The sequence below is a fragment of the Gossypium arboreum genome, chromosome 12 (assembly GCF_025698485.1).
Source record: "Gossypium arboreum isolate Shixiya-1 chromosome 12, ASM2569848v2, whole genome shotgun sequence".
Lineage (NCBI taxonomy): Eukaryota > Viridiplantae > Streptophyta > Magnoliopsida > Malvales > Malvaceae > Gossypium > Gossypium arboreum.
This window is the reverse complement of record NC_069081.1, coordinates 980,120-1,052,208: the sequence shown is the minus strand read 5'-3', so window position 1 is coordinate 1,052,208 and position 72,089 is coordinate 980,120. Positions and strand designations below refer to the sequence as shown.

General features: G+C 32.8%; 4 protein-coding genes across 11 annotated transcripts; 3 read left to right on the top strand and 1 right to left on the bottom strand.

The window, feature by feature from the left end:
• Positions 1–3,059: 3,059 nt before the first annotated feature.
• LOC108477067 (membrane-anchored ubiquitin-fold protein 3-like) lies at positions 3,060–6,154 on the top strand. Of its 2 annotated transcripts, none has more exons than XM_017779497.2 (5): positions 3,060–3,463; positions 3,846–4,008; positions 4,245–4,469; positions 4,992–5,165; positions 5,876–6,154. In XM_017779497.2, the coding sequence occupies exons 3-5, from the start codon at positions 4,337–4,339 to the stop codon at positions 5,929–5,931; spliced, it is 363 nt and encodes a 120-aa protein (XP_017634986.1). In that variant the 5' UTR covers positions 3,060–3,463; positions 3,846–4,008; positions 4,245–4,336; the 3' UTR covers positions 5,932–6,154. The 2 variants fall into 2 exon arrangements, with proteins under 2 accessions (XP_017634986.1, XP_017634985.1); XM_017779496.2 differs by having other exon boundaries at positions 3,067–3,463; positions 3,871–4,008.
• Positions 6,155–8,886: 2,732 nt separating this feature from the next.
• LOC108476946 (zinc finger protein CONSTANS-LIKE 13) lies at positions 8,887–11,835 on the top strand. 6 transcript variants are annotated; one of them, XR_001870162.2, is made up of 6 exons: positions 8,887–9,627; positions 9,864–10,034; positions 10,449–10,729; positions 10,845–10,943; positions 11,168–11,231; positions 11,442–11,835. XR_001870162.2 is itself a non-coding variant. In XM_017779330.2 (5 exons), the coding sequence occupies exons 1-4, from the start codon at positions 9,112–9,114 to the stop codon at positions 10,933–10,935; spliced, it is 1,059 nt and encodes a 352-aa protein (XP_017634819.1). In that variant the 5' UTR covers positions 8,887–9,111; the 3' UTR covers positions 10,936–10,943; positions 11,442–11,835. The 6 variants fall into 6 exon arrangements, 4 of the variants coding, with proteins under 4 accessions (XP_017634819.1, XP_017634817.1, XP_017634816.1 ...); XR_008276260.1 differs by having other exon boundaries at positions 10,845–11,231; XM_017779330.2 differs by lacking the exon at positions 11,168–11,231.
• A 29,726-nt stretch (positions 11,836–41,561) lies between these two features.
• Positions 41,562–48,996, top strand: LOC108478220 (sodium/hydrogen exchanger 1-like). Of its 2 annotated transcripts, none has more exons than XM_053023659.1 (15): positions 41,562–41,922; positions 42,503–42,707; positions 42,837–42,955; positions 43,252–43,349; positions 44,043–44,102; positions 44,459–44,505; positions 44,588–44,782; positions 45,506–45,552; positions 46,134–46,200; positions 46,320–46,420; positions 46,560–46,661; positions 46,935–47,073; positions 47,150–47,212; positions 47,588–47,671; positions 48,321–48,996. In XM_053023659.1, the coding sequence occupies exons 2-15, from the start codon at positions 42,573–42,575 to the stop codon at positions 48,639–48,641; spliced, it is 1,578 nt and encodes a 525-aa protein (XP_052879619.1). In that variant the 5' UTR covers positions 41,562–41,922; positions 42,503–42,572; the 3' UTR covers positions 48,642–48,996. The 2 variants fall into 2 exon arrangements, with proteins under 2 accessions (XP_052879619.1, XP_052879618.1); XM_053023658.1 differs by lacking the exon at positions 41,562–41,922 and adding an exon at positions 42,172–42,313.
• Positions 48,997–50,207: 1,211 nt separating this feature from the next.
• On the bottom strand, positions 50,208–66,827 carry LOC108479377 (protease Do-like 2, chloroplastic). The gene is made up of 21 exons (XM_017781929.2): positions 66,427–66,827; positions 65,996–66,157; positions 65,354–65,404; positions 64,989–65,062; positions 64,743–64,806; positions 63,725–63,769; positions 63,272–63,379; positions 62,608–62,685; positions 62,382–62,448; positions 62,214–62,272; positions 61,590–61,689; positions 60,909–60,988; positions 60,751–60,807; positions 52,233–52,336; positions 51,951–52,038; positions 51,752–51,837; positions 51,630–51,654; positions 51,458–51,529; positions 51,099–51,149; positions 50,965–51,025; positions 50,208–50,872 (listed from the first exon to the last, which is right to left on the bottom strand). The coding sequence occupies exons 1-21, from the start codon at positions 66,619–66,621 to the stop codon at positions 50,628–50,630; spliced, it is 1,872 nt and encodes a 623-aa protein (XP_017637418.1). The 5' UTR covers positions 66,622–66,827; the 3' UTR covers positions 50,208–50,627.
• Positions 66,828–72,089: the final 5,262 nt, after the last annotated feature.

Sequence of the window (72,089 nt, the reverse complement as noted above, 5' to 3'; positions counted from 1 at the left end):
AAACAATAATTTTGGGAACCTAAATAAGTTAATTAATTATGTATATATATATATATATATATATATATTTTTTTTTTGCTTTAAAATTTTTTCAAATATTTATAGTTTCAAATTTATGTCCTCTAATATGGAATTAGTTATACTTTAACAAGATTTTAATTTGATATTTTTACTTTTTTAATTTTAACTCAAACAATTTCACTTGATTCGATTCGACTCGAATCTCACTTTACTCGATTCTATTTGAAAAAAAAATCAAATCGAGTTAGAATGATAAAATATGACTCATTAACTCAATTAATTTAAAATCTTTTCACTCAATTCGATTCAACACTCACCTCTATTTTTTTGGATCCAATGGAATAATAGTTACAGCATTGGTTCAGTTATTTCAGAAATGTCGTGTAAACAAATTCTTGACAAGTGTAAATACCCTTCTTTCTAAAGGAGAAAAAGATACATACCTTTCTTTTTTTGGTATATTTTATTGGGATGGCTTATAACCATAGGCTTTGAACTGTGACCTTTTGTAAGTGTTATTAAGAGAACTTGATGATTGTTGTTTTATATTGTACACACACATATTAGTCTAAACAAGCTATGGTTCATGAAGGCTATAAAATTAGGACAATATCAACTCAAAGTCCCTCAGTCATTGAAATTAGGGTGTTTAAAATTGAGCTATCATTAATTAAATTAATCGAAAACTTAAAATATTTAACCATTAATTGAATTGTAATTTTCATGAAAATAATTAATCAATTTAGTTCTATCAATTTTGAATTAAACAAAATTTCTAACCATTTTTGAGTTATAACTTTTGTTTTGTCATATTTTAATTTTATTTTGCTTTTTCTCCATAACATGTTACCATTTGCTTTTTGGATCTATTTTATTAGGATTGTATATATATATAATATTTATTTATAATTAATTTCGGTTAATTAATTATTTTAAACTAAATTAATCGATAAATATTTAATCAAAATTAATTTTAATGACCAATTTAATTCAATTTAATCAATTAATTCAATTTAAACCTCGTTATATACAACCTTAGCTGAAATGCGGTTTATAGGGACTGGTCCCCCATTCTCCCACTTTGCATAACATATGGAAAAGGTATCTTCCTGAGTGAACAGATAGATCATTTACATGTTCATAAAATGTTTTAATTATTGCATATTATTAATCCAAAAGACAAAAGAAAATGAAAGAAAAATAATAATAATAATAAATTATGCTGTCAATAGTGTCTTCAACAGATTCCTCCATTGTAAATGGAAACAAAGCATTGGGAAACGCATCAACTTTCTATTACTCCACCTTGTTAGTCTTAATCATGCTGTGTGGGGGACTCTCAAACCTTTCCACTTTTTTTGAATCTTTTTTTTTCTACATCGTTAGATATGTTGTACCAGCTTATAAGCCCAACTTTGAAACTGGTTACCGTCCAAAAGAAACAAATCTAATCTTATACAGCCCAAGTCCCTAGTTTGCTCGGTTGCCTATTAGAGAGCTTGTCTTCTACGTAATGTTTTCAGAATCGGATTAGTGGTAGAACCAGTTAGATCGATTTAATTAGTTTAATTATCAGTTCGATTTTAATTAAAAATTAAAAATTACAAAACACGTCTAATTATCAGTTCAATAAATTTTTATCTCATTTCAATTGGTTCGTACAAGTTCACAGGCCAACATGTTTTTTCCCTTATTCTAGACTAATGTTCTTGATCGGTTGTGATCTTATCATTCCTTGATCTAGTTTCAACAACCTTGTTTCTAAGACGGATTAGTAAATTTGTTAAAAAGCTTGGAATAACTAGTGACTAGACAAAGCAACATGCAAACATGGCTAGACGACCAACCAATGAATAGTGAGATCTCCTTTTTCGACATCCACACTCTCAACTTTACTATACTAGCTTAAGCTTTCTTGTTTCTTTGCTCTGATTACACATTTTATTAACTAAGTATTAGGATACCTTTTGGAACACATGTACGATGCCCCTTAACCCATGTTCATCTTGTTCTAACTTTGAACTTCCAAATCTAGTCCATTTACCTCAAAAGTTGCCTTCAAGCCTAATTTTTCATTGAGAATAAATTAAGCAGTCAATCAATCTTTTAACAACTGAAGGTATTGTCCCTAAGTAGGGAATTTTGTCTCCCATACTCTGTCGAGAGCTAGCACACAAAGAGTGACTGCTCGGTTGGCTTGGTTACAGAGCCAAGAATACCTCAGTTGGTGGACCTACAAGACTCAATGGGAAGGGTATCAATATCGAGTATGTAGTAATTATGAGATTCATTTGGGCATGCAGGGACTCAAACCACTAATTTGAAGCATATATATCATTTACTGGCAATCATGGTACCACTTGAATTATGTTGTCTTATAATAGAGTACAAGAGACAAAACCCTCATTAAAAAACACTAACTTCAACAATACCAATCGATTATCTAATAAATAACATTTTGAAAACTTGTTCTAAAAAGATTAATCCTTCAATAATGCCATACTCGAGTTTGACTCTCAACCAATGATGGACATCTCCACTTCACCCTCTTTGATCTGCCCACCCACTTTCACTTGCCTTGGTGGGGTTACAACTACCAATAGCATCATGGTTGTCAAAGTCACCATCTTCTGCATTATATTTCTCTCTTTTGTCTTAGCTTTACAGGAATGGCCAAGCTGTACTAATGGACCAAAAATTTCAATTACTACATATATAAGGAAAAAGCTATATGTATATAATTGGCTGCACAGCCCATTTGTTTTGCTATAAAAATATGTTTTTTTCTAATAAACGAAATTTTAAGAAGTTGAATGAAATTTAAAGTTTTCAGGTCTTCAGGCAAAATAACTAACAGTAACGGCCACCTCTTTTTCTCTAAGGATAGTTATCCCCCTTAATTACATAAGAAGCCAATTGTTAAATGCCACGTGTAAAGTTGGGCTAAATTAGTCATTCCGAGAAATCTATGAGTCCACGTGGCAAACAGAGAATGGAAAAATTTTGAGCTTTAACATATTGTCTCCTCAGGATAAAAAAGGGTTCCTTCTTTTTAAAAACAATTATTTTGGTTGATTAAATTCAAATTTTGAGAGATAAATTTGAGCTAATTTTAAAATAGATTAAAATTATTATTTTTTAATTTAAATCCGAAATATTACTTAAAAAAAAAATGATTTAAAGAAGGGGTAATAGTATAAATTTGGGGATTGGATCCACCATGCCATCTTATATCGATTTTCGACATCTTATCACAGAGATTTTGGGGAAATTAATTAAAATGAATTTTCTTTTTTAATTTACCAAAGAAAGGAACGGAGACTTCTACTTCTCACCCTTCTTTTTCTCGATCAAACACCGACAGTGTGGCCAGAAAAAGTCTTTTGCTCGATTCGATTCTCTCTCTATCTCGCCGATCTTTCATCAATGGCTTCTTGCTCAGGTATTTTTTTTTCCTATTTCCTCTCTTGATTACTTTTTTTTTTTCTATTTTTATGTACTATTTCCGATTAATTTCCTTGATTCTATCATTTTTTTTGGTAAGTGAGAAAATTTGAAAAAATAAAAATAAAGCGGAAAGATAAGAGAGGAAAAAGAAAAAAAAGGAAAAGTGATGTTGGTCGTAATTTCAGTTTTGTGTATTGATAAAACGAAAAAGAAAAGGAAATCTTACCCGAATTAATTTCTTTTAGGTTTTAATTACTCTTTTCTTGTTAGCTAATTAGATATTTAATAGAAGCCTTGTTGTTGATTTCGATTTTCTTTTCCAATCAGAAGATAGCAGAATATTTAGATTTTATTAATATTTTTGTTCTCTTTTTGAGGTTGAGTTCTGCATTTTTGTTAAAGGAACATTGGTTGAGAGATATTGACCGGGAACCTTGTCAGTTATCAGAACATATGAAGTGCTCACTCTGTTTGAGACGTTGTCTTGAAGTTGATTCACTTGCACTCTTACTAAACAAACTTCGCCGAGGATTAATTGAGGTTAGTTTAATATTTTGCAATTTGAATTAGATTTATGCATAACTCGACTTGAGTACGAGAGCAATCTTAGAAAAAAAGGTAACAACAAGTTCTGCATTTTCCGCTTTCTAGTTGATACCATTGATAACGTATAATTCTTTTTGCGTCTGTCTAAGTAAACTAGGATAGGTAATTGAGCTGATTATGAAATATTGCAAGTTTAAATTTTAGGCGATGTGACGGGAATTATTGTGCAGGTGGGTGAAGGGAGACTGAATTCTGAGACTAAAACTGTTTGTTTGCTATCACATTCGACCTGTGTGCTGGGAAATAGAGAACAAAGACTACTATGGCTGAGGGCAAGGAGCTTATTGAGCTTAAGTTCCGCATTTATGATGGGACAGATATTGCACATAGTACTTACGCATCATCTATGACTGTTGCAACCCTTAAACAAAAGATTGTTGCTGAGTGGCCACAAGGTTATTAATATGCTTCTGCTTACATATTTCCTCCTCTTAACTTACTCCTTTCCGAAATCTAAATAATTGGATTAAACATCATTGGTGCTCAGTTTCATTGTCTTTGTTTATGTTTCTTTCTATCTTTCATCTGATCACTTTTGAACTAAGCATGTTTGAGGATCACTTGCTCCCTACTTTAGCGAGTTTCTTTTCTCTGTTTCCTGTTGCTGGCATTATCATTGATTAGTCTCAGTATAGTGATAACATTGCTTCATTGTATGTCTAAAATTATTGTAATAGCTTATATTCATTTGAATGAAAATAGTTTAGCCACAGTGTTCATGCATGTGAACAGAATTGGCCTCTATTTTCATTTGATGATGCCGTTCTGCTTGAAGAAAAGGTGTGATGTTGGCCATGTCTACAAACTCATATATGGGGCATGTCCGTAAGGAGCAAATTTGAATCTAAAATGTCTTTGATGATGCTGCTCCCGTGCAACAGCTGTCTGAGTTAATGGATTCTTTTGTGTATTTTCAGACAAAACTGTCATACCAAAGTCAATAAATGATTTGAAGCTCATACATGCTGGTAGAGTTCTGGAAAACAACAAATCACTCGCTGATTCCAGGATAACCTTTGGTGACCTTCCTGTTGGTGTTATCACCATGCACGTGGTGGTGCAGCCCACTACTATAGCAAAAAATAAAACAGGTTTGTTAAGTTCACTTTCTTATAAAAGAAAAATGTTTGGGAGAATGTATCTCATGAAATCTCGTTGGTATTTAAGATTACCGAGAATCAGTAGGTCTATATTTTCTTCATAACATGCAGTCTATAGCACATATAGTGGTCATTTAAACACCTCATATTTCTCGAGGAAAATAAATAAACAAAAGGGGAACAAAATGAAGAATCTCTTTAATTTATCTACTTTAAGTAAGGAATCTATAAAAAAGCAATCCCTTTAATAAACCTCATGAAGTAGTTGTGAGGCTACTGGAGAAGCAAGAAACTGAGTTAGGCTGAAGTTTTGTTTTCTTGCCCACCAAAGTAACAAGGCCCCAAAGGCTTATTTTGCCTTTTTCCCTCACCAAATCTATTATGTTGTTTTTTTTTCCGAAAGGGGAGTGGAGGTTAAAGGATTCTAACTTTGAATTGTCTTTAAGGATACATTATTGATCTTAATCTTTTAGTTGCTGTGTTCATAATTAAAATTTGAAAACAATTCCTGGTTAATATAAACTTTTATCATCATCAGATTGTCATCAATGGAATTTCATCAAACCATGTTGGATACTTTTTGCATTCTAATTAAATTCCTTTGTTCCATTATCAAAATTTGATAAGAGAAAAATCCTGAGTTCTAAACTTCCTCTAATTTCACTTGGTTTTGCCCTTTTGTTTTGGTCCTCTGCATGCAGAAAAGAGCAAGGAGGATATGCAGAAGCTGAATTCATGCCGGTGTGTTATCCTTTAATTAATCCATAAACATGTTTCCCACTAGTTTTTCAACTTATCATCTGTATAGTGGCTGCTTTGTTACTGTGATTACTCAGGTTACGGAGTTCTGTAACCATCCTCTTATCAGTAAAATTAGGCTATTCAGAAGTACATTTTGTAAAAGCTACGATTGTACAGATGAATCAAATGCATTTTCAGACAGAGACAGATAGAGATGGTCATGTCAAGGTTTGAGCAAATTACCTTTTGGCATTTTTTATGTATCCATATCTAATTGCTCCATTATTGAGTAGCTAGCATGTTAAGGTTAATCATGCAATCAGCCTAGTATATATTAATTGAGCAAGTCGGGTTATCGGATCAATTCGGGCTTTACAAATTTTGGGTGTTTGGGTTGTTTAAAATTCGGGTTATTTTGATTTTTTTTTTCTAGTCAGGTATGAGACTTGGATTTTTCTGGTCAAGTCATTATAAGGTCAAGTCATTATAAGTTTAGATCATTTTGAATTTTGATTATTTCTTATTCAAATTATTTTAGGTTTTGATAATTTTTAATTCGAGTCATCTTTAAATTTAGGTTGTTGATTTTTTATAATAACATTGAATTAGGTCATATTTGAATTAAAGAATTCGGATTAATTTAGTTAAATTTTTAGATTCAAGTTAGAATTGAGATGTAGGTGTCATATGAAAAGAAATTGAATCTTATTTGGATATGGAAAATTTGAGTTTAGTTTTCAAATTCAACAGACTTGACGGGTTCGTTGTTGTTAGCGCATAAATCCCCATCATTAATGTTGATGTCGGACCTACTGTTGTGTATGAGTCACGAGTTGTACATTAAAATTATGTGAGATTTTTCCCTTTTTAAACTCAAAACTTTCTAGCATGAAGTATGCCATTGATACGACTGATCGACCTAAGCCTTATCCAATAATACCTATTCTCAAATTGATCAGTCAACATACTTCACAGCAATTTCTCGTGATCAATCGTGAAATTCGTTGTGCGAATCTTATCATAAATCATTCATTGAATCTGGCTTTCATTAATTTATTAGGCTTAAATATATAAATTGTTACTTAAATTTGATATTATTTTTTATTCAATATAATATTTATATTCGACAAAAATATATTTTGATATATAAAAATACCAATATTAATTTTTAGTGTTTAATTTAGATTTTAGAAGTTGATTTGATGAAAATTTATCATATTCATGATTAGACTGTATTAATATAGTTATTTTTAATATCAAAATATATAATATTTATCAAAAGTAAGTATCAAATTAGACCAATAAATAACACAAGTATTATATTAAAAAATTAAACTTATATTAAATGCTATATTAATCCTTTTATTTATTTCTTTTCTTTTGTAAATAGAAATTAGCTTTAGGATAATATTATAATAAAACAAGAAGTTAAAAAGTTTACTCTGATCATAGAATTTCGACATTTGTTGTAATTATGGACCTCTTAATTAGCTTTTATTTTAGAAAAATGCATTCATAATCTATACAAATATATATATAATGAAAGCCCTAAGGCCTTCCACAATGAACATCTGATCATATTTTTCTTGTAAACATTATGAATCTGTTTATTTTTAGATTATAAGTGGTTAAATTTCAATTTGATTGTTACATTTTGTTTAAATTTGAGATTTAATTTATATATTTTAAATTTGACATAATATGGTACTTCAACTTTTATAATCCATTAGTTAGTTTAAATCTAATTAAAATTGATGATTTGAAATTTTAAGAATTGCTTTCACCGTTAAAAATTTTTTTTTTAATTCAGGTTCCTTATAATGTTTTTTTTTGTTATGTTGATACCAAGTTTTTTTTTAAAATGTCACACCAACACCCAAGAATTTTAACAATGTTAATAAATAAACTTAAATTTTAAAATTGAAAAAAGAGAAATTAAATTTTAAAATTAAAATAAAATATTAAATTCCAAATAGATGGAAAATACAAAAACATTGAACAAATTATAATTTTAAAATTTTTCATTATAATTTAATTAAGAAATAAATAATAATCTCGGATGAGTATAAATGATACTAATTTCATATATTGAATAGGAAAAAAGGTTAAGGTAATGGTTCTACTATATGAATATAAAAGGCATTGGGAGTTGTTCCTTAATTCAATATCTTCTTTATAAGGAATTTTTTCCTCCAACTTCATGAATGCTTTGATTTTACAAAATTTTCCATATTTTTCATTTGTAAGTAGTGTAGAATTTCCCAAATTTGGTAAAAAATTTTGATCTTTTTAAATTTTTTGGTGAAATGGTATTTTTAAAATTTTGATTCTGAATAAATTGATTCATTTCAACAAGAGCATTAAATTTAGCTCAAATTTGACATGTAATATATTTAAAACATATTGATCAAGTTGTAAATATGTGTATATATACTCCATTGACAGTTTGAATTTAATATGTTTAAGAAAAAAACACTCATTAAGTTTTAGAAAATTTATATCTTTAAATGTCAAATCTAAATTGTTAACGTGACATGTACATATATATATATATATATATATATATATATATATATATATTTAAATTTTAATTCACATATTTTAAATATGTGTCATATCAAATCTGAACTAATATGATAATGCCGATTTGTGTTTGGATAACCATATATTTATTCTTTTATATATAATATTTTTTAATAGACTACACCAAAGATTATTAAATTAGTAATAAGCTTAGGTTGACTAACTAGTATTACATGATAATTCAAAAATCATTAAATAATTTAATAATTATTTTATAATTTATAAAAATTAAATGCCTAAAATATAAATTTACTGATGAGTTTACCCTAAATTTTTTTAAGGTGAATAATTGATAATAATATAATAAAACCTGTGCTGTCAGCCTGTCACTTCCAAACCAAATACTATTTATGGGTGGACATGTAGAATATATATAAATATCACTTTCTCCAGTTAAAAAGGAGCAAAGAACGAAAAATTCAACTAACACATTGAAAGACAACTTGCGCACCAAGAAAAGCCTAACTTACTAGACTCTATACCCCTCTATCCATTTCCACCATTTTTCTTCGGCCAAAGCACCCAAACCTTGGCGCCATTCAAATGCTATATATTCTTCTCTTTTCTTCTTAACCAATCCTTCCTAAAAAAACCCAACCTATATCAATTACACATGACTGATCAGAGGAGAAGTAACCAAAAACAGGGGAGACTCTGTGATTATTGCAACCAATCCAAAGCTCTTTTATATTGCAGAGCTGACTCCGCCAAGCTATGTTTTTCTTGTGACAGGGAAGTTCACTCGGCTAACCAACTATTCTCTAAGCACTCTCGGTCACAGCTCTGTGACGCTTGTGATGGTTCCCCTGCTTCCATCTTTTGCGAAACAGAGCAATCGGTGTTTTGCTCCAACTGTGATTGGGAAAGCCACAAGTTTTCGTCGTCTTCGTTGCATAATAGGAGGCCAATAGAAGGGTTTACTGGGTGTCCTTCGGTGAATGAGTTGGTGAGTATTGTTGGGATTGAGGATTTGGGTGAAAAGAAAGGTGGTGATGATTGTGGATATGATGATGGGTGGTTGGATTTGTTGAGCTGGGAAAATCCGGTGATTTCTAGCTTTGATGATTTGCTTGTTTCGAGTGATTCTGATCATGGGTTTAAGCCAACTGATGTTCTTCCTTTGCCCAAGGTAGGTTTCGAGCTGAACCTTTTCCACCTTTTTTGCATTTATTTTGGGTCTATGTTGGTTGGCTAGGACATGTAAAGAAGCTAAAAAGGTTGTTCCTTTTTATGAATGCTACTGCTATGCTTGTGAAAAAGTCTTGAATTAGTTGTTTGACATTGATGCCCGTGAGGGTTCTGCTTATTGAAGCTTCAAGTTCATAATAACATGGATCACTGTACCCTTGTTTTTTTCTGATTCAGAATCGTAATGCTAATTGTGGACAACATAAAGAGGAAGTACTTCATCAACTACGTGAACTAGCAAAATCTGAACCTATCCTCAGCTTTGATAATACTGGTGATTTGCAGACAGGAACTGTGCATACAAGTTGCACAAATGATACAGCTCCAATTCCATTTCCTGCTTATGAGGCATGATCATGTCCTTTTCTTGTTTCTCCAAGAGATTTTGTATAATCCTTTTTGAAATATAGAACATTGAGTTTTGTATGGGATGTTGATTGATAAATATACCACTTTTAGATGCTATTTTGGAAACCGAAGCAGCTGCAAATTAGCCATGGATATGTAGCACAATTGAGAGGCTTGTTTATTGGCCTTCGTTGTCATTTGGGTGAGGTTAAATTGACAATTAGGTCAGCAAAGAGGCGTATTGTTGTTTGGCTGTAAAGTCTGATATGGCTTACAGTTTATGTCGATGATAGATTACAGCCTTTGATATGCTTTGAATGGGTTCCAATAGATTTCTTTTGTGTTTATGGAGCATCTAAAAGTTTTGGCTTGTTTACCAGAAATAGAGGGCTAATCTTTTTTCTCTTCATGCAGTCAAGCGCACTACGGTTCTTCGGCGACAACGTTGAGATGACCGACCAAGTTTTTGTGCCTTTCTCGGAATTAAGAGGTCATCCTGAGGAATGTGCTGTGGTTCCTGATAAACATCTAGGTTCAAGTAGGACTATACCTGTGAGTGATAGTCTTGGGAACCAACAACATCAAATTGATACTGGAACCGTGTCAGCACTTCCAAAGGTCGCTGTCCACGAGTTAAATAGCCAGGAGAGAGACTCTGCGATCTCGCGCTACAAGGAGAAAAGGAAAACAAGGAGGTATTGCTTGACTTTGTTTTGTACATATTAAACATTATAGATCAGGAAGTTCTTTTGACACATTAAACATTCCTTTCTGCATTTTGCTGAGCAATGTTTCATTGAATCATGACAGATTCGATAAGCACATCAGGTACGAATCAAGAAAGGTTAGAGCCGAAAGCAGGACGAGAATTAAAGGACGTTTTGCGAAGGTGGAGCATTGAGATTACTGGTAAACTACTTTTGAGACTGGAATTGCTATGAACATGGATCATTTTTGTAACTAGATAATGTTTTCCTTTGTTCATTCTTTGTTCCTTTGAAGCTAAAATCTTAGTAAGATGCAAGGTTTCTTGTAAAATATTGAATTGTAATACCTATAATTACATCATGTAGGCTATTTTTTAACCTTTAAGCTGATGGTTTGTGCATTGAAATGCTGATTATTGGCTACAGCAGTGAAAGCCCTTATTTGGAATCTTGGACTTTTTGCAATCATGTCATGCAAAATAAAACGATGGTTAGTGAAATTTGAGTTCTATGTTGAGAATATTCCATTTTTTACTGTAATGAGATTCCACAACCAGCTTGGCTACAAATTTAACACCATTGGGAAGTTCATTAAATACTCATGTACGACACCGAACCTACTTTTTACTACCATTAATAGCCCCCTAATGACTCCCCATCAACCTTCTTAACTGCTCATCTACCTTGATTTGTTGTGAAGGTTGAATATGGCGTGTGCTATGAGCCAAATGCAAAACCAAAGACGCCAACAACCATATAAAACAAAATCCGGTCTTTCTTCGATTGGACATGCGAGTTACCTTCTTGGCCTAAGAAACTGACAGCCATTGCTGCCCTGTGGTGACGTCTAGGATGACGAGAAATATTGCGGTCTTGTTTCTGGAAGTTTTGACCCACAGTGGTACTACTAGTAATGCTGCTGTCAGTGCTGTGTATTAAAATGCCATGGAAGCACCTTTATTTCGAGTATTCCATTTTACTCTCTATTAAAAATAGACAATTTAATAAATTAGTTTTGTATGCCAACATTAGATATATGTGTCATGTCATATATCATTATTTAATTATTTTGTGAATTATATAATTTTTAATAATGTTTTTAAAATTGGATTGATTATCGAATTGATTAGATCACCAGTTTATTAGTTTGATTGGTTTAACCGATTCAATCGATTCGATAAAAAAAAATAATAACTCGGTTTCACCTAATCAGTAGCCAATTCATATCAATTTATAATTCAATTAGTTTAATACCTTTCTCTAAATCGGTATCTTATCTAATTTTCAGTCTAACCAGTAGGTTCAATTCGATTTAAATAATAATATTTTTAATCATATAAATGAATGAATTTTTAATAAAAATCCATTTACTATTTTATCTAATTTACAAAATTAAATTTATTTATTTTTAAATAAAAAAATAAAACATATTCTAACTTTTCATACAATTGCAATTGCATTTGAAAGGAATCACCTATGTTTTTCATCATAGTGAAACTATAATGGTAAAAAAGATATGCACTTGCATAAAATTCCTGATTCTGTCACTTGAAAATTTTCAGAATGCTTCATTGCCATTAAGTCAAACTCATCGGCAATTAACATTTAAGCTAAATAGGATGTAGGACGAGTTAACTCTAATTAGAGAGCATTTCAAGAGTGAAACTAAAACATGACGTCATTTCATTTGTCATTGTTTTTGTCTACTTCTACAGACACAAAATATCTCTGGTCCTGTTAACCTCTTAATTGACAGATAGATCCAAGGTTTATAACTTGCTTACTATACGTGTAAAAGAGGGTGGGACCCAACCATGCAAACCAAGCCATTTATTGCAATGGTCATTAATAAACATTGTCTATGTGCAAAAGCAAAACAAGAAAGTTACTAGTAAATTGTTATGTTAAACATAAACCATGAACAACGGAACTGAAAGATAAGAACACATACACCATGGCAAAGACATGTAGTGCCACGTAGCAGTAGCAGGGACATGCAAGGAGAGCATGGTTTTCGAAAAAACCAACAGAAACAGTCTTTGTCTTTGTCTTTGTCGACAGCCGTCAGAGTCTGGTGCTACCGACGTAAGGAGCAGCCCCATGAACCTTAACACCCCCTTCACAAGTATTTAACTCTCCATGATAGATGGTTAATTAATCTTATATCACTATCATCATACATCAACATTAAAGTGAACAACTGAACATAACTTATGTAGAGCTTTCCTAGGACAGCTAAATTGGGAAGCAAGTAATGAACAAAGACCTTCTTAGGCTATACGCGGTGCGACCACCATAGCTCGCCGAGGAGGTGGTGGGATGCATATGAACCGTTGCCTTGGTATTTGTTTAGTTTGTAGCAAATAACTTTTCCCATCTCTGGTAAGAAGAGTTGGAGGAAAGGGATGCAAACTCCATGGACATTAATGGTTCTTAGAAAGAAAACTTTTAATTCTAAGTGCAGTGTCATTGGGTTGGAAAAGAAGCTTCAAAGTATAGGGTAGATGTGAAATGTGGAATATCCATAACTACAGTCTACAGGGTAGTGAACAGAAAAGAAACCAATGGCTTCAATGGGGGTGGCTATGGAAAAGTAATACATTGAAAGTGTCAACCTATAAGCAAATACTCAGATAACATAGCACCTTTGTTGGCTTAGTACCTGCTACCATTAAATTTAGCTATTTTTGTCAAAATTATCAGTTACATATCTAACATCCTAAAACTTGTGGCTTAAATAAATTTTTTAGTCCCTAGCGTTTAACCTTTTTATGGTTCTAATTTTTCTTTTTAATTATTTAAATTTTAGAAATTTTTAGACGAAAAAATTTAACTAAGCCATTAAAATTTAAAATTTTAATCAGTCTAACATAATATTTTATAAAAATCAACAAATTATTAAAAATTCAACAAATTATAAAGAAAAAGTCCATAATTATTTTTAAAATAATTCATGCCGGCTGCAATTCAGTGCACAGTTCAGTTAACTTTTTTCCAAAAATTAAAAAAATAAAATAAAATTTAAAATTTTTAAAATAAAAATGATTAAAAATAAAATAAGAAGAATTACATATATGGCTGAATCTTTTGGAAAAGATTGCATTAGACCTGATCATGAGTCGAGTCGGGTCGGATTAATATCAAATTTAGGCCCATTTTCTAGGTTCGAACTCGACCCCAAAAATGGACCTAAAGTTTTGCTCAAGCTCGATCCAGATAAAAAATACTAAATCTGAGCCCAACCTAACCCACCTATATTAAATTTTTTTTTATAAAAAAAATTTTAAAAAATATAATACATCAAATACACTAAAAATATTAAAATAAATGTTTCCCAACAAATTGAAAATACATTAAACAAATTTTACTTAAATAACACTAATGGTCCATTTGTTTACATGTAAAAGGTTTTACCGAAAGTATTTTCTGCATTTTCCTGTATTCGTTTCATAGAAAATAGTTTGGTCAACGAAAAATGACTTACAGGTCAAGGTAATCGTAAGTCATTTTTCGGAAAAGACTCATCTATAAATAATTTTATTTTTATATAAAAATTAACTTAAATCAAGCTTAATATTATTATATTGGTCATAAATTTTATTTTATTTTTAAAATATTTAAAATATTATATTTTTAATATTATTAAACATACATATTTAATTATTTATATTTAGTCATATAATAAATTATTAATATAATAAATAAAATTTATTATTTTAATAAATTATTTAATATTTTAATTTTATTTTAACAATAAATTTTAAAAATAATAATTTTAAATAATATTATTCACATATTATTGAAAATATTTAATATTAATATTTTAATAATAAATATTTATTACAATTATAAATATATTAATAATAAATATTCATAAGTCCATGTACACTTCATAGATTTGTAATTTAGTCTTTGTACTTTTATTTTCAAGAATTTAGTCCCTTTACTTTTCAAATTTAAAAATCAAGTCCAATTGTTAACATCGTTAAATTTTTTGTCAATTTTGTTGATGTCACATTTTAAATAAAAATACTCACTTAGTAGTCATGTAATTAAAAATGACGTTGTAATGAATCTGAATTTAACATAATATTTTTAATGTATGCAAAAACAATGTAAAATATAAAATTATAGATAAAAATAAATTCAATTAAACAATGGAAAATAAAAAATCTCAAATGTATGTTTGTTTAATTGAAAACAACTTTTATGAAAAAAATTTAAGAAATTTACCAAACAACAGAAAATATTTTATACAGATTCATCCAAACACCATCAAATATTAGCTTTTCCAGAAAGAAAATCATTTTCTGAAACTCATTTTTAATGAAACAAATGGAGCCTAAGACAGTTGCAACTTAGCAAGTAAATGTCTTTAAAATACTAACAAAATTAACAATAAAACAAGAGTTATACAGTATCCAAACAATAACAAAAAAATAGTAGTAATATAATAGCAAAATGACATCAAAACAACAGCAACAGGAAAAAAAAAATTTAGGCAGATTCGGCTCGGGCCAGACCTGAGATAAAAGAAATCTTATTTGAGGCTTGGCCCATTTAAGAAACGAGCCTTATTTTTTGTTCAAGCCTACTTTTCGAGTCTATATTTTTATCCAAACTCTCTCATTTTTCGGATGGATTTTCAGACCTAGACGACCGCCAACCATTGATTTAAATTTTAGAATTGTTAAATCACTTTTTTTTTTTTTAAGCGGGTTATATAAACAATAAATATTTCAAAATTTAGTTGATTATCTTGGATTTTGACCCAGAAGCAGTCATCCACCTTTGTTGGGAGAACTAAAATTGAGGCATTTTGTAAGTATTGAAAGTATATGTATATTGGAAATTTGGTTGATTTTTGTTACAAATGTTTGACATCAAATAACTTTATTTACTACAAATTTGCTTTTACTGTATTGCCTCTTTTATCTCTGTCTTACATTTACATCAACAAACATTCACTATAATATGAGAATTCAATAACATTAAAGGAGTTTGCAAACTCTGTTACAAAATTTAGATTAACTTTTTAAACCCTTTTATCAGTTCATTGGCACAATCCCAATTCTCAAAAACATGAAAAACTATCCCATGAAACTTGAAAAAAAAAAAAACTCCAAAAGAAACAAGCCTATTGATGATGATGATGATGAAGAAGAAGAACCCTTGCTTGAGCCCTTACCAAGCTATACGATGAGTGACAACCATAGCAGGGCGTGGGCGTGGAGGTTGGTTGACACAGGTGAGCATGAGGGCGATGGCAATAACAAGTGCAAGGACAAGTCCCATGAAATCCACGTCTAGGTCTATGCAGAACTGCCCCATCTCCAACGCTATGAAGAAAAAAACCAGTTGATGCCCCAATGGAGAAGAAGAAGAAGGAGGAGGAGGAAAGAAGGAAGGAATTACTTCAAAATAGAATGCATTTGTTTAAAGTCAAGTCGGATGTGGAAATTTTTATGGTAAAAGGAGGTCGTTAGCATCAAAATCTTGACTAATCTTATTGAAAAGGACTGACAATATTTAATTTTCCAAAAACTATATGACTTTGGATTAAAAATAATATTTAATTAATCACGGTAGTTAAGTAAGATAATAAGAGTTTTTATTACCTTAATCAATGGTTGAGGGTTTAATCTTCGCGCTAAGTATAGATCAGCTTTAAAACTTATGGCCAACATCTATCCCTTAATGACCCTACAGAAGGTAAAAGATTAATTATTAAGTTTGCTCTGATAGATACTTTAAAAAATTAAAAAAAATAATATTTAATTAATCAGTACATTAAATATGAGAAAAGGTGAAACATACGTTACTTGTCACTTTGAAAATTATACTTACTACTCATGTCAATATCATTTGTTAGTAAATAAAACCCGCCCCAAAACTTCTAGCTACAAAGCAACCATGTAATAGCAAATATTCATTTTTTTATGGTTGTAGTTGTTTTTTAATAATATTACCTCTAAATTTCAAATTTAAATTTTGTTAAGAGTGAAATACAATTTATCAATGTCGTCAATAATTATAAATTACTCAAAAAAATAAAAGAAAACAATTCCTTTAATTACCTCTTTGTTTCACCTTAATTTATGCCTAATTGGTTAACCTTTTCCATGGAAAAATAGTGACTACTTGCTTAATTGACTGGTAGGTTTCTTCCTTAATAAACTAGTGCAATTTAAACCTTGTCCCTCAAGTAAACTCCCATGTTTCTACATAATACAACCTATAGTTTGAAGATTTTAGCGAATATCTTATCAAGACTACAACTTACCTGTTTGGCATCGTCTTGCTAGTGGTGGCAAGTGGTGAAGACTGAAGATGGAATAAGTGAATTTGGTCCGGGGCCCCGTACGCATGCCTTTCAAGCTGTTTATAAACAAAGAGTTGTGAGCTAAACTGGGTTCTAACTAAATCTAAGTCGAGTCAGAGTTATATCCTTAAATGGAAAGGTAAAATTCTGATTTGAATCCAAAACTTTGTTTGATAAATGTTAAGCTGTTTAGTACTTAACTTTAACAGGTGTTGGGAAACAGCTCTAAAGTTGCACATTTTAGAAGCACAAATAGATGGATTATTGAGAGGTTATGAAAGACAATTGCATGTTCTTAGGTTGATCACTAGACTAGAGTTCAAATTTATCATAACAACACATCTATACTAAATCATAAGTATTATTATTATTATTATTATTATTATTATTATTATTATTATTATTATTATTTAAACGAACTCCAAATCTCTACCCTTATCATATAACCAACCGAAATCCATAAGTCCTTAAAATCAACACAGCAAAGCAACATGGAATGGGATTTCGAGTCATGGAGTCAACCCACTTTTTGGGATTAGATTATATTTAAGGCCATGATTGTTTGAATTAGATCGTATTAAGAATTGAAAAAAATCACAGTTGAACCATAAATAAAAGAACCAATTTGTAACGACCCAAAATCCGTGGGCACCAGAAAAGTGTGTTATCGGGCCTCCGTCTTAGTGAAATAAGTTCGAAAATAGTTATTAAAAATATTTATGAGTCTAGTAGTGTGTTTAATTAAGTTTTAATTAAGTAAATTTAGCTTAATTTAGAGTAATTAGTAAAAATGATTAAATTGAATAAGGGTAAAAGTTTAATTATAAATTAAAGAAAAATTAGAAGGACTTAAGAGGAAATTAAACTATTTCCTATAACTGAGGCGGTTTAAGGTGGAAAATATCAAAGATTTTATTGATTAAAAAATATATATATTTATTTAATAATTAAGTATATTATATTATATTATATTATATTATATTATATTATTATATATATAAAAGAAACAAATAAGTTAAAAGAAAAGGAAATGAAAACGAAAACAGAGAAGAAACAGGGGAGAAAGAAGAAAGAAAAGGGGAAATAGGGTTTATGAAGCTTGGAGTTAATTGGTAAGCTCAATCAAGTCCTTTTCTCATAATTTTGATATTTTAGAAGTCTTAAAACAAGTTTTTGATGAAATTAAGTTGTAAGTTTGGAAGTTCTTAGGTTTTTAAACAAAGTTCATGTTGAATAAAATCATGAAATAGGGGTTTAATTGAATGAAATTCAAGTTGGAATAGATATAAGGATTGAATTGCAAAGTAAGCTATAAGTTTTGTGTTTTAGGGACTAAATTGAGGAAAATTTGGAATTAAGAAAATATGTTGAAAATTTAATAGTTAAATTTGAGTTTAAATGAAATTTGAATAGGAATAAGGTGTGAATTGGTGTTATAAATTTGGTTATTAACATTTTACATCAAAACAGTTTTGGGAAGTAGCAATGGTCTGACTTTGAAAATTCACTAAAAATTTTATAAATTGAACTAGAGGATGAACAAAATATGGAATTAAAGCTTATTGAGTCTAGTTTCTTATAGTAGAAACAGTGTAAGCAATTAATTGATGAATCAAGAGATATTTGAAATTTTGTAATACTGGTTTGGGGTGATTCGAGATACCCTGTTTTAACTTTGGAAAATCATTAAAAATTGTACAAAAATTATTATGGATGTAGCGACGTAAAAAAAATTTTTAGTTTCGCTTGGTCGCTAATTGTGGCGATTTATTAAACATTTGAAAACCAACTTTCGATTTTATTAACAAAGGAGTCGCCATCGATCCTTTTTATAGGTGTGATCGGACACCTAATAAAATTATTTTAAAACAAAAGAAGGCCAAATTTAGGTCTACATGAAAGTCCAGAGAAAAATTGGGGTTCGGGAGTCGATTCACGCGTGAGGAAGGTATTAGCACCTCATGACGCCCAAAATTGGTATCTCATAAACATGTGTTGACTTGATTTTCAAAATACGAGTTCAATATAATATTTAATCGTGATCCGATTGAAAAATGAGAATTTTAGTTTTCGATTTTTTTTAGAAAGGGTGTCCCGTTTTTTAACACAAGCCATTTAATTTCACCCAACATAGCAATGAAATCAATGGCTTAATATTAAATCGGTACATTGCCTTATTTTTGAAATTAATTAAAACATGAGAAAAATATTCCTAAAGTGAGAAATTTAAAATAGATAAAGGACTTAAAAAAATGATATCATTAATGAAAAATATTAACATGGAATACTAGAATATTAGAATAACAATAATAATGATATTTATAAAATAAAAACAAATCATGTACTAATAATAAAATAGGAAAAATGATATATTTGGTAACAATAATATAAAATAATAATATGTACATAAAATACATATATATATATATGTGCATATAATAAAAATATGTAATAATAGTAATAATAATATCTACAATAAAAGAAAATATTAGGAAACGTACATAAAAAATATATACATAAAAATTTACAACAATAATATAAAATGATGATATGTGCAAAAAAAAAATATATATATATATATATATATATATACATATGTACATAAAATATACACTAATATAATAATAGTTATAATAATACTAGCAATAGTAATAATTTGTAATAATAATATATACACAATATGGTATTTAAAATATATATATATATATATGTATATAATAGTATTTAAGAATATATACATAAGAAATATATAACTAATGGCATTAAAAAATATATACATAATACATATAAAATACCTAAAAAAAAGAAGGGGGAAAGAAGAGAGAAGGGAGGGGGAAAAGGAAATCCGGCTAAGGGGGGCCGGTCACCGGTCGATCGTCGGTCGCCGCCCATCGTCGGCGCCGGCCACCGCCCATGGTGGCCGGAAAAAAAAATTCTTAACAATATATGTATATATAAAGAAAGAAAAAAACACAACACAAAAAAGAAAGAAAAAAGATTCGAAAGAAAAGGAAAAAAGAAAAAATGCAACCTTTTTATTGATTTTTTTTGTGTTCAAAATTTGAAGGGATTTTTGTGTTTTTTCCTTTTTCAATCTTTCTAAAAATCCCCCCTCCTCCCTTTTTTACATGATTTTTGAATGGCTTTTTATAGCCATCTTTTACATGATTTTCTATTTTTTTTTTCTATTTTGTAGGTGGTGGTGGTAGACAATGGGAGGAAAAATGGGGCAAGTGGGAAAGTGGTTAGGTGGCTAGGTTTTTTTTATCTTTTTTTGTTAGGTTTTTCTTTTTTCTTCTTTTTTTTTTGGGGGTTAGGTTTTTTTGGGGTAAGTTTTTCTTTTTTTTTTTTTTCTTTGTTTTTTTTGGGTTAGGTTTTTTTTGGGGGCTTAATGGGCTTTTGAATTGGGTTTGGGTAGATGTAAATGGGTCATGGGTTAAGGGTTTTAGTGGGTTTAGAGGTTTGGTTGGGTTTTCATATAATTGGGCCTGCAATTTGGGCTTCTACAATGCTTCCTCTTTGCTCATTATCGCAACGATAATAGAGCAAAGACTTTCAAGGAAGACCAAACTTGCCCGGTCTTGCTAGGTCTTGACTTGATTTGGAACTCTTCTTGTTTAGTTAGTCTCTTTTCAGTCCACCGCATCTTGTAGCTTTGGTTCAATCCACTGCAAATTCGGAGATATGCCTTGTAGCTTCAACTGCTCCAATGTAACTTCAAGGATATGAGATTTGTGGCTTCGATCCGCTTCACCTGTAACTCGAAAGATAAGATCTACAATTTCAATATGCTCTTCTATCGCTTCAGTGAGATAAGGTTTTGGTCTTCTCTTCTGCGACTCCAGAAAGGCAAGATCTGATGCCCTCGATCAACTCCACTGCAACTTTAAGGAGGCAGAATCTGACGTCTTCAATCAGCTTCAATCTTTATTCTCTACTCGGCATGTGATCCTGAGCTCAACTCATTTTTTGCAATATGAATTGACTCTCTAAAAACAGACATTAAAAACAGAAATTGAAAATAGCTCAGCGCGTGAGCCAAGGCTCAACTCACCTCTCGCAATATGAGTTGATTTTTTGAAACTTAACTTGAAAAGCAGATTTTGAAAATACCTCGATATGTGACTGGAGGTTCAACTCACCTCTCGCAATATGAGTTGATTTTTGAAAAACAGAAATTAAAAGACTCAACTCAACTCTCGCAGAAATTAAAAAGCTCAACTCACCTCTCGCAATATGAGTTGAATTTTTTTGAAAAAAAACAGAAATTGAAAATAGCTCAGCACGTGAGCCAAGGCTCAACTCACTTCTCGCAATATGAGTTGATTTTTGAAAACAGAATTTGAAAAACAGATTTTGAAAATACCTCGACATGTAACCCGAGGCTCAACTCACATCTCGCAATGTGAGTTGATTTTTTTGAAAAATATAAATTGAAAAAATACCTCAGTGTGTGATCTGAAGCTCAACTCACCTCTCGCAATATGAGTTGATTTTTTTGAAAGATAGAAATTGAAAATAGCTCAGCGCATGAGCCAAGGGTCAACTCACCTCTCGCAATATAAGTTGATTTTTTGAAAACAGAAATTGAAAATACCTCAACGTGTCTTGAGGCTCAACTCATTTCTCACAATATGAGTTGAATTTTGAAAAGAAATTGAAATTACCTCAACAGTGTCTCGAGGCTCAACTCACCTCTCATAATATGAGTTGATTTTTTTTTGAAATGCAGAAATTGAAAAATGGAAATTGAAAATACCTCGACGTGTGATCTGAGGCTCAACTCACCTCTCGCAATACGAGTTGACTTTTTTGACAACAGAAATTGAAATTACCTCAGCGTGTCCTGAGGCTCAACTCACCTCTCGCAATATGAGTTGATTTTTTGAAAGGCAAAAATTGAAAACGGAAATTGAAAATACCTCGGCGTGTGACTGAGGCTCAACTCGCCACTGCAATACGAGTTGATTTTTTGACAACAGAATTGAAATTACCTCAACAGTGTCCGAGGCTCAACTCACCTCTCGCATAATATGAGTTGATTTTGAAAAAGTAGAAATTAAAAGGTTCAACCTACCTCTCGCAATATGAGTTGATTCTTGAACAACGTAAATTGAAAAGCAGAATTGAAAATACCTCAACGTGACTCGAGGCTCAACTCACCTCTCGCAATATGAGTTGAAATTAAAACACAAAATTGAAAATACCTCAACAGGTGCTCGAGGCTCAACTCACCTCTAGCAATATGAGTTGATTTTGAAAAACAAAAATTAAAAGGCTTAACTCACCTCTCGCAATATGAGTCAATTTAAAACATAAACTAAAAATACCTCAAGCGTGCCCGAGGCTCAACTCACTTCTCAATATGAGTTGATTTTGAAAACAAAAATTAAAAATACCTCAACGTGTCTTGAGGCTCAACTCATCTCTCGCAATATGAGTTGATTAAAACACAAAATTGAAAATACCTCAGCAGTTCTCGAGGCTCAACTCACCTCTAGCAATATGAGTTGATTTTGAAAACAAAAATTAAAAGGCTTAACTCACCTCTCGCAATATGAGTCAATTTAAAACTAAAAATACCTCAACGTGTCCCGAGGCTCAACTCACTTCGCAATATGAGTTGATTTTGAAAACAAAATTAAAAATACCTCAACGTGTCTTGAGGCTCAACTCATCTCTCGCAATATGAGTTGATTAAAACACAAAATTGAAAATACCTCAGCGTGCCCGAGGCTCAACTCACCTCTAGCAATATGAGTTGATTTTGAAAACAAAATTAAAAGGCTTAACTCACCTCTCGCAATATGAGTCAATTTAAAACTAAAAATACCTCAGCGTGTCCCGAGGCTCAACTCACTTCTCGCAATATGAGTTGATTTTGAAAACAACAATTAAAAATACCTCAACGTGTCTTGAAGCTCAACTCATCTCTCGCAATATGAGTTGATTTTCCTTGAAAAGCATGAATTAAAACATCAAAATACCAAAACCCGTCCTTTGGTAGAATTCGGTGTCTTTTCCTTTGATTCAGTTCGACTTTCATTCAAGATTTCTTGCTCGTTGGAGTACCAGATATGCCATGTATGATGTTATCATGATATGCACATGTTTGTCTTAAATGCTTTTATGCCTACATGATTATGCAAGTGCTCCTTAAGCATGTTTGTCGATGTCCATTTAGCCACGATTGTTGAGGATCCGTGTTCATTGCTTTGATTCTCGACTTTCTCTTCGTGCCTTATACATTGTCTTCAAGCTTCACGAGTAATCGACGTTTCTCGAGATATCACTCTTTTGCCCCGATTGAACTTTGTTCTTACTTTGAGACTCTTGTGCTTATCAAATTTTCATCCGTAATGCTTAACATTTCTTTTGCTTAGAGTATGTCATTTCACCATTTATCATGTAAATAAACACATAATGAGATACATGAAAAAGGTCAGATAGGGACAAAAATGATATTTCATATTCATCTATTTCAAATGTGGCAAACAAAGCAAGTTAACCAATGAGAGTAAAAAATGTCAAAAGAAAGAAAGGATCGTATTCAATGGATACAAATGCTCTAGATATTCAACACATAACTCTTCCTCGTTCCTCAATCAAAAATCTTTTCGAGCGCGGCTTCTTGCGTAGAAGATTTCGAGCTTTTAGAAATGCTTCAAATACTGTAGTCTCACTGTTTGACCCGCTGTTAAAACGCCACGCTCTTTAAGCCAAGTTTACCTCATTAGGACGCCCTCTCGGGTTTTCATCCTAATCTTTTGTGCTAATCAAGACGCCCTTTGCGGGTTTTCGCCTTGATCCCTTTTTTTTTTTTATGCCCTTTTCTCAAGCATAATATTTCTTCACAGCATCTGAGTTCACTGGATTCAGTAGCTCCTTGCCATCCATCTCGGTAAGGATCAAAGGTCCTCCTGAAAATGCCTTCTTTACGACGTATGGTCCTTCCCAATTTGGTGCCCATTTTCCTCGCAGTCCTTTTGTATTGGGAGAATCTTCCTCAAGACGAGTTCTCCTTCGTGGAATTCTCTTGGCCATACTTTCTTGTCATGGGCGCGATCATTCTCTTCCGTACATCCGCCGTGACAAATTGCTCTTAGACGTTTTTCTTCGATGAGGTTCAACTAATCATATCGAGCTCGAACCCATTTCGCTTCTTCTAACTTTAATTCCATTAAGACTCGCAGGAGGGATCTCAACCTCAATAGGTAGCATGACTTCCATTCCGTAAGCGAGAGAAAGGAGTTGCTCCGTAGATGTTCGCACAGATGTGCGATATGCAAACAAAGCAAATGGAAGCTTCTCGTGCCAATCTTTATATGTCTCAGTTATTTTCCCAATGATCTTCTTAATATTTTTATTGGTCGCTTCAATGTATTCTGCTCATCTTTAGGCGATAGGCGAGGAGTTATGATGCTTTATTTGGAACCGCACACACTTCTTTCATCATCTTATTGTTCAGATTCGTGGCACTATCTGAAATGATTCTTTCAGGCAAACCATACCGGCAAATGATTTCCTTTTTCAAAAACCTGCAAACTGCAGTCCTCGTCACATTGGCAAACGAAGCGGCATCTATCCATTTTGTAAAGTAATCAATGACCACAAAAATGAATCGATGTCCATTTGATGCTTTTGGAGAAATTGGCCCTATGACATCCATGCCCCACATAGAAAAAGGCCACGGAGAAGTCATGACATGAAGGGGTGAAGGGGCTACATGAATTTTATCGCCATAGATTTGACATTTGTGGCATTTTCTCGCAAAATTGATTTAGTCATTTTCCATTGTCAGCCAATAATAACCGAGTCTCATGATCTTTCTCGCCATATTGAAACCATTGGCATGCGTTTATAAATTCCCTCATGGACCTCTTCAAGTATTTTTCTAGCTTCAACATCATCCACACATCTCGAAGCATCGATCCTTTCCTCTTTTATACAGGATATCCCCATCAAGAACAAATCCACCGCCATTCTTCTAATTGTTTTTTATCGTTCTCATTCGCTTGTTCGAATACCTTTGATTCTTGATATATTCTAAGATATCATAGAACCAAGGCCGTCCGTCTACTTCTTTCTCAATGCTACAACAAAGGTGCGGGGACCTCGATATGCTCATTTTGAGGGCATTATTTCGCTTCTTTACTTGCTTTGAACATTGAAGCCAAAGTGGCGTGGCATCACCAATTGATTCTCTTCTCGTGGGAAGTAATGAAAAGTTATTTCTTTGAATTCCTTGATCAATCTAGCCACTAAATCTCAGACTTAATCAATTTTAAGTCCTCACTTCTCATTCTCCACGGATTTGGTAAATCACTAGGGTGAATCCCGTACACCTCCAAGATCTTGATGTTTCGTTCGATAGTGCACGAAGCCCGATGATACTGAGCCTCATATTCGAGATATTATTGGTACGAAGAAGTTCATCTTGCAAGAACGGATAATGATTCCGTCGGTGATATTAAGTCCTCACTTCTCATTCTCCACGGATTTGGTAAATCACTAGGGTCGAGTCCCCGACACCTCCAAGATCTTGATGTTTCGCTCGATAGTCGCACGAAGCCCGATGATCTGAGCCTCATATTCGAGATATTATTGGTACGAAGAAGTTCGGTCTTGCGAAGAGCGGATAATGATTCCCGTCTGGTGATACCAGATTGCTCCAATTCCATGCCCTAAAGCATTTGACGCACCATCAAAGCACATCTTCCATGACTTCTCTTTTGATGACTCGGATTCTATTTCGTGATGCACATTAAATCTTCATCGGGAAATCGAATCTTAAAGGCTCATATTCTCTGTCGTTTGAGTTGCTAAGAAGTCACTATTGCACTCCTTTTGTCGACTTTTAGCTCATATAGACGACGTCATATTCTTATAGTAAGATCGCCATCGTGCCATTCTTCCCGAGAGTGCGGGTGATTCCATCATGTATCTTATTGGGTCCACTTTGAAATTAGCCATGTCGTGTGATACAACATATATTGTCCGAGTCTCCGAGCTACCCAAACCGAGCACAACAATATTTCTCAATGGACGAATATTTTGCCTCATATTCAGTGAACTTTTTTCGAGGTAGTAGATCGTTTTTCTTTCTTTCCGACTCATCGTGTTGCCCCAAAGACGCAACCCATTGAACTTTCGAACACGTCAAATACAATATCAATGGTCTTCCAAGAGTTAGCGGTACTAGCTTTGGAGGATGGACAAATATTGTTTTATCTTATCAAAAGCCACCGGCATTCCTCGTTCCATTCTCCGGGTTATGTTTTCAAGAAGCCGAAAGATTGGGTCGCATTGGTTGGTAAGTTGAGCGATAAATCGGCGATGTAGTTTAATCTCCTAAAATCCTCTAACTTCCTTTTGCATACGAATGTGGTAATTCTTGGATGGCTTTTATTTTATCTGAATCCACTTCTATACCTCTTTCACTGACAATGAAGCCTAGCAACTTTCCCGAGGTAGCCCCAAATGTACATTTGGCTGAATTAAGCCTTAGCTAAAACTTTCTCAACCTTTCGAACAACTTCTTGAGGTGCACTACATGCTCTTCTTCCCCTTGGGATTTAGCAATCATGTCGTCGACGTAGACTTCTATTTCTTTATGCATCATGTCATGGAATAACGTCACCATAGCCCTCTGATATGTTGCCCCAGCTTTCTTTAACCCGAATAGCATCACCTTGTAGCAGAACGTTCCCCACATTGTTATGAAGGTAGTTTCTCCATATCCTCAGGGGCCATCTTGATCTGATTATACCCCGAGAATCCATCCATGAAAGAAAACAATGAATGTTTGGCTGTGTTATCCACCAACGTATCAATGAGTGGTAAGGGAAAATTATCTTTAGGACTTTTCAGGTCATGATAATCCACGCACATTCGTACTTTGCTGTCTTTCTTTGGCACCGGACTATGTTAGCCACCCATTCGGATATTCGAGGCTTGTAGGAAACCAGCATCAAATTGCTTCTTGACTTCCTCTTTTATCTTCAACAACATCTCAGGCCTCATCCGTCTTAGCTTTTGTTGAATGGGCTTGCATTCTGGCTTTAATGGGAGCTTATGGACCGCTACATCTTCATCCAATCCTGGCATGTCCTGATATGACTATGCGAATACATCTTTGTACTCGAGGAGCAAAGCAATCAAATTATGCCTGGTGCCCCCTGAAATAGAAGTCCCAATCTTCACTTCTTGTTTCCTTTCTTCAGTTCCCAGATTTATTGTTTCAACGGATTCTTAATGAGGCAAAATCTGTTTACCCTCTTGTTCCACCATTCTTAGCAAGTCAGGAGACGAGACATAGTATTCAGCATTTTCTTCGGCTTCAAATTCTCCTAAACAAACAGCCTTCTCAAAATCGATTTCAGGACTCGTAACGGGTTTGTTCATACTGGTGACATCTGAGCACCTGAAAGTTGAATGAAAAAAAAAGACTATAGAGGGGCATCCAAGTATTGGAACCAACAAACGAAATGTTATGGCATGGCATGAGGCAAATGTAAGGACAGGCTATGAAATGAGAAAATTATTATGAAATTAGTGATAATGCGAAAGATCATGACAAAATGCATCTTCATTGATATTCATTTGAATGATAAAGAGCGAATGCAAGTTTATAAAAGAATTCTATTATATCTAAGGACATAATAGAATGTTAATGTTTGAGCATTACTCTGAAGACTTATAAACTACAAGAAGGTTCTCGGCAGTCCAATTATTCAACATGAAACCAGGGGGACAAAGGCGTATCCTTGAGACATCTTTACTTGTGTCAGCTCCTTTGTCAATGAAATTTATACTGATGTTCTGAAAACCCTTTTCGATCATTAACATTGTGCCTTGTGCATTGTCCGCTCGGGTATATCATTCCCGCAGACGTAAATGTTCTTGACAAAGGAGGGAATTCCATAGGCTCCCATTCTGGTTCTCGGCCTTTTTCAATCTTTCAATTTTCTCATTGAATTCAGCCTCCATTACTCTAGCTTGTCGGCGAGTTTTATACGGATGACGTGGTTCCAGTCTTGTGGTATTACAACTGCGAATTATATATTTTATCTTCAGCGACCGAGTATAGGATATGCAATGTATGAATGAATGCATGAATGAATGCATGAATGTCAAATGGATGTCAGTCATGAATGAATATGCAAAAATTTGGTGTTAATTTCAAGATAGCCCCTGTTTAGGCATTTCCTTAATCAAAGGAGTATTACACAATGTTTTGGTCACTCTTATAATTGACTCCTCCATTAGAAACCCGTTTTTGGCAACCAATCTCTAATCAACACCTTCCTAATATGATGCCTATAATGCATGATGAAAAACAATAAAGCAAAGACAAACAAACTTGATTAGTAATTTAATACAGGTAGAAAAACATAGAGAACTTCAACAAATCGAACTACCCGACCTAGTTTATTAAACAGACCCGATCCTCTTATATAGAAAGTGAAAATGCAAAAGGCAAGAGGCATTCCTCCCGTGCACTTATTTTGGGGACTACTAAACGAGAGGAGGTTCGGCATGGCTCTAGTTGGATGGCTCGTATGGTTTACTATATGCGGTTTTGGTTCTAGATGGGTACTCGAATCGTCTGCACTGTCATCTACTAAGATTAGTACAGAGCCTCGGTCATGGCCCATCATAGGCTTACGAGATCAATTCGAGGGATTACATTTACTTATGCCTATGCGGAGGGACAAGTTAACTCACGAAAGCATAAGTCATATGTAACCCGAAAGTATTCACTAGCTTTGCATGAGGAACGAGTTAACTCACGAAGGCGTGGCGTTTTCTTTCACTTAACAGGGACGGAGCCCGGGTATAGAGCTCATGTTATGCAACAAAAATGCACGTGCACGGTGTGTGGGGAGAAACTTGCAAACCTTTACGTTTTATTTAAAAAACTAAACCAAAACCAAAATCACAAAAATTTAAAGCTGAAAAACAACCGGATGAAACAAGTTAGAATATATACAACACGATGCAAATGCATGATTTTTTTGAAAATAAAAAATTTGAGGATCACGACTAAATGTTAATTTGAACAAGGAACTTTGAAAATTTTGACAACGCGAGTTTAATTCGACTCGACTCTCAAAAAGCGTCCCTAGCGGAGTCGCCAGCTGTAGCGACGTAAAAAAAATTTTTAGTTTCGCTTGGTCGCTAATTGTGGCGATTTATTAAACATTTGAAAACCAACTTTCGATTTTATTAACAAAGGGAGTCGCCACCGATCCTTTTTTATAGGTGTGATCGGACACCTAATAAAATTATTTTAAAACAAAAAGAAGGCCAAATTTAGGTCTACATGAAAGTCCAGAGAAAAATTGGGGTTCGGGAGTCAGTTACGCGTGAGGAAGGTATTAGCACCCTCGCGACGCCCAAAATTGGTATCTCATAAACATGTGTTGACTTGATTTTCAAAAATACGAGTTCAATATAATATTTAATCGTGATCCGATTGAAAAATGAGAATTTTTAGTTTTCGATTTTTTTTAGAAAGGGTGTCCCGTTTTTTAACACAAGCCATTTAATTTCACCCAACATAGCAATGAAATCAATGGCTTAATATTAAATCGGTACATTGCCTTATTTTTGAAATTAATTAAAACATGAGAAAAAATATTCCTAAAGTGAGAAATTTAAAATAGATAAAGGACGCAAAAAAAATGATATCATTAATGAAAAATATTAACATGGAATACTAGAATATTAGAATAACAATAATAATGATATTTATAAAATAAAAACAAATCATGTACTAATAATAAAATAGGAAAAATGATATATTTGGTAACAATAATATAAAATAATAATATGTACATAAAAATACATATATATATATATGTGCATATAATAAAAATATGTAATAATAGTAATAATAATATCTACAATAAAAGAAAATATTAGGAAACGTACATAAAAAATATATACATAAAAATTTACAACAATAATATAAAATGATGATATGTGCAAAAAAAAAAAAAAATATATATATATATATATACATATGTACATAAAATATACACTAATATAATAATAGTTATAATAATACTAGCAATAGTAATAATTTGTAATAATAATATATACACAATATGGTATTTAAAATATATATATATATATATATATATGTATATAATAGTATTTAAGAATATATACATAAGAAATATATAACTAATGGCATTAAAAAATATATACATAATACATATAAAATACCTAAAAAAAAGAAGGGGGAAAGAAGAGAGAAGGGAGGGGGAAAAGGAAATCCGGCTAAGGGGGGCCGGTCACCGGTCGATCGTCATGGTCTGCCATCGTCGTCGTGCCGGCCACCGCCCATGGTGGCGGAAAAAAAATTCTTAACAATATATGTATATATAAAGAAAGAAAAAAACACAACACAAAAAAGAAAGAAAAAAGATTCGAAAGAAAAGGAAAAAAGAAAAAATGCAACCTTTTTATTGATTTTTTTTTGTGTTCAAAATTTGAAGGATTTTGTGTTTTTCCTTTTCAATCTTTCTAAAATCCCCTCCTCCCTTTTTTACATGATTTTGAATGGCTTTTTATAGCCATCTTTTACATGATTTTCTATTTTTTTTTTCTATTTTGTAGGTGGTGGTGGTAGACAATGGGAGGAAAAATGGGGCAAGTGGGAAAGTGGTTAGGTGGCTAGGTTTTTTTATCTTTTTTTGTTAGGTTTTCTTTTTCTTCTTTTTTTTTGGGGTTAGGTTTTTTGGGGTAAGTTTTTCTTTTTCTTTTTTTTTCTTTGTTTTTTTTGGGTTAGGTTTTTTTTGGGGGCTTAATGGGCTTTTGAATTGGGTTTGGGTAGATGTAAATGGGTCATGGGTTAAGGGTTTTAGTGGGTTTAGAGGTTTGGTTGGGTTTTCATATAATTGGGCCCGGGCAATTTGGGCTTCTACAATGGAGTGTAATTTATATATGTGAACTCCTTAATGAATCTAGTTTCAAAATAAATAAACAAGAACCTTATTCGAGTTACGTACAATGAGATAATTTATTTTTAGTAGAGAGAGGTCGAATGTCAAATGAAATAACAGGGGAGTATTTAACGAATAAACTGTACTAAATGGCTAGACCAAAAATTCTGGAAATTTTATGGTTAGAAGATATATGAGTCTAGTTTTAAGGAAAATTTACGGATATTAATTTGGAGTTTCGTAGCTCAAGATATAAATAATTTAGTAACAATGACTCAAGTAGACAGCTTAATGGTGAAATTATATATATATACATTAAAAATGGTTAAATTTGCATGTTTAGGCTCATGAATTAAATTGAATCATGTTGTATTGATGATTATAAATTATTATTTTCGTAGCCAACAAAGAACCTAAAGCATCAGCATCGAAAGGAAAGGAGAAAGTCATCGAGGACTAAAACGGGAGAATTACGGTGTGTATTACTATAATTCGAATTTTAATTATTATTGATTGCTGAAATTTTAATTGTTATGTATGGTAAATAAGACTTGAGGTAAGTATGTGAAATTGAAATTAGAAAAAGTAAAATAATACCCTATTAACTCGTCGGACTAGATTCGATACAAATGGCATGCCATTGGATTTGTGATGTGATGAAGAGATTGTAGTTCGGCCGAGAAGATGTTTCTGTTATTATATACTTCGGTTTATCCGAATAGGCATTTAATGCCTTATTGGTGTGTTTGGGAGGATATATTATACCGGTGTGTTATGGAGGATTTACAATATTCCGGGTGTGTTTGGGTTGGATATTCTGGTGTGTTTGGGTGGAAATCCGCGTATCTGTCATAGTTTGAGCTTTGTTAATAGGGTAAATAATTGAGATGAAATTTTGAAAATGAGATTATTTGTTAATAGGGTAAATAATTGATGTTTGTAATTTATTAATGTTAAATAGTCTTGGATTATAGTAATACCACTGAGTATATCCATACTCAAGCGCGGTTGTTTCGTATTGAGTTAGTAGAAGTCAAGTGTCCTACTCAACATCCGAACAATCCCGACTCAACACAAACTTGGTGATGTATATTTTTCTTTTGGGTAAAGGTGGCATGTACATAGGTGTTATTTAGTCACTTGAATATGTATATTACTTTGGGTAGTGAAGGATGAATTATAAAATTTAGATGGTTAAATGAAATGGTAAGGAAAGTACATGATATTTTGATACATGAACATCAAGTTGTTAAATGAATGAAGTTTTAATCAATTTTGAATGATGCTATAATAGTTATTAAATTAAAATTTTGTTAATAATATAAATATTAGTATATGAATGTGAAATATTAGTGTTGGTTGTTTTGGTTTGAATTTGTAGGAGGTTTAGGTAAAAATAAGCAGAAATGTTGCCGAAATTTTTATAAAAAAATTTGGAATACTCGAACAAGTCCCGTTCTACTTTTAATACGTGTTTGAACTTCGAGAGTTCAAGATAGGGACTTAATTATTATATTATACTATGAAAGTTATATTAATTATAAATTATTCGTAAGTTGTCTGATATGTCCAGTAATGCCTCATAACCTCGTTCCGGTAACGGTTTGGGGTTAGGGGGTGTTACACAATTGGATCCTTTTTTGAAAAAATGGGCTTGTTAGGATTTTAACCCGATTAAGTAACGAACAAGAAAATAGCAGAATAAATTGAGAAATTGAACACACAAATTTAACATGGAAAAACCCCTCCAAAGAGGATAAAAAACCACGGGTAAAGATAATTTTACTATAATGGCAAAAGAACGAAGAGTACAAAAGATGGAGATAAAAACTAAACCCCGAAAACCCGAAAACAAAGAACCCACAAAACGTAAACACAAAATTCTCTAAATGTGTTATGAGTTCTAATCTCTAATGGGTGTATTTTCTAAGGTTGTAAAAGAGCCTATTTATAGGCTAAATTCATAGATCAAATAATAATAAAATAATCTAAACTAATCAGTGTTTGATTGAAACAAGTAAACAGAGTTTAACTGAAAGATTATTTTTCAAATTTGACTGAAAATAGGAGTCATATTTAACAAATCTCCACCTTGACTCATATTTCCACAACGCCATCTTTGCCAAAGCCCGCCACGAGCCTATCTTGAACTATGCAGGGAATTAATTGAGTCGAATTTGTACTTAGAAACTGGAAGACTTCTAGCCTTCGACTTGTACACTGCCAAATCAAAACTAACCCAGGTCTGATTTTCACGAACACAGTGCGCTAACTTTTCAAAACCTACATCTAAAAGAGAACCTCTCTTCAACGAAACAATCATACATTTTTCCCTCCTATGACCAAGTTGCCTCCGCTCCAAACAAGTTGAGTTCAACTCCGTAACGGACGAAAGACGTCCGATTTCACCAGTCACTGTATAACCTTCCAGAATATAAAGACTGCCGGTTCTTTTACCTTTTAACAAAACGAGAGCTCCACGAGATACTTTAATATCGCTCGACTCGATGTTGATTTTGCATCCTTTCAAGTCTAAAATACTTAAGGAGATGAGATTCTTTCGTAAATCAGGTACGTATTTGACATCTGAGAGTGTCCTAATCACCCCATCATGCATCTTAATTTTAACAGTATCAATACCAATTACCTTACTAGATGAATCGTTTCCCATACGCACAACTCCACCTTCAATCGAACTGTATGTGGAGAACCATTCTCTATTGGGACACATGTGGAAAGAACATCCTAAATCTAGGATCCACTCGGACGTGAGCTTGGTGTTATCACTTGTTGACACTAACAAGAAATCATCCCTATTTTCATCGGCCAAATTAGCACTAGTTACATCTTCCTCGTTACTCTCAGCAGCTTTTTTATTTCGCAGTTTATAACAATCTGCTTTAACGTGACCTAACTTTTTACAATAGCGACACCTTTTATCTCGTTTCTTTGATGCTACCAAAACGGAAGCTTGCCTATCTGTCTTGCTATCCAAATGAAGCTTATTGTCGAGTTTGTCTCTACTCAACAAATGACCCTTCACATCTTCAAACGAGAGTTTGTCTCTGCCATAAATCAGGGTCTCCCTGAAAGACTTGTATGAAGGGGGTAAAGAGCACAATAATAGCATAGCCTGATCTTCATCGTCAATATGAACCTCAACATTCTTTAAATCATTTAAAAGAGTAATGAATTGACTGATGTGATCTCTAAGAAGCTCACCTTCGTTCATGCGAAACGTAAATAGACGTTGTTTCAACACTAAACGGTTAGCTAGAGACTTAGTCACATAAAGAGTTTCTAACCTTTTCCACAAGGCAGATGAGGTCTTCTCCATCAATACCTCCTACAATACCATATTTGTGAGGCACAACTGGATTGCAGATAAAGCCTTTTCATCAAGCTCTTCCCATTCTGTTTTATTTAGATTCTCAGGCTTTTTTCCGATAACAACCTTTTTCAAGCCTGATTGAACTAGAATTGCCATCATCCGAACTTGCCACAGATTGAAATTTGTCTCACCATCGAACTTCTCAATTTCAAACCTTGTTGTTGCCATCTCTGAACGGGCTGATCTATGACAATTGAACTAGCTCTGATACCACTTGTTAGGATTTTAACCCAATTAAGTAACGAACAAGAAAATAGCAGAATAAATTGAGAAATTAAACATACAAATTTAACGTGGAAAAACCCCTCCAAAGAGGATAAAAAACCACGGGCAAAGATAATTTTACTATAATGGAAAAAGAACGAAGCGTACAAAAGATGGAGATAAAAATTAAACCCCGAAAACCCGAAAACAAAGAACCCACAAAACGTAAACACAAAATTCTCTAAATGTGTTATGAGTTCTAATCTCTAATAGGTGTATTTTCTAAGGTTGTAAAATAGCCTATTTATAGGCTAAATTCATAGATCAAATAATAATAAAATAATCTAAACTAATCAGTGTTTGATTGAAACAAGTAAACAGAGTTTAACTGAAAGACTATTTTTCAAATTTGACTGAAAATAGGAGTCATATTTAACAGGGCTAGTTTAGATTAGTCTAAGTTGAAAAAACTCAATGGACTCAATTGCCAAAAGTCCACAAGTTTATAAGTTCAACCCAAGAAGGAAAAGAAAAAGAAAAGGAAAATGGTTGTTTTAGTGACATGATAAATGACTGGGTAGGTTGATCGAAGTTGATCCACATTGACTAGTTTAAAAATAATTAAAAATATTAAAAAATTGCAAAATGATATAAAAATTTTAGAAAAATTAATGTACTCCATAGTCAACACTAAGGTTTTAGTCCATAGCCCAAAAGGAAAAATCATTTTTAATAGCACAAATAGCTCAAGATCTCATACCACAATTTCAAGAATAATACGGCGACATGAAATTCAACTCCTTGCTAGATGGAGATTAGATGCTACAGATCCTATTGCACCAATCAATGGCGAAGTTAGGGGGCTGGAAGGGGCCCCGACTCCCCCTAAAATGAAAAATTTTCCATTTACGCCCCTTTATAATTTATAAAATTTTAAATTAGCAATGGTAAAATTACACTTCGATCCCCAAAATGATAAAAATTTGATTTAATCCTTTAAAAATCATAATAGGCTATTAAAATGGTGAAATTGCATTTTTACTATCGTAAAAATATACAATTTAATTTCAACCCCTTAAAAAAAATTTCTAACTTCACCCCTAGCCCCAACCCTTATTAAAATACAAAGAACATATTTTAGGATTGCTAGAGCTTCTATCTCTTCTATGCCAACTACATTTAGAACCAATCTGAAAGAAATAGATAATTCCTCAAATATATCCCAACCTACCTATGATAGACAAGATGAAAGTCCCCCCCAATTTCACCTAATATGTCACTAACATACTCAACAATGACGAATAATGCAAGAGTAGAAGAAAATACAAAAATTTTTGTAGTAGAAAAGTCTTTTGAGACAAATACAAAAATTTTTGTAGTAGAAAAGTCTTTTGAGATCAATAAATAGTGGTGTAAAAAACACTTCTATTCCAACAAAAAGGTTACCTTAAAAATTACAATAATTAGAAAGAGAGCATTCTTCGAGAATATTACAAATTTATGAACACTCATAAAATCCATATAAAATTCTTTGAATGATTTGAAGAACATTATTTGAAAATTGTCAATACAATAAAAAAAATACTACTAAATGGAAAACAAATATAGGAGAAGTTGAATCTCAACATCCCTTTTAACATAGGTTCAATACCTTCGTAAAAATATTGAAATAAAAGCAATCCTTTTAAGAATGAGATCTCCTGATGTAAAAGAACAAATTTCAACAAAAGATGTTAAAATGATAGTGGAACAGAACAACACAAATTTCAACCTTCATACAATAAGAAAATAATTGGACTATATTAAAAATTTGATAGAAAACCAACCAATTAGGAAAGAATTGGTAAATGAAATTACCGAAAGATGTCCAAAAGAACCAATATTTATACCATATGATATACCAAAACCTTTCCACCCCAAATGATTTCTTAAAAGAAATTCAAAATACTTGATGTTTTGGAAAGTTACAAGTCTGAATTAGTTAACCTAGACATCTTAGTGCAAGGTCAATACTTAGTCAACACATTATATCAGTCATTCCAATTTGACTCTAATCAGTCAAATGGAGAACAAATTAACAAAATGACTTGGAAAGAACCAAAACAACTATATTACCCAAAAAGCATTGCACTAAACCTTAATATAGAAGAAAAACTTGTTTTTCAAAACAAATACAATGTCAATGCCATTTATGAATGAAATAAAAACAAGATGTTTAAATGTAATATTTTCGGTTTATTACAATAAATGACAATGGTTTCAAATGTTTATAAAACTCCAAACCAAAATGAATTAATTAGTAATCATATATATCCAATCTTTCAGCTGTTGGTTTTACTAGCCAACTCAAAGGATGGTGGAACCATGCACTTACTACAATCTAATAAGAAGTTATTTTAAAAGCTATAAAAAATTATAATCAAGAAAAAATATTTTAAATTAACAACGAAGAGAAATTTAAGTTGTAGTTGCTAAATTGGAGCTCGCACTTATCAATGATTTACTAGAAAGATGGAGACCTAAAATACACACATTCTATCTTCTGTGCGATGAGTCTACGATTACACTCGAGGATGTGGCTTTACAATTTGGTCTACCGGTTGATGGGTCAGTCGTTATGGGGGTAGTGCGCATTGATGATTGGAGCACAACTTGCCACCAACTATTAGGTAAGATGTCGAACAAGTTTAGAGTTAACCAAATACATATGAAATGGTTTGAAGATAATTTCTCACATCTTAACAACTCTTCTAGTGCAGTTGAAAGACAACAATTCACTCGAGCATTCATACTAAGGTTGATCAAGGGTTTTCTAATGTCAGATAAATCTCGAAATCTAGTACATTTAAGGTGGCTCCTACAATTAATCGACCTAAAAGAAGTCATCGAGAGATGTGTCGGGGAATTGAAGCCTAGTTTACTTCTAGGCATTAAAATCCAACTCAGCAAAATTATAGTACAATAAAAAAAAATTATCGATTTTTTTTGTGTATTACAAAATTTCAAAATGATTTGTTAAATCAAAAAGTTTCTTTCACGAATTGATTACATATCTTCAAAAATAGTTTTACAAAAATATGTTCAAAATATTTCTTCAAAACATTTTTTTGCTAGATGACAAGCAATTTTAATTATATTTGTAACAACTTGATTTTTAGTGGTGTCGAAAAAGGCGGTTTCAGAACCCCATTTCTATAAACTGAGCTCATTTCTGTAAACTGAGTCCATAAATATTAAATTAGAATATTTATAGATTTATTATAAAATAATATTAAATCTTAGTCCTTCAATTTCATTTATTAATTGTTTAAGTAAGGTACAAGGACTAAATTGTAAAAGTCTCATCGCTATGAATTTTAAATAGCTAAAGGCTCAAAATGGTAAATAAAACATTTTGTTTCATCAAATGTTGGAGGATGATATTAAAATCCACTAAATTTGACTAATTAAGATTAAGGTTTGGTTAATTAAAGTTTAATTAATTAATTTTTAATCAAGTTTAATCAAAGTATATTAGTTAAAAATGAAAGAAAGACAAATTTTCTATTTATCTTCTTCTCCACCAAACAAGAAAGAAATTAAAACCCTTAAAAAAGCTTCAAACATTCGACCCCTAATTGGTATGTTCAATTAAGTCATTTTCTTGTAATGTTTATGTTTTTGAGGTCATAAGAGCTTAATTTAGCTAGCCTATGTACCAATTTGCAAAATTTTTTAAGTTTTTGAAAGTTTCCATTTATGATTTCTTGAATAAATTGGTGTTAAATTGATAGATTTTAAGCTTATATGTGAAAAAAGACTAGATTATAATGTTTAAATTGTTAGTTTTTTATAAAAGGACTAAAGTGAATAAAATGTGAAACTGATGTAAAAATTGATAATAATAGATAGTAAACGGTCTATAATGGATGTGATTGAGATCGGTTTTGAAACCGAAGCTCAAAGTTGAAATATATTGTTATTTCGATTTTAGGGACTAAATTGAATCAAATGCAAAACTTAAGGGACATTCAAAAATAGAATTAAATAGATTCATGCATATCATGGAATGATATAAACATGTTTGATATTGATGAATTGTCTAAAATAATTGTTTAGATTAATAATTGAATCAAACGAGAGATAATAAGAGAAAAGCCAAAATTGTTGAATAGTCCTTAAGGATTCAATTTTTTAGTTGTTTTGACCAAGTAAGTTCATATGATATTTACGTGTTTAAATAATTATGTTTTTGATTTGTATATTTATAATTGATTATGAATTAATTGGTGGTAAATTGGTATGAAAGGTAAGATTTGGAGTAAATTGTAAAGAAATATTAATTTGTCTAATAAATGCTCGTTTGAACTTAGTAAATGTTAAAATACAACTGGCATGCCAGTAGGGTCTTGTGCACACTTATATGGACAATTACAGATGATTACCGAGATCCAACATTTGTTGTGGACTTGAAGATACATGTGACATAGGGTTAGCCTGGACTGGTAACCTAATACCATTTTAAAGGTTTAGCCCAGACGGGTAACCTGACATGTATATTTTTTAGCTTGGACAAGCAATCGAATGTTTCGTTATAAATATTTAACATTGATTGGTAACTTGACACGAGTATACTTAGCTTGGACGAGCAATTGGTGTAACGAAGATACCTATGTATTTAGACAATCATATTGTACTTCAATCTTGTTTTGTTTATTATTAGTGAAATGTTTAAAAAAAATAAAATTAATCTTTTGACAAGTGGGGCCGATTAGGGCTGAATTACCATATTTTATATAGGGTTAGAGTTTGGAAAAATATCAAGCTCATATTTTGGGTGAGGTCGGGCTTGGGCATAAAGAATATCTATAAACTCCTTGTTTAAACTTGGCCTAGTCCATGGACAGCTCTACTACCAGAGCATTGTTACCTTAGGCCAATACAAAAAAAGAATACAAAAAAACTTATGGCTAAAAGGATAAGCTCAATGAACTTCGATTTAAAAGACGACAATTCCTCAATATCGCTAATGAAAATGATAGATCTTGCAGATAATATTACAACGATGACAATTACTAAAACCAAGAAGTGAAAAAAAAATGATGAATAATGAGATTCCCTGTAAAGTTTTTGAAATGATTGCCTACAAGAGTCTTCAAAAAATTTCAAAAGAAAATAAAAGAGGTGAATAGTGAGGATTCTTTGCATGCCTACAAAAGTCTTCAAAAGAAAAGAAAATGATGAATAATGAATATTCTCTTCAAAAGAAAAGAAAATCACAATTATACATCGGTTCTGCAAACTCTTCAACCTTTTCACAAATCTAGGGTCTTTACCTTGTGCGGGTGATAATAACACAAACATATTGGTCATTGTTTTCGTGGACGCCAGCAACAGTGATGGAACAAGGGAGAAGAGAAAATGGTGGTAGGCATTCTGGGTTCCCCATTTAAAGAAGAGAAAGAAACAAAAAAGTGTTTTTATAGTAATTATAAAGAGGTCCCTAAACTTTATTCAAAAGGTAAAAAAAATGTCACATGTCATTATTCAATTGACTAATGTATTATGTCAGTAATCTGTCAGTGAATTAATAAAATTTTTAATGGCAGTGAGTAATTCGAATAATTATCTTAATTAAATTAATTAAATAGAAAAAATATAATAACTAAAATAGGACACAACCTATTTTAAAGTGATCTTGAGTGAAATTTACTCTAAAATTAAAGTTTACAAATAAAGGTTTATATAAAAATAAAGATTAATCTAACCTGCACTAATGACGTGCAGAAAAAGTTTAGAGCCATCAATTTGTGTGAATTTTAAGTGAATTATGAAAATGTGTAATAAATTATTTAATTTTAATAATACCTCAATAATATATTTATTTACTTATGTAAATAATTCATCTATTTTTAAAGATAATAATTCATATGTTAGTTGTAGTTAGTAATATCAGTTACATCTTTAATTAATTGATGATACATATTTGAATAATAGAATAAGATAATTTATTATTTTGTATTAATGCCTCATAAATTATGTTCAATATTTTCATTTAATTTTTATATTTAGACAACATGAAATTAATTAAAATGGTAAATTATAGCTAAATTAAAGGGTAAAACAAATGATAATTTATTTAAAATGTGAAATTAAATTAAAAGACAAATGAAATTAAATATAAGCAATATTAAAAATCAAAAATAAATTATAAATATATATTAAAAATATTTAAAGAATACTAATAAACTCAAATTCATATGGACTGATATGATATTGATAATCTTAATTAATATAATTAAAATTTAAATAAAGTCAACTAAATAAAAGAATAAATCATATTTTTTTAAAATTCACTAATTTAATTTTAGAAAATAAAAGATTCTTAGTGTATTATTAAAAATAAAATTATTTCGTCAATTTTGTGGGTAAAAAAGCTAATTGATCCAAACATTCGATATTATCACTTTAATAAAACTATAAAGCAAATAGAAAAATAAGTGAAAAAAAAAAGTGAAGTGAAGCAGAGGAAAGGCCAAATATAACTGTCCAACGGCGCGAATTGCCACGTGGATACCTGCCAAAATAAACGGTTAATAGTAATTTCAACGATCGACACAATTAAACTTCAAATCTTTACCGACTTTTTTCTTTTGGATTTATTAGTAAATTAACCTTCAAATTATACTTTAATTTTTAAATTAGCCCCTGAAACCTAAACTATAAAATTTATTCTATTTTACCAAAATAATAGCAATCAATAAAAATGTGATCTATGACATATTTTTATTGAAGTTCAAATGCTTTTTGAAAAAAAAAATAAAATTAATAGTTTAAGCATCGTTTTATAAAAATTTTAAGGATCAATCTAGAATTTTTATAGTTCACAAGAGCCAACTAAGAATAAATCCTTTTATTTCCCTAAAATAATAATTTTCTTAACTGAATAGCGAAAGTTCGCTTAGAGTCCACACTAAGATAGTGTAACGTCCCACATAAAAAAAACCTCTGATTCTACACAATTCCATCATCAAATCATGAGGCATGATTTCAATGGTCATACGGTTAGAAATCAACGAAACACAACCGTCTCGCGTGTCCGCCACTACACGTTATAAAAGTGCCATTACACATTCATTCCTTTCGCGGTCTTTGCATTTGCAACGTTTCCTACTTACATTCGGATTCTTCACCTGATTTTCCCACTTATTCTTTGCTTCTTTTTTCTTTAAAATACACATTTTCGCATTAAATCCTAGAAAAAAAAAAAGAATAGAAAATTAGTAATAATCTCTAGTTTCTGGTTCCTCCGAAGTTTCAGAGTAATTTCGTGGTAATTTATTTATTATTTTATTTTGTTTTATTGTTTTGTTTTGTTTGGATGCTGAGAAAAGTGAAGGACCGAATGGATACTTGGTCGTTAAGTTTCGTTGATTTCTATTTCTTTCTTTTTTTTAGTTTCTTCTTAAATTAAAGAATAAAGCGCAATGGGGAAAAGTAGTTTATATAAAATCAAGTTTTTTATGTTTTTACATTAAGGGATTCTTTTAGGCTTTACTTGGTGAGTAATTATAGTGTAAAATAATATTTTAAATTTTTTTAATGTATTTCATCTTAACGTGTTGTACTGTAAAATGAACTCCGTTTTAGATGAAACTTTTGAATTGACTCTTCGATTGTTTTAAGAACTCTCAACAGTTTAAAGTTTACTGCAACAGAAAAAGGTAACTGTATCTTTAGTTTAACGCTTAATTTATGCTAATAATTTGATAGCAAATAAATGATCATTAAGGTATTATTTATCTTTACTTCTTTAATGAAGTTCTGTTTTTATGTTTGAATTTATTACTTGTGTGATATGCGATCGATTTTAATAACTGAATACCTAAGTTATATCTTTGTTTTTCGAGCAGTGGAATTATTTAGACTGAGGCAGCTAGACTGGCTTTGAGGGCTTTTTCTTTTATTCCCAAGCATTTAGGGATGGCACTAGAGCCCGACCAAACTTCGGTGGACTCTATTACCCTATTTGTGGCACTTCTCTGCTCCTGCATTGTGATTGGTCATCTTCTGGAGAAAAACCGATGGTTTAATGAGTCAATAACTGCCCTTGCCATTGTGAGTTGTTCAGTAACTCCCTAACTAATTAACCTTGTTATGTTAGGCTTCACTCGATCTTGTTTCGATTGTTGTTTTGTAACAGGAAAATAGTTTTTGTTTGGTGATGATTTTGGGTGTGATTAACAGGGGCTTTGTAGCGGAATTATCATTCTGTTGACCACTGAAGGAAAGAGATCACACATTTTAGTATTTAATGAAGAGCTGTTTTTTATATATCTTCTGCCTCCCATCATATTCAATGCCGGGTAAGACTGACTTATATCAAGCTATCAAATCTTTGGTTTTTATTGCCTTCAGCATTTTGATAATTGATATTATAAATGTCATTTCATTTGAATATGATGCATCATCTTCCTCAGCCCCCCCTCTCCCCACCCTTTTTTTATTTTAAATATCTTGCAGAGCGTGAAAACTAATTGCCTGGCTTGTTTATACTGTTGTTTCAACCTGTATTTCTTGAAAATTGACACTTCTCCTTGTTTTAATCTTTATTTTTTTTGGAATCACATGTCTGATAATCTTACATTTTTCAATTTACCAGATTCCAGGTAAAAAAGAAGCAATTTTTCCGTAACTTTGCGATGATAATTTTGTTTGGTGCTGTTGGAACTTTGATATCATTTGTCATCGTATCCATAGGTATATTCAAATTTCTTTGAACTTTCTAGCCTTCAACCGGTTCTCTTTACAATTGTTCAGTTCCAGGCGTACACAAAGACAACTGACATATTCAGGCTCTTCTGACAGATCGTTTTTGCTTGTTGCATTTATTGGGATATATCTGTTCAGTGTTTATACTGTTTATGCATAATGCTAGGCTGTTGTTTAAGCTTTATTCTCCAATTTTTTTTACCAAACAAAGATAGTTTAAAGATAATTTAACCTACTACAAAAAAAGTGGCACAGAACCTTACTTTTTTTATGGCTGTAATTTTTTTTCAGTAAAAGAATAACCATCTCTAAGATTTGTTGATAACGAAAATTTTGAAGTTTTTTTTCTTCACTCTGAACACCCCAAAAGCACACAAGTATAACAAGCTTCTAAGTAAAGTTGAAGATTAGTGTTCATAGATAATCTTTACTTAAATAAATTAAGGTTAACTCTTCCTCTAAAAATCCAGTTGCTTGTTTAAGTTATAATCAGCATCTTAGCATGACACACTGTTGAAAATGATGAATAGTTCAAAACAGAGATTGACTTTGGTTACTGCAAGTTCCTTTGGATTGTAGATACCACCTTTTGTTAGTAAATTTATCTTTTCCCTGATTAGTACCAGGGAAGTGTTTGAGGCTAATTGTGTTGTAACCTTTATGTTTACCTATATTTTTCAGGTACCATGCAGTTATTTAAGAAGTTAGATATTGGTTTCCTGGACATCGGAGATTATCTTGGTAAACTATGTCTCTCGTTAATAGTTTGCCGATATTATTTAAAAGCTTACTATTAACTAATTACAGTTCTGCGTAGGAAACTAACATTTAAAGATTGTGCCAGATCATTCATCCTTGCATTAATGAAATCATGAACAAATTATATTTTATGCCCAATAAATGCATACACACACACAAACAGCCACATACATACATACTTACAGATGCATATGCTTTTCATGGAACCAGGTCTTATTCTTATATTATTTTCTTTTTTCCATTAATTAGAGGATCACAATTATTGTGTAGTTAAACTAGTTTCTTCAGGTTAGTTCTCTATTTCTATCTTGGCTCTTACCGTTGCTTTCTTCTTTTAGCACTTGGAGCAATCTTTTCAGCCACAGATTCTGTTTGCACTTTGCAGGTAAAAATATTTATACAGTTCAGTGAAGTGAAAAGAATAGTTGAATATCTATTCTATTATAAATCTTGTATTTTCTGTACAGGTGCTTAATCAGGATGAGACACCTCTACTGTACAGTATAGTCTTCGGTGAAGGTGTGGTAAATGATGCCACGTCAATTGTACTTTTCAATGCAATTCAGAAATTTGACCTCTCTCACATCACCTCAAGAATTTTTATCGAATTCATTGGGAACTTCTTATACTTCTTCATTACAAGCACATTGCTAGGAGTAGGGGTGAGTCCTTTTTCTAATTTTTTGCAGCTTTCCAATGTGCATCTGCATTTCTTGTATGGTTGCTAAATTTGTTTCATCATTATTTGATCTTATATTCTTTGTTTGTAAAACCCACGCTATATATTCAAGTTTGCATTACATAAAATCTTCTTAATCATCTATCTAGTATTTGCACATTATATCTGCACCTCAGCTAAAACTTTTATCATAATTAACTGAAAAAATAAGTGCAGTGAACATCTTTATATTCCATTTATTGCCAGAAATTCAAAGCCATAGTGTCAAAGGAAGTTCTCGTTTAAGCTTTTAGTCTCTCCAAAGGAAGACCTAAAGAGATGATTAAATCAGTGTTCAATACAATCCAGACTTGTTATAAGATAGGATTGTTCTTTTTATTATCATTGATAGCATGTAATATACATAATTGGTGTTTACTTGTATAAATAATGGCAATTACTATCACACGAGCACTTTATTCTTTGATTATTAATGATATAGCTGTTGGCTTTAAGTTAGTTTTAGAAACTCTAGGCTTTTTTGCTTGATGTTGACTTGAACCATAAAGAGGTCCTCCTTGGTTTTTCTTTGACAGAACTTGCGCCTTGCTGATAATTAACTTTGCATGTTGAGTCTGCCCTTTTTCAAGGGTGTTTGGGTATCTGAGATTAAAGACATGCATTAATTTTATATATCCATATAACATCACACCGATTTCACTTGCAGGTTGGACTAATAAGTGCATACATCATAAAAAAATTGTATATTGGCAGGTATGTTAAGGGCAAACGATTACCTTTTCTTGTTGTCTCATCTTTTATGATGCTGAATATAGTAATTAATTGTATACGTTCATACTTGTGTTAAAAGTGCAAGCAACATTTTGTAGGCAGCATTAAAGCTCTATGTTACAGTGTTTGAATGCGTGGATTGGTGTTCCACAACTCTTTTATTTGGCATTTTCTGTTCAGAGCTTTAAGAAGATCTAATAGTGTTGATTGTCAAGTGCTTATGAATTTATTGATGTTGGGAAATAGAACTGGAGACTTATTCAACTTCTTATCATCAACCTAGATTTCACATGATAGTCACAGATCATTAACTTGAGGACAGTAAATTTAGGTTGTACTTGTTTATTATAATGTTAGGTTGAGCTCTGGATGGTTAAAAAACTAAGAATCTTACCACATTGCTAGCTCTAACCTCTAAGGACTCTCATTAAAATTTGTTTCTCTCTCTAAATGTCTCACTGTTGTCATCTTATCTTCCTGCATGACATGAAAATCCTACAACTCTTTACAAATAACATCTAATTTCATGTTTGACTAAGTAGCTAAGCTTTTCCAAATTTCAGGCACTCTACTGATCGTGAAGTTGCTCTCATGATTCTCATGGCTTACCTCTCATATATGATGGCTGAAGTAAGTATTCTTTTTAATGACTCGGGTGCCTAAATATCTATCTTTGTAAAAATTCAGGTACTGTTTTTACATTGCTTTGTCTTATTCTTGTTTTCTCTGATAATGATTTTGTTTTTCAGTTGTTCAATTTGAGCAGCATTCTTACAGTGTTCTTTTGTGGCATTGTTATGTCACACTACACCTGGCATAATGTGACTGAAAGTTCAAGAATCACCACCAAGTATGTTGAAAATTTTTGCTGCTTGTAAACTGTCTTCTTTACCACTTCTCCCCCCTCCCTCCAATTCTATTTAGGTATTCTTTGTCAAACTGAAGTAGACATGTTTTGACATTCTTATGCTGATTATTGATCATTGCAGGCATGCTTTTGCAACATTATCATTCATATCAGAGATTTTTATCTTTCTGTATGTTGGTATGGATGCTTTGGATATAGAGAAGTGGAAAGTTGTTAGCAAAAGGTATTTCCCATATTTTGGCCAAAAATTGCGGTTTCGTTAGATCTTTTCATGTTGTATAAATAATTTTTCACATCAAATCTTTCTACCATTGCCTTAACCATCTCAAGAAATTGATTGTGTCATATGAAGTGATAGAGACAATATAGTACGTGCATCAGTTATCATTGTGTGCTTCTTGTTTTCTTCAAATTGTATCTAACTTGAATATCAAAGAAATGTCTCTCAATAGCAATTGAATGACTGTTCGTTTGGATATATTGTGTGTTTCTGTAGTCCTGGAACATCTGCCGGGGTGAGCTCAATACTTCTTGGCTTAGTTCTAGTTGGAAGGGCAGCTTCTGTATTCCCTCTATCTTTTATATCCAATTTATTCAAAAGGTCTGAGAGTGACAAATTTACTTTGAAGCAACAGGTTGGTATTTAGAGTCGCATTTGAGGATTTCTTCCCTCTGACATACTTGATGTACTGAAATATTCAAGTCAAACAGGTTACAATATGGTGGGCAGGGCTCATGCGAGGTTCTGTGTCTGTGGCACTTGCTTATAATCAGGTAAATTTAGGTCATAGGATTTAGATTTCAAAACCTCTGCATTTTGATCGATTTATTGCTCAAAAGTTGAACATAAATTATTTCAATGTTGTCTTTGACATCAGTATATGATATTAGTAGTAAGATAATTTTTTGCAGTGAATATAGTTAAAATTTTGGCATCTAAATGCCTGATCAAACAATGATGTATGGTAAGATGAATGTTTCTTCATGCTTTTCTATAAATTGAGAAATTTGTACCAAAAAATTGTGAATTGTTGGGCAACAAACTTCCATTTACTGCAGTTATTCGGAGGTGCACTGCTTTGGCATGTTTACTAGATTGGTTCTTGCCACCTACGTTGTAACTTATTTTATTTATTTGGATGTATGCAGTTTACTAGATCGGGGCATACACAATTGCGTGGAAATTCCATAATGATAACCAGCACCATCACTGTTGTTCTTTTCAGTACTGTGGTAAGGACTTATCCTTAGTCGGGACTGTTTTTCAGTAATGAAAAGATCGATAAAGATGTTCTCTGCATAATTTTGTTAAAAAAAGCTTTCTTTGTAGTAAATCATTGTAAAGTGTTTTCCTCCATGGTATATTATTTCCTTGACATCAAGTCAATAACCATCCTTTTACTAGCATGCGTGGATATCATACAACTGTATTAGGGATCTTTGTATAACATTCTACATTAGATGTTCATTTTGGAATGCATATAGAAAAGCAAGACCTGTCATAAACACCAGAATTAAATGGTAAAGGAAGAACTTGATGAACCAAAGGCCTTAACATCTTCATGTAAGGACATATCATGGTTGAACAAGCAAGCAAAGACGGCTATTAAGGAAAAACAAAATTGTTATAAAAGCAAGAAAAAATAGACATATAGAGCTCTGGATATAAAAGAGCAAATTAGGCCAAGAAAACTGTGAGTGAGGTCAAAGCAAGAGTTTAAAGGTATTTTTTGATTGATTGTGGTAAAAAGATGACGAAAAAAATATCAATAGACTCAGCTTACTTTGCTATATGTTAGAAGAAAGCTCTACAAAAATGTTCCATGCATCACATGTAACTAGTAACGTTCATATCTTGCAAGTTTGATATTCTCTGTTTCAGGTGTTTGGATTAATGACAAAGCCTCTAATAAGGCTGCTGCTACCAAGCAAGCACCTTTGTGGAGGTGTGTCCTCTGGGTCTTTTGATTCTTTTCCCTCAAAGCTGATGACAGATCTGCCACTTATCGCCAATGGGGATGCTGAAGTGGGCGGCAATAATATCCCCCGTCCAACCAGCCTACGTATGCTCTTAGCCACACCGACTAGAACCGTCCACTACTACTGGCGGAAGTTTGATGATAGTGTCATGCGTCCCATGTTCGGTGGGAGAGGTTTCGTGCCACATGTTCCTGGTTCACCAACAGAACCACTTCTTCACTGATGACACTTACCACACACTGAATGAGTTTTCCACTAATAAAATATATCTGGGGATTTAAGGATCGGCCTTATGTGTGAGTGTATATATGGGATAAAATCAACATGGCTGGTGTAAATATTAGTATATTACTCATTAGAGACGTAAAAGAGTAGTGGAAGAGATGAGTAGGGAGATGATGGTACATTTTGTGCTGGTTCTGGATTCAGAATTAGGGATTAGGGTAGCTTTATGATGTTTCAACTCAAAACTTATTAGGCATATGTTCATTCTTTTTCTACCCAGACAGAACAGGAAAATGTAAACCATTCAATGTTCTGCATATAAAGTATAATAAACTACTTCCATACTTCTAAAACATTCTGTTTTCATCTTCAACTTCCTTCCTACCTCTTGTTTTTTCATTTTATGGGATTTTTGTGTTGCATTTGATTTTAGAAAAATATATTTAGCTAAACTCTGTTTTGTTGTTTTCGTGCCTTGTTCTTCTGCTCCCCGTGGAATCCAGTAGCCTTCCTGATACCATGCACAGAGTTGGTTGCATGGAGGAATCCAGAAAATCTTTTAGTGGGGTCAGAATTGAATTATAAAATTTTTAGAGATTAAAATATAATTTTTTTCATTTATTAATTTATAGTTCCATTATTTTTTTTTAAAATTTTTGGAGGCTGAATTCCAAATTTTACATATGTTAATTTATAATTTCTAATTTTTCCAATTTTGAGGTTCTAAGACCTCTGTCTACCCCTTAAATTCGATCCAACTTTGACAGTCCAATTAACTATTCATATATTAATATAGTTTTATAAATTAAATTTGAATTATTAGTATTATATCTTCCCGCGCAACTTATATTGGTTAAACCAAGGAAACTATGGATTCGACCCGTTCAAGTTTAATCAACTGGGTTAGACAAGCCTACCTCCTGTGCAGAATTGACAGATACCAAACAAATGAGAACATTGTGAACAATAAAAGCTTCTCACAAGTTGTAGAAGAAACAGGAAATCCTGTTAAATGAGGATTGGACCAGGCACGACCACTATGTCATTTTTGAGACTCCATGTTATTTTTGAAATTTTCGTCTTCTTGTGTATTCCGTCACATTTTGTCTTTTTATGTATTTCCCCATCTGTCAAGAGTTTCTAGACACCCGTCACTTTTGTTGGAAACTCATAGCTTTTCATGCATAGTTTTACTTGTCTTTATATGTATTCATGTGAATACAAGAATAGCCTAATTTGGTCATTAGTTCATAGGTTGAGAGGAGTTTTTGCATGCTCTTGAAAAAAATCTTTCAATAATAATATTGTAATAGCTTTCTAGTTTGAGTGTTTTATTTTCAATAAAAAGAAAATCCTTGTAGAAAATTTCTCCAAGTATGAGTTTCTAATTCTTCGGTTGCTATACGTTCTGCAATTAGCACCTGATGAATTTAGTTGAATTTAAGCAAAGCAGACTCGAGATATAAAAGAAAAAATTGCTCAAATTCGATTCATGTACGGATCTAATAAGAAATGCTTATTCCAAGTTATTTTTGCTAATCCCAATTCAGTGAAGAAGCATCAGTAAATAATGATAGAATGTATTAACCATTTAGCCGAACAATTCACCTATATTGTTTAAAAAATTTACATCAAATGCTCTCTCGACGTTTAAATGCAGCCTAATTTTGATTTTGTGCATGCTACCATGCTATTATTCTCCCTTTAATCATTCAAGAATTCTGGAAAACTGTTACAACCAAATTCTTTTCTTTTTTTTTTTTAGAAAAATGGGATAACCCAAAGTACAGGGTTAAAGGAAGGAAGATATGGCACTCTGTTATTCTGCTAAGGGCTCCATGGAAATCAGCATCATAAGCTACTCTGAAACTTTGACTTGGCAAAGGCGAACTGAAGCTGCTCGCAAAACCGACCATAATTTCCGAGTGATGATTTTCTTTTATCCCCTGACCTTTTGTCGAACTGAATTCACAATCGTTAATAATTAAGCCCAAAGGAGTCCATCAAAGCCTATCTCCAAATTCGAAACGGGACTCTCCCCAAAGTCCTGCTCTATCGCTTGGTTGTCTCCAAGTGATTCAACATACGGTTCTAAAAGATCATCAGATCTTTCAGATGGAATACCATAATCTTTGAGAATGCGAGATGAGGCGGCCATTGCTGCTTCCCTCTCCAGAACAGCTAGGTAATTGTCTTCGAATTCGAAAACCAGATACTTGTCTTGGCAACCTGACCAAGAATACAGGTTGCCATCAGAACTATTTAACAAAAAGATGAATGATGATGATGATGACGACAATTGGTTGGATGTTAGGACTTACAAGCAACAAGGTGTGCCAGGTGACGAATGTTTTTTATTCGAGTTCCATTAAACTTCAAAACCTGAAACTTTTACTTTTAGCACAGGCGAATAAATTGGAAGATATAAATGGTAGGAGGATATACAAAACTGAACCTGCTGGTTGCTCATGTCCTCATATCCAATGTTCACTTCATTTGCCAAGACCTATCAAAGACAAGATAAACAAGTGAGATCCCATGCACCGAAATACAGTTTTGAACTTTTCTTTAATGAAAAGCCATGCTTTATGATACGAAGATGAAGTCAATAGTTTTAAATAGCAGTTTGGTTACTCCCAGATTAGAAGGTTAATCTAGAAGTATGGTTATGACAAGAGATAGCCCTATTCCAAATTTGAACTAGAACCTCCAATTTCTAACCACTGAGAAAACCTTTGATCTTTATAACACATGTAGAAGGAGAGTTTGCCTTAGCTATCAATATCAAACGAAATATTATTATAAGCAGCATACCTGTGATAAGATTACAATCTGTTCCTCTTTGAATCTTGCCAGAGAGTATCGTGCCTTAGCTAGCAGTTTCAACTAAGAAGAAGAATGAAAAAAATTAAATGTCAAACCTCAAAAACACTGATATCAACATGCACTGTATTCAGTATCATGCTTCACAAGTTCCCTAACTTACTCCTATTGACTCTTCGCACTCCTCCCTGAAAATCGGACATGAAATTCACGAGCAGCCTTAATATCCTTTTAAATCCAATCATCAAAAAATTGAATAAACAGTCCGAGTTACTCCACACTTACTCTATTAATGGTTCTGAAAGTGGGGTAAACACCAAACCAGCAATAATTAGATATGAAGGTTGACCTCCATCAATATGATAGGGAACCTAGAATACCAAACACAAAAGGATCTAAATCATTAGCTCTAAAATGAAAGCAAATGTAACAGACATTCTGGAGCTGTATGTTTCAGTTCAGAGCCAAAACTTTTATTGCATACCAAATGTACTCTTGGATTTAACGCTACTTGAACTTTCATTAATTTGCCTGCTCTAATAATACCAAGCTCTGCTACATCACCTGCAAATCTGTAAGAGAGCTTAAATTGGATACCAGACTAGCTTATATTAGAGGAATATAGAATGAATGCTTAAAGAAAAGAAGGGATAAGATGATATAAGAATGTTTATTCTGCAATATATTGCTTAAACTGCTAAAATGAGTAGAAAACATGACATGCAGCTTTTTATGAGATATTTTATAGAGAACAAGGGACCATTACTTCTGACTGATGAGATAGCGGAATGCAATGCGCTCATTTGATCTGAAAGGAACTGTTCCTTCAGAACCCACATGAACATCGTCAAAACTGACAATCACGTCGCCCTGGAAAGATTGATGTAAAATAAAATTTATCTTCATAACATACAAGTACACACAATGTCTAAAAAAGGCCAAAGAAATCCTTATCATTAAGCTTCTGTTATATCTGTATATATTTCTGTGTTGAAAATCTTTGATTTATTTGACAGCATTGAATGGCTAATCTTTAGGGGTTATAGCTGATTTTTAGAGATTCAAATTAGAGATATTTTTTCTTTACATGATTCAATGCTTCATGTATATATATCTGTACATATTTCTGAGAAATATATAGTTTTTCAGTGAGTTTTTTCGATAATTTTTTTTTCTAATTTTCAAAGTTTTGTTCCAAAAACCCTAGAAACACTAAATTGGTACTTTCCACCCTAGCTTTTGTTTTCTCTCTCACCACCCCTACCATTGGAGACGGAATCCACTCGTCAGCGAAACCCTAGAGTCCGATGACCAGAAGACCCATGCGTGGGCCTCACGCGTCGTCACAAGGTTCTACCTCTTTGTTTCACGCGCTGTGCGTAGCCTTTACCTGCTGCAGTCGTGTTTTTCCAATGCTGTCGCAATGCTCTCTGCTCCCTTCCGGTCATTCTCCTCTAACTGGTGGTGTATTTCGATTAAATTTTTTATGTGGGATCTCTTTTGTGTTTTTTTTAGAGTGGTTTTTGTTATAAATTTTCCAAGCAGATTTTTTGGGGTATTAGTTGTTGTTTTCAACATTATGTCAAAAGGACGAAAAGCTCGTGATTCCAACCGATAATCCCTAGTTGCAAATTAGTCCTGTGAAGCTTGATGGACATAATTACTTTGCTTGGTCAAGGTCCTACTTGTTTATCAAGCCTCGTGGATTGCAGGGATATATTACCAGTACCACGTCGAAACTTGAACTCACTGATTCAACTTTTAGTCAATGGGATTCAACGAACTCTCTTGTTATGGCATGGCTTATCAATTCTATGCAACCCCATATTTCCAAAATTTATTTGCTACTTGATACTGCGAAAAAGATTTGGAATGTTGCCGCTCTTATCTACTCTCGTATTGGGAATGATGCGTAAATTTTTGAGATTCGTCATAAAGTCCCTAGTACAAAACAGGGGGAGCTAACGATTTCTCAATATTTTGCTGAATTAAGTGGCTTGTGGAAGGAACTTGATTATTATTAAAATTTTCAGGTGACTTGTACCAGTGATGCCGGGAAATTTCAGAAGATGGAGGAGAGAGTTTTTGATTTCTTGGCTGGGTTGAATACTGAGTATGATTAGATTCGGGTTCAAGTTATTGGCAAGACTCCATTCCCTTCTCTCCATGAGGCATACTCTTATGTACAACAGAAGGAGAGTCGACATGTTGTTATGCTCTATAATACACCTACTGGGAAAGCTGGTCTCATTGCTAATCAGGATGGTCCATCGGGTGGTAAGTCTAACAAGGATCACTTGACGTGTGACTACTGGGGTAAGCGTTGGCACACTAAAAATTCGTGCTGGAAAGCGAGGGGGTAATTCTTTGTAACGCCCCAATTTTCGGGAATTCTGTGAATGTTGGCATAGGTTTAATTATGTTAGTGGGCCTCTAGAAGGCCCAAGCTTAAGATAGAACCCGGCAATTTTAGTTAATTTTTGTTCCATAAGAAAAAGGGGGTGAAATTATGAAATAGAACCTATGTGAAAATATTTGAAAATGCTATAGGCTAAATTGAAGTGGCCAAATAAATAGGAGTGCAAAATAGGAGGATTTGCATGACAAACCTCCCATTTTACATGAAGTGGCTAGCCATCATGTTGTTGTAGACAATATGAGCACTTGATATCCATAATTCATGGTACAAATTGATAATGGGTTAGGTAAATGTTCCATGATAATGGATTAGGTAAATATTCCATAATAATGGGTTAGGTAAATGTTCCATGATAATGGTTTAGGTAAATATTCCATGATGGGCATTTCATGTCTTTTGTATTAAAGAATTAAAAGGATGAAATATGAAATTTTATTAAAAGAAAAAAGGGTGAAAAGAACAAAGTTTTGTCCATCTTTGTTCATCATAGTCGAAAGTTAGAGAAGAGAAAGGAGAGGAGAAAGCTCTTGAATGTTCGGTCACTTGGGGAAGGAAATTGAAGGTAAGTTCATGGTAGTTTACCTCTATCTTGATGTTCATGAGTTCTTCTTGATTCTACCTTAACTCTTGAAACATATTTTGGTTTTTAGTTGTGTTGTGAGCATTTAGTCATGAATTAAAATGAAGGAAATGGTTATTGTTTCATGTTCTTTTGATGAAAAATAGAAGATAGGTAAAGTTGAGTCAAACAAATGAGCATGCATGTGCCTTAGATGCTAAGGGGAAAAATCGGCTAACATGTTGTGCTTTAAAATGATGAAATGGAGATTATACTTAAGAAAAATCATAGATATGTGATGATTGATTGGTGATATTCATGTTTAAATAACACAAGCATGCAAGTTAGGTGTGAAAGAGTGATTTGGTAATAAATCTGCTTGGGACAGCAGCAGTAACGTGACTTTGGAAAATCACCATAAATTGTGGGAGATGAGTTAGAAGCTGCATAAATTATGTAATTAAAGATTAATGAGTCTAGTTTCAAATGAAATAAACAAGAACATATTTTGAATTCTATACAATGAGAAATTTGATTCGTAATGAAGAGTAGTCAGATTAGTCAAACAGTGAAACATGGGAAAATTTGAGAAAAATCTGGTATTGATTGGCTAAACCAAAAATTCTGAAAATTTTATGGATAGAAGATATATAAGTCTATTTTCGGGAAAATTAACGGTACTTGATTTGGAGTTTCAGTAGCTCAGTTATAAATGATTTAGTGATTGTTGCTCGGGAAGACGACTTGCGGTGAAATTATGATTATGTGGTAAACATTGACAAAATTTGTTAATGAGTTGCTTATTGATTTCTTATAAGCTTACTATGACTGTAGGTGTGGTTGGCGAATATTGTAAGGGGTTAATACGTAGTTTGTATTTGAATAGTTAGATTAACGTGTTAGTAATCCAATTGTAGGCGGTTCGTGTGTGGATCTCGTCAAGATATCGTCGCAAATGTGTGTAACTAACACCCTCTTTCTTAGTCTAGATCGGCAAAAGTCGAAAAGCGAAATGTCGAAAACCGGTATTTTGTAGATTTGTGAGTGTGCGAATGCTCATGAGGTAAATCGATTAATGTTTTTAGTAAGTGCAATGTTTGACCGCAAAGTGCATGATTTCGTGCCCTCGATATTTTTGGGCTTAATGAGCCAAAATTGGAATGATGGGCCAACGGCCCAATTCAGTAAGAACCCTCAGTAGTGATTACATTAGTACGTGAAAGGTAGGAATATGCATGAAAAACCCTAAAATAGATAAATTCTTGAAATACCTTTAGAAGTGAAAATTTACAATTTTACCCCTAGGAGATAAATTACCGAAATGCCCCTAGGGTTAAATTGACCTAAATGCATGTTTGACTGTTGTTATTTACTGCATGTCATGTTGTTATTATCTGATGTATAGGACTAGGATATTGATGTAAGAAGAAATCGAAAGTGGCTTGTCCACGTCTTGGAGGCTTTGCCTCAATTTATTGTTAATCGAGCAGCAAGCAAGCAATCGTGGAGTGTTAATTTGGGTGGGTTGAGCTATTCCCACATGGAGTGTATGGGTGGTATGGGTGGAGTGTAGTGGTTGGTGGATTGAGTAGTCTCCTCGTATGGGCTTGCATATGTTTACTGATGTTGCATGTATTTTGAAATAGGCCTATGGGCCATCTGTTATTTGAATAAGGGCTCAGCCCGGTTATTGTAATCTGAAAAGGGCTCGGCCCAGCACCACTATTACTGAATGGGCTTAGGCCCAATGGGCTTGAGGTGACTTGGGCTTTGAATGGGTTTTCCTTACACATCGAAGTTTCTCCAAACTCACCCTTCTTTAACCTTGCAGGTGAGCCTTGATGTGAGTGACTTGGAGCCGGATGGGATTCAGAGTGGCCATGGTGAATACTTTTGGGTTTGAAAAAGAGACTGATTTTCTTAAGTTAATTTTAATTACTATTTAATTTTTGGGTTGTAATAAGGCCATTTTAACTTTATTTTCTTCTTTAATTTTCTGGGATTATATTATTTTAAACAACTTTAAATTGATGGATACTAATTCAAATGGGCTAGACTTAGGGCGTGATTTCAAAACGATACTTGATTTTTTTTTTAAATAACACGACGTCACGAATATTCGATTTACCAAAGATAATCACTCAAAGAAATTTCAACTTGTTATAACCAAGTGTGGCAATGGATGTGGGCATCTCTAGGATTGGATCCAATCGGAGAACTTAGTACTTAAGCAGCCTTCATGGCTCACCTCCTCTGTTATGGATACCTACCTGGTGCCCAGCTTCCATTCACTTGGTTAGTTTGACAAAAGTCGGCTTTTTAAAACACTAAAAAGGGAACACGGGTTTTTGACTTCAATGTGGCACGTCGGATTCGACCTTAACGTCTGGGCCGGGTTTAGGGTGCTACATTCTTGGTCTCAGGCAAATTTGTCAAATTCTGTGACAACAAAGGACAAGTCCACTTTTGCTGAGAGTTTTTCCTCAAACGAGATTTAACATCTCCAACGTCTCTTTTCTCAATTGGACTCTACCTCGGGTGCTAAGTCTAATCATGTGAAATCAAGTACTGTTTTAAATGCTCCATCTACTTTTGAATCTTGGATTATTGATTCCGGTGCGAATAGACTTGACAGGGTCAAACAAAAACTTATTTAACCGTACTAGTTGTCCATCTAAAGATAGTGTGCGAATAGCCCATGGCTCCTTTACCTTCGTCTCTGGAATAGGTTCTGTTGTTTGTACTCCTAATACCATTTTATCCTCTGTCCTCAATGTCCTTAAATTTCCGGTTAACCTTTTATTTGTTAGTTCTATCACTAAAGCCTTAAATTATAATCAAGGAAGACAATTGGCAGTGGTAAATTGTGTGATGGCTTATATCTTCTGGATCGATCGTCCAGTATGTCTCAAGTCTTATTTGGAGAAAATAAAAATGTCAACCAAAAGAAAATTCAATGACATAGTCGATTAGGACATCCATCTTTTACTGTTCTTGCCAAGATGTTTCCTACTTTGTTTTCAATAACTAAGTTGGATCCTTTAGTTTGTGATGCATGTGAATTTGCTAAGAAAATAAGAAAAAGTTATCATTTATGTAATAATGAAGTACTGTTCCTTTTGAGATTATTCATTCTGATGTTTGGGGCCCTACTCGCCTTACTTCTTTATCTAGTAATCGTTGGTTTGTTACATTTATTGACTGTTGATGACATGGATTTTTCTATTAAAGTCCAAAAGTAATGTTTTCTCATGTTTTCGTTCTTTTCGTAAATTGATTACTACTCAGTTTGATGCTAAAGTTAAAATTTTGCGAACTAATAATGCAATTGAGTATAACTTTAATGATTATTTAGAATCATATGGGATTCGACATCAGACCAATTGTCCCGATACAAGTACTCAGAATGGTGTTACCGAAAGGAAAAATCAACATCGCTTGGAGGTTGCTAGATCACTTATGTTCACTATGAACCTCCCAAAGCCTTATTGGGGGGATGCGATTTTGGTTGCTGCTTATCTCATTAATCGAATGCCTCTTCGAGTCCTTAATTTTATAAGTCCCATAGAAATCTTACAGGGCAAGACGAATTACTCGGTTTCACTGAAGGTATTTGGTTGTGTTTGCTTTGTCCATCTTTGACATGGGAGCAAACTGGATCCTCTAGCAGTCAAATGTGTTTTCATTTAATATACTCTCACACAAAAAGGTTAGAAATGTTATCATCTGCCATCTAGAAAATATTATGTAAGTATGGATGTAACATGTCGTGAGGATGAACCTTATTTTTCTTCATCACAACCATCTCTTCAAGAGAAAGCTATTGAAAATGAAAAGATGACACCTTGCTCTGTTACTCTTCCGAGGGAAATTTGAGTTCCAACAGAGACTTTGGTTCAAGAGAACACTAGTGGACGGTTGTTGGATAGGCCTGATTTAAGAACATACACTAGAAAAGGCAAGAAAAAAGATGTCATCATACAATCTACTCTGTGCCCTGATTCTTCACTGTCAAATCAGTCTTTTTTACCTGAATTTGCTACTGATTTAGAATTACCAATAACCCAACGAAAAGGTGTTAGAACTTGCACTTTACATCCTATCTTTGACTTTATCTCTTATGATTCCTTATCCCCATCCTATAGAGTTTTTGCTTTGTCCTTGTTCTCTCTGTCTGTTCCACAGGATTGGAGAGAAGCCATCACTGATCAAAGATGAAAGAAGGCTATGATAGACATGTGAGCTTTAGCAAAAAATGAGACATGGGAATCGGCTAATTCTTTTGAGGGGCAGAAAATGGTTAGTTGCAAATAAGTGTTTACAATAAAGTATAAGGTTGATGGTTCAATTGAAAGACTCAAAGTCAAATTAGTAGCGCAATGATTCACTCAGACATATGGAATGAATTATCAGGAAACATTTGCTCCTGTTGATAAATTGAACACGATTAGGATCCTTTTATCATGTACAGCAAATCTTGACTGGGACTTGTAGTGGTTTGATGTAAAGAATGCCTTCTTACATGAAGACCTGGAAAAAGAAGTGTATATGAAAGTTTCTCCAGGATTCGAGGCCAAAGATACAAAATGGAAGGTGTGTAGACTGAAAAAGGCCCTATATGGACTAAAGCAATCTCCCAAAACCTGGTTTGACAAATTTGGTAAGGCTATGGTGTTGTTTGACTATCGACAAAGTAATGTTGATTATACCCTCTTTATAAAACATCACAAGCATAAGATAACTCTCCTTATACTCTATGTTGATAACATAATTATGACAGGAGCCGACAGGAAAGGAATGGCCTGGCTTAAGAAACAATTGGCTCAAGAATTCAAAATCTTGGTAAAGTTACAATATTTCCTTGGAATAAAAGTGGCTAGATCGAAAGAGGAAATCTTTATTTCTCAAAGAAAGTATGTCTTAGATCTTCTGACAAAGACTAGCATGTTGGGTTGCAAACTATCAAAATCACCTATTGAGAGTAATCACAAGTTACAAGCAAGGATCGATGCAATGATGGATAAAGGGAGATATCAAACACGCGTCGGACGATTGATTTATCTCACTCATACTCAACCTGATATAGCCTATGCAGTTAGTTTGGTAAGTCAGTTTATGCATGATCTTTGTGAAGCCTATATGCAGGCACTATTGAGAATTTTGTGCTATTTGAAGTCTGCACCGGGCAAAGGTATTCTCTTCTCCAAAAATAGTCATCTCAAGATAGAAGTATTTACAAATGATTGGGCTGACTCTCTTGATAATAGAAGCAGGGGCGAAGCTAGAAAATTTTTTTAGGAGGGGCTGGATAAAATTTTAATTTTTTATAGTTTATATCTTTATAATTTGTAAATGATTAAATCAAATTTTTATAATTTTATGGGGGGCAAAAGTGAAATTTTACCTTTACTAATTTAAAATTTTAAAAAAAATCTAAGGGCCTAAAATGCAATTTTACATTTTAGGGGGGGCCGGGGCCCATGCCAGCCCCCCCTGGCTACGCCCCTGAATAGAAGGTCTATAACGGGTTATTGTACTCTTGTGGAGGAAACTTAGTCACTAGAAACAAATTGTTGTTGCTCTATCAAGTGCAGAGGCTGAATATAAGGTCATGGCTCAAGGTGTTTGTGAGCTTTTATGTCTGCAAAAGGTATTGGAAGAGCAAAAGATGTTGAATGAAAATGGATCAACCCTGTACTGTGACAACAAAGCGACCATCAGCATAACTCAAAATCCAATGCAGCACAATAGGACCAAGCACATTGAAATGGATCGTCATTTTATCAAGGAAAAAGTAACCAATGGTGTCTTAAATCTATCTTATCTAGTATCCGAAAAAACAGTTGGTTGATGTTTTTACTAAAAGGCTTAGCTATAAGACATACCATAATCTTCTTTGCAAGTTGGGCACGCAAGACATCTACTCACCAACTTGAGGGGAAGTATTGAGAATCTCTGATTTATTTGACAGCATTGAATAGCTAATCTTTAGGGATTATAGCTGATTTTTAGAGATTCTAATTAGAGATATTCTTTCCTTACATGATTCAATGCTTCATGTATATATATCCGTACAAATTTTTGAGAAATATATAGTTTTTGAGTGAGATTTTCTTCAATATATTAGAGTATTCATCTTTAATTTCATCAATCTGTGAGGAAATCGGACTCTCATGACAACAACTTGAAACAAATAACAATCAAATTCTCACCCATTCATGGTTTGAGCACAAAAAACTGAGATGAACAATAAAATAGAACTAAAGGTGCAACATGCTTTCATACTTGTGAACATTGTCAGCATACCTGCTTTAAAACATTATTCGCATCCGAAGTAGGTTCAACTCTTCGAACAAGCACCCCCTGTGGAAGTCAAATTTTATATTGGAAAAACATTAGAAATATGTGTACAAGTGCATTTGTGCATTATGCTTTATATGCTGAGTCAATTGTAGCATAAGTACCTCATTAGACTGTACTTGTAAGCACGCACGTAGTGCTGGATTCTCCAACTTCTGCAGCAATACACCAAGGCAAGGGAAACCTGGAACTCAACAAATGGCTTCATTTGTTTATTTTACTTTTGAAAAAAATACCACGTAGCTTTGATATTCATCATTGATTACTAGGTGTGAATCACAAATCAGTAACAGAATGATAGTCAACAATTGAAAAATAATATTTAGCATAATGGTTAATTCAAGCAACTGGCAGGCTACAAGATATGGCTTGTTCGGAGCAAGTGGCTAGATTCATTTTAAAGCATTGCACTCTGTTAAGATATACTTTGTTCATCATGCAGTTATGTGATGAGGACATAGAAACTGTTGCAAAAATCTAATTGTAGCTCCAAGTAGTGTACTTTGGAAGGAAATAACATGAACCATTGGACTTACACAAAGAACTTTATGTATCAACTTGGAAGGATATGAACAGATATACTGAAGCTACAGGAATGAATTTGTATCATAAATTAACAATAACAAAAATGATGAACCCTGTGCAATACTGTGAAAGAGAAGAGGGTACCTAATGCACTAGTTATCAAACTCCAAATATATTCACACAGATTTATATGCAAGCATAATACATATTTCACATACTCACGGAAGCACCAAAAGTATAAGTTAGGACCAGACTCTAACCTGTATATTTTCCATTTCTCTCATAGTCATTTAGAAAATGAGATACAACTGTAGTTGGTATGACATAGCCAATATTTTCAGCTTCCTCGGATCTGTAAACCTAAAGGAAGTCTCCCGTTAATGCATAATTTAATAAATGGTAGGGGATGGAAAGATTATGAGGGACTAAACATAGCAGAAGCAAAAACATGTGAAGAAAAGAACAAAAGTTGGTAAATTAAAATAGGGCCAAACATGTCAAAATTTTAAAGGACGCAAGTAATAGAAGTACTATCACCCCTTGTCACATAATGTTATTCCTCAGACATATTTACAGTTTTAAGGAGTGCTTTTTGCTTTTACATAGTAGATACATTTTGTCACTAACTATTGTCAGTTACTTCAATAACTAATTCAACTAAGAGTACAACACCATAAACAAACAGTTAATTCTTGTTCTAGTCATCAAAAACATTTTGAGACAACTCAAAAGGGAAAAATGGAAGGCAGTGGCATCATGAAAACAAAGAAAACATAAATAGTACTAAACCATTTTTTTTTTTTAAAAAAAGAAGCATTTGATGACATATTTTGGCATAATTCCAAAATTTTGAAAGTGAATCAAAATTGACACAGAAGATGTACCTGAAATGCAACCCCAATGCACTCTCCCTGCTCATTGAATGCAGGACCACCACTATTACCTAAAATCTACCAAGTATAAGCAATGACTATCACAATGATATGGATAACACCTTTCAAAAAGGGAGATGATGAAAGGCTTAGGTATACAAATTTCAATGACTTACTGACCAGGATTTATTGCTGCATCAATTTGAATGCCCAACAAATCAGATGAGCCATGGGCATATGATGTGACCTGAAGTATAAGAATTTCAGAAAGCAAATTATATACAGTAATCTATTTACCATATTGTCAAGAAAAAGGAAAAAATGGATATGGACATCAAAGTTGTTATATGGCAAGGCAAGATTTGATGGATGCTTGTCATTATCACTTTGAAGGGGTGAACCAAACCTCTATACGTGAAACAACACCCTTTGTCACTGAAATGGTGTCTCCTCCTAGGGGATATCCCACAACAGTTACTGCATCCTGCCCATAAACAAAACGAAACAGAAACAGCTCAAAAAGAAATTTGTCATAACCATCCTAGCATGAGCCATTAAAGCTTCAAACTCTTTCATCTAACTAGGATAAAGCTGAACAATGAAGGACTTTGAATGTCACGTTGAAAGAAGGACATGTGGAGCTACTAAGATTTCATGTGTCTAATTCATCTCATGCCTCATACAGATCAGGCAGGTCTGTAGAATTTCTCACAAAGACATTACAGGTACACACAGCTTATTATGACCTTACATGACCATCAAACATGGAGTAACTACTTAGTGTGGCGTTAGGCTTTTCATTATTCAGCTATAATCATTTTGTATTGATAGCAGATCATATCACTGAACCCCCCCACTCCACCCCCCCCCCAAAAAAAAAAACAGACAAAAACTGAAGACTACTGGAATTATTTTATCATAGTTCCTCTGCTGAATCTGAAAATTGCTAATTTCATCAAGGTAATTAATCAATTGGAATGTCTTTAAGATTCATGATGAAGCATGAGGTATTGCAAAATGCATTGAGAGAATAATCTATGATCAAAAAAGGTAGAAGGGCTCTTCAAAACCTGAAGACGCGGCAAGTGTCCCAAGTGGAGTGGCTTAGCTCCTTTCCAGAATTCCTCACTCTCTACTGAAAGCAAAGCTATATCACAATCAACACCTCTGGCTAAAACCTGTTCAGTAAATCATGAGATGATATTAAGCTGCAAGACTTTAATAATGTTGAACAAGCAGCACAACTCATGACCTGAACAACTTATGATTCCTTGTCATATTTTCAACTGATACCTTGCTTGCCAATGATGTGCATTACCATGCAGAAATATTCATTTGATATACTTATCCCGCTAATGGGTATCCTAAATAAATATTAATTTGAAGTAGTATATTATTATTCAATGAGAAAACTAAATAAGTCAATTAATTTATCTCAAAAAATTTATGTCTAATAAGGCACTAATAAAATTTAAGACACCGCTGTTGATCAAACATCATGAAAAAATTATTAGGAATAATACCTTAGCTACATATTTGGTATCATCTCCTCTTCTCTTTACTTTAACCTGTTGTCACAAAAGACAAAAACAAAGAGAATGAATAACCAACTGAAGAGAACAGTAAAATGCAATCAAAGCAGGCTAGAAATAATGACAAAAAAGATCCAGCTCCAAGTTATTTGAAAGAAAACTGATATGGCTAACATGCAAGTCCTGATGATTTTATATATTTCAACTGACAACCAAGGTCAAGATGTCCATATGACACAACTTATCTGAACAAAGATACCTTAAAAATCCCAAATTAAATGCATCTAAATCCACAGAATGAAAGCACAATGCAAATCCAACAAATTGGGAGCTAAAAATAAATGAGTTCTAAATTATTAACTCTGAACATCAATCCAGACATGATCTTCACTTTCCCTTATATGCCATTCTTCTTTCACATTTTAAATAAGAACACAAAAGCAGAAAGGATGCCAAAGATGGTGTCTAAATGGCTTATATTCTTAGTGGTAGGGAACCAAAGCTGGCCTGTTTCTGGTTGGTAAATTCAGAACCTAAAATCTGGAATCTTCAAACAAATATCATTCTAAATATCCCTTAAAATTAAATAGTAGCCTCATTTACATGTTGAAGTTGGATAAGTGCTGAGAATCTTTTGATTATTTGATAGCATTAATTAGTATCTTTAGAGATTACAACTGGTTTTTAGAGATTCTAATTAAGAGATATTCTTTCCTTAAGTTGATTCAATTTTCATGTATATATAGTTGTACATATTTCTAAGAAATATATACTTTGAGAGAGTTTTTTCCTCAATACATTAGAGTATTCATCTCTAATTTCATCAATAAGAAATGAAAGATGTGGCTTTCTAGGATCACATAAACAGTAAAAACTTTGACAGTTGGTAATAATATCTCCAGCAAATTCAAAAGCTATATTATTCAGCTGTGTGATGATTCAACTGTATCCCCTAAGTTTTATAGATAATTTAGCATCTATTATGTACTCCAGAACTTGAATAGAATACCTGTGTATCATGTTCCACGCAATGTGCATTTGTTAAGAGCTTCCCATCCCCAATCATGAAAGCGCTGCATGATTACAAGAAGGGAATATAACTCTAAATTGAAATTTAATACCTAATATACAACACAAGATGAATGACAGACGAAAAACCACTTGATTGGAATAAGAAAAGCTTGAGAACCCGCTAAGATCTTTTTCTTAAAAGCTGTCTATATGCCTCAGAACCAGAAACAGGTTAGACTCTTGCCTTCCGGTGCTTGTATATTGTCGTTGCTTTTGCCAAGGAAGGGAATAATCAGGTGCGGTATGAGTGCAGTAAACCTAGATCAGATATGAGACTTATCATAAACAAATAGCAGATAGATTCTGTAAATAATGACTTACCAAGAAACGTTTCTAATACATCTAGAGAATAAACATGACCAGAATCTACATTAAAAAAAGGTCAGACACAAATGCTGTTTAGATATGCACAGCAGGCGCTCAAATATGCAACAATTAGAAATGTTAAGTATGATAGAGGCAATACAGCACTCTACTGTTTAACAGACTAAACAGATTGAACATTCCAAACATAACATATATATATATTTGCTTTAATCATTTCCGAACCTTCACAACAGCATTGAGAAAGTTAGCATCCTGAAGACTCCCTGGTTCAACCTGAAAATGAAATGGAAACAGAGAATAACAAATAAAGTGTTGCACAAAAGCAAATTGAGTGTACACAAAAGAAACAAGAGTGGGCAAATGATGATGAAAACTAATGTAGTAGTATTTTTTATATTATGAAAAGTTTGCTAAGAATTTTAGCAAGCACACTTCTAGAAATTTTGAAAAAAAAAATGACAACAATCCCAGATAAAGGATTAAAAAGTTCACAGAAAGTTTCATGGGCATCCAACATTATTGAGATTAGCACATTGTTCATTATAGATATTGGGTGTCATGTATGAGTCAAGTGACTTTGTATACTGCCTCATGAACAATTAAAAGTGAGAGTCATAATGAAGTCCAAGTTTCTTGAGAAGTAAGTTAAGCTAACTAATTACACCCCGGGTGTCATAAATGGTTGGAAATGGGGTTTTTTGCATCTGCAAAAGTTTAGCTTAACCTTGGGGTTGCTGCTTTAGTAAATAGCCAAGCAATGGATGAATATAAAATAACCCAATCTTGTAACTGTCAAAGGCCTTCACGTTCAACTATTAAAGGCAAAAACAAATTCCCCTCAAACTATAGGTTTTGCAAGTGTACCTGTTGCTCCCTTGAATCGAGCTGAAACTCCTTCTTGTCTTTTCTTTGCGTACCAAATGATTTAAAACCTGTTGATTGAGGACGGCCCATGTCCCCCTGACCACTAATTCCATCAGCATATAAACCGGACTTGTCATCTTTCAATCTTCCCGGAAGTTTCTTCTGTAAAAACATAATCTTTCTTAATATGAAACATATTACACCAGTAGATTAGTTAAAAGAGGATCTACTTGACCCGCTGTATAAATTTCCTTTGAAATCTACAGAAGATACTCAAAAGGTCCATACTAACACCAATTATTCCCATAATTTAAAATTGTTACCCATATATTCTCCTAAATGATAAAACTTCCCAAATAGGACTTCACAATGACATACAAAATGGTTAATTACTTTCCTTGCTGCAAGCTTTGGTAAATCACTTGACTTACTTCAGCATTGGATTTACGGGGAGATGCTGACGAGGAGCTTCCTTTGAGAGCTCGTTTCTTATTATTGGTGGCTTTAAGAGAGCGGGCGTCAAAGTACGAATGGGAAGGGGAAGTAGCGAAACGTAAGTGGCAATAACGGGATTTGAAGGTAGAGCTGAGTGCGGAGAAGCAGCAGTTAGCCACTGTTATTGCCATAACAAGCTCGCACTTTTTTTCTTTATTGTTTCTGGCTTTAGGCACTGCAAAAAGGTACAAGATATAACGGTGAATTCCTTAAATCTCAACTCAGAGTTGTTCCTTATCCGGTGGGTACTTCGGAAGATTAGGTTACTGGTTTTGGCGCCTCCTTCACTATCCACCAATGGCGATAAGGAGAATTATTTTTTATAAAGGGATTTTTGGGTTATTGTAGTTTTAGTCCCGAGCTTTAATCTTTTTATTTAATTTGATATAATTAGTTTAATTATAAAATCTGTTTAATGATTATAATGTTTGATATTAAAAAAATTATATTTTACATTTTTATAATTATTTTAAAACATTTTCCATTACTTTAAACAAATTCAAAGTTTTAAATAGCTTCAAAATATATAAAAATATTATAAATCTAAAAATTTAAAAATCAAATATTATGGGTGGGATTAGTTGAGTGGAAAAATAGAGGGATGAGAAGAGAGAATGTAAAAGGGGAAAGAAAATAAGTTTTAAATGTGCTTGGTTGGGAAGAAAAGTAAAAAAAACAAACGGGAGATATGATCATTTTTATCTTAATGTATATAAATTAATTCTTTCAAATTGAAACGACGAGAGGAAAGAAATAAGAAAGAAGTTGATTCAAAGTTATGTATTTTTTAAATGTTTTTTTATCGCTTTTATCAAACACATCTATAGAAAAAAAATTATGTTCTTCATCCCTCTAGTTTTTTCCAATTTTTTCCACTTTACCAAGCAAAATCCATATACTATAAACCCAAATAATCTTTTTAATAAAAAAGAGAATGAAGTAGATGTGGAGTATCTTTAAAATCTTTAAAAATAATATAGTCTTAAAATAAATTAAATAAATAAATAAATTTAAGTGTATTTTTATTCAAGGTTTAACTAATAAATTTGTACTTAAACAATATCCTTTTCCGTATCTTGGTACTTAAACATTCTTTTTGTCACAAGTGTTATTTAAATATATTTTTTCTCAAGTTAGTATCTCTATTAGTCAAACTATTAAATCTTTTTTAATAAAGATTTAACATATAAATTGTTATCTAAATTATGCATTTTTTCCATTTAGGTGCCTCAATATTTTTTTTATCAAAAGTGGTACCTAAATTATTCTTCTATTACCTATTTTCCACAAAATGTTATATCCATTATAAAATTACAGCCAATAATAATCTGTCATGTCATATAAACTTTAAAAAATATATTTAATTCTATCATTTTCTTTTCTTTTACATTATTTCTCTCTCTATTTTTTTTCTATTTTTCTGTCTTACTCTTTTATAATGTATGATAATACCAATAATGCTCAAATTTGCTCTCTTGAGGTGAAGAAGTTGGCTATTAGTTTTATTTTCAAACTTTATAGCTTGCTTGCTCAACTTGACAAGATCGAAAAAGTTATTTCATTGGTCAGAACCAAATTAGAATGCTTGGTCAAATCGATTAGGATATTGTTCGAAGATAGGGGTTGAGCCAATTAAAACACAAATTGATACAGGTCGATTAAACCCAACTAAAAAAACAATTGAACTGATTTTCTCTATTTTTTAAATAGTTTTATTTTATGAATTTTTAATAATTTATTTGATCGAATTGAAAAAATTGATCAAATCAAGAATTGGTGGTCTGACTGATTTAAGCACCAGTCTAGTTCTAAAGCAAGAAAAAATAAAAATATTTATAAAAAAGAGAAAATAATATTTTCTGTCCTCTTTTTTTGCCATGTGTTAATTTTAAATTAGGCATTTATTTTAAAAAAAATAGACTTACACCACGTTTAGTTTGGGTGAATAGAATAGAATTGCAATGGAATAGAGCTATAAGCAGTAGTTCAATTATTTGGTTTAATGGAATAGAATAGAGCTATAATAGTATTCTTATGTCTAGTTGAATATAATAAATATTGTAATAGCATAAGAAAAAAGGCTTAAGTGACTATAGTACCATTAGTAGAATTTTTGTTAGGTAGATGATTATTGTTATTGTTATTCAATTTTAATAAGATTACTATTAAATATAATTTAATAAAATAATAAATTATTTAGTCATATTTTAACATATTTATTATTAAATATAATTTAATAATTCTTAATATAATTATTTATAATATTTAATAATAATTTTAATATAATATTGTTATTAAGAATATTTCAATGCCTAATATATTTACTTCAATCTAGCCTCACCTCTTCTCTTACAAACAGGTCACAATCACGAATATAAAAATGAGTTTTACATTCAAGATGATAATCCTCTAATAATATTTTATTTTAATAGCCAATTTTAATAGAAGGCTAATTTTTATATTTTATTTTATCATTTATAATAGCATGGTAACAACAAATAATTATAAGGTATATTCTTTAATAAATTAATTATTTATAGCAATTTTGGTGAAATAAAACCTTCAAATTTTACATAAAATTTACTAAATTTTAGTAACATTAGTTCGTTTCATATGTGAAATAAAAATCGAAACTCATAATTCTTTATGTTATTCAAAAACCATATTACTTGATTTTATGTTATTTAGAAACTCATAATTTTTATCTTATTCAAAAACATGAAGAAAACTCGACATAAATACAAAAGGAGCTTAAATCCGTAATCCTTTTTTCTCAAAAGCCATTCATCATTTCTTGCTAAAGAATGCAACTTGATATTCTATCAATTGTATTATTTTCCTTCCAGGATCCCAATACCTTTAACTAAATAGGTAAAACGTTACAAAGTTTATTCATCATTAAAAAACCTGAAAAAGAGGTTGAACCGTTTGGACCATCTATTTTCTGATTTTTTCTGGTTCAATCTCTAAAATTTTTCAATTCAACTTATAAAGTTGAACTGCCAACCAATAGATTCCTAGTTTAACCTATTGAAATAGTCGGTCTAATTTTTAAAGCCATGGTTTTATCTAAAAACTAAAATATTTTAAGGGTCAATGATGTAACATTAACTTGGATTACAAACCTCATTACTGACTCGCTGATAAGCACGCAAATATAAAAAGACAAAATGAGTGAATCTACATCGGTACAACCTTTATGCTTATCTATCGAACCAATAAAGACAACACCAAGTCCTAAACTACAAAACGTAAAGAATTTTCAAACATATATTCCACACTATGTGGGGATATAAATATCGACCCACCCAGCCTACACACCATGGTAGCTCGATTGTGGAACTACCTTCATTTACATATTGGGCTTTAAAAGCCGTCGGTGAATCCACGATTGTCAAGCAACCATGCGATCCTCATATACTTCCTCTGTTCCATAATTCCCACCCATATGCAACCTAAGCAGAATATCATATGTATGCATGTCACATCCATAAAACTTACGTTTTACACCTAGGGGTATTTTGGTCATTTTCGCCCTTAGGGGCATTTTGGTAATTTTCCCTTAATTACGGTTTCCACTTACCTTGGCCCGTTAACAAGTCTCGTGAGTTAAGATGAACGAACACTATGCACCAGGTAGGATTCCAGAGAAGAGGAGGTGAGTCATTAAGACCGCTTAAGTACCAAGCTCTCCTAGATCCAATCCTAGACATGCATATACCTGTTGCCACACATTAACCCTCTGACTTGTCCACGGTCGCAATATATTAATTAAGTCTTATGTGGATATCATATACTAGGCCCAAAACCCCTTACAAATCCCAAACAATTTCACATACCTGTATCTGGCCCATTAAGCCCAATCATATTCATATGGCCCTATTAGGCCCAAATCACCTGTATATGGCCCATTAGGCCCAAAATCACATTTATATGGCCCATTATGTCTAGTCACATTCATATTCATGTTCACATACAAGTTCCTATCACAAATCAATATTCAGTTTTTTGCATATTATGGGCCCAATAGCCCATCGGGCCCATTTCGGCCAATATGGCCAAATCACAATCCAAGTCTACAGAATCGTCTGTGGGCCTCAGGCAACCTATCGGTCTCCCCCTTACGAGTGTTCATGCACTCGCAAGACTACCGTAGCCAAACTTTCGGCTTTTCGGCATTTCGTCATTTCGGCTTTTGCAGATTTATAGTATGTGCGCAGTGTATGTACACACCTAGTAAGCAAGCGTGATGCAATCTCCTTAGCCCAAACCTACAATCGATATCACTCAAATATTAATCACACGTACTTATCGATTACTTTACCAAAAGCCGGAATCTCACCTTAACCTTACCTGAACGCCAAGCCTTTACTAGCTTTTACTTTGATCACTAAACACGCGTATTTCTCAGATCTGAAGAGCAAATCGGTAGGAATCCAAAATCGAGATCTGACACTAATTCCCTACCAAATTAGGTTAGAAAGAAGTAAGGGACCGAATACTCGATACTTATCAAAAACCGATTGGGGAGAGTGAACATTTACACTAGAATCGACTGGGTGGAAAGAGTAGTGGCAGCACCAAGAGTATTCGACTCTTAGAGATTTGAATGACAACAATTGATTACTCAGCACCAAAGAAGAGAGGAAGAAGAATCGGCTAAAGCAAAGAAAATATTGAGTAGATGAGGGATAAGAATTTGGCACAAAGAAAGAAAAGAAAAAAAAATCGGCTTTTTAGAGAAAAAGGGTTTCTGGTACAAAGTGAAGGGAAATTCGTCATTAGCTTTTCAACCCTCCCATTCGGCACCTATGTATAGCCCTATAGCCGAATTCTTCAAGCCCAAGTTCTCGTTTTTTTCCCTGATAACCCCTTGATCCTTTCCTTAATTTTCTCTTTTGAACACTCCCCTTGGAGTCCATCTTCACGCCACTTCCATCCTTCTAGAAGGCCAAAATTAAACTCTAAAAATACTAAGCTAGGATTCGAACCTTGGACCCCCTTGCTAGCTACTAACGCCACCTCACTACACCTTATGTGGCGTCACTTAGCCACTCCACCACAAGCTCTTTTTATGTCCAATTGTTTCTTCATTTATTCAAAAGTCCACCTACTTGTTAGCCCTGATTCTTTTAATAATTAAATTATAATTTCTTTTACCCCTTAATTCAAACTCAACCTTAGCTAAGACCTACTAAATTTATTGCTTGGATAAGAATATGAAACACAATTTTTATCAAAATCGAAAATAAAAAAATTCGGGATTTTGAGATTTTTGGATTTCGGGATTTTTGAGGCGTTACACCCACGCCCCTACTGACATGGGTCAACGTGTCAGGTGCAGGCTATTCCTTTCCCAAGCCCACTAACATGTCAAGTGCTGGCCATTAATAGGTCGTAGCCCACAGACGTGACCAATCACTTTTTAATTTTTTAAAACTATAATTAATTTATTTCTTTAATTATTCTTTTAATTAAATTCTATTTTTAAAATTAAATTTATTTTAAACTTTAATTAATTTTGATTTTTAAATTAAATTAAATTTTTAAATTAAATTTATTTTAAACTTTAATTCATTTATTTTCAACTTTAATTAAT

Excerpts from the sequence above, each read along its gene's own strand:
- LOC108478220 (XM_053023659.1), top strand. The coding sequence starts at position 42,573 with ATGGCACTAGAGCCCGACCAAACTTCGGTGGACTCTATTACCCTATTT. Across the intron at positions 44,506-44,587 it reads ATTCTGTTTGCACTTTGCAG|GTGCTTAATCAGGATGAGAC; the intron begins GTAAAAATATTT and ends TTTTCTGTACAG. Across the intron at positions 44,783-45,505 it reads GCACATTGCTAGGAGTAGGG|GTTGGACTAATAAGTGCATA; the intron begins GTGAGTCCTTTT and ends TTTCACTTGCAG.
- LOC108476946 (XM_017779330.2), top strand. The coding sequence starts at position 9,112 with ATGACTGATCAGAGGAGAAGTAACCAAAAACAGGGGAGACTCTGTGAT. Across the intron at positions 10,035-10,448 it reads TTCCATTTCCTGCTTATGAG|TCAAGCGCACTACGGTTCTT; the intron begins GCATGATCATGT and ends CTCTTCATGCAG. Across the intron at positions 10,730-10,844 it reads GAGAAAAGGAAAACAAGGAG|ATTCGATAAGCACATCAGGT; the intron begins GTATTGCTTGAC and ends GAATCATGACAG.
- LOC108477067 (XM_017779497.2), top strand. The coding sequence starts at position 4,337 with ATGGCTGAGGGCAAGGAGCTTATTGAGCTTAAGTTCCGCATTTATGAT. Across the intron at positions 4,470-4,991 it reads TGTTGCTGAGTGGCCACAAG|ACAAAACTGTCATACCAAAG; the intron begins GTTATTAATATG and ends GTGTATTTTCAG. Across the intron at positions 5,166-5,875 it reads TATAGCAAAAAATAAAACAG|AAAAGAGCAAGGAGGATATG; the intron begins GTTTGTTAAGTT and ends CTCTGCATGCAG.
- LOC108479377 (XM_017781929.2), bottom strand. The coding sequence starts at position 66,621 with ATGGCAATAACAGTGGCTAACTGCTGCTTCTCCGCACTCAGCTCTACC. Across the intron at positions 65,063-65,353 it reads TTCTCAATGCTGTTGTGAAG|GTTTACTGCACTCATACCGC; the intron begins GTTCGGAAATGA and ends TATCTGATCTAG. Across the intron at positions 63,770-64,742 it reads GCGTGGAACATGATACACAG|GTTAAAGTAAAGAGAAGAGG; the intron begins GTATTCTATTCA and ends TTGTGACAACAG.